This window comes from Nicotiana tomentosiformis, chromosome 2, assembly GCF_000390325.3.
Source record: "Nicotiana tomentosiformis chromosome 2, ASM39032v3, whole genome shotgun sequence".
Classification (NCBI taxonomy): domain Eukaryota; kingdom Viridiplantae; phylum Streptophyta; class Magnoliopsida; order Solanales; family Solanaceae; genus Nicotiana; species Nicotiana tomentosiformis.
In genome coordinates, this window is record NC_090813.1 from 97,317,564 (window position 1) to 97,389,652 (window position 72,089).

General features: G+C 37.9%; 3 protein-coding genes across 10 annotated transcripts; 1 reads left to right on the forward strand and 2 right to left on the reverse strand.

Annotated features, from left to right (window-relative positions):
- The first annotated feature begins 16,776 nt into the window (after positions 1-16,776).
- LOC104110198 (uncharacterized) lies at positions 16,777-22,922 on the forward strand. Of its 2 annotated transcripts, XM_009619645.4 has the most exons (9): positions 16,777-17,893; positions 18,741-18,796; positions 19,622-19,704; positions 19,904-19,982; positions 20,241-20,351; positions 20,867-20,976; positions 21,711-21,794; positions 21,955-21,992; positions 22,352-22,922. In XM_009619645.4, exons 1-9 carry the CDS (start codon positions 16,810-16,812, stop codon positions 22,420-22,422), a joined length of 1,716 nt encoding a protein of 571 aa, XP_009617940.1. In that variant the 5' UTR covers positions 16,777-16,809; the 3' UTR covers positions 22,423-22,922. The 2 variants fall into 2 exon arrangements, with proteins under 2 accessions (XP_009617940.1, XP_009617941.1); XM_009619646.4 differs by lacking the exons at positions 21,711-21,794; positions 21,955-21,992; positions 22,352-22,922 and adding an exon at positions 21,514-21,645.
- A 360-nt stretch (positions 22,923-23,282) lies between these two features.
- On the reverse strand, positions 23,283-28,234 carry LOC104110199 (uncharacterized). Of its 4 annotated transcripts, none has more exons than XM_009619648.4 (15): positions 27,965-28,234; positions 27,397-27,571; positions 27,137-27,248; positions 26,870-27,013; positions 26,667-26,771; positions 26,035-26,118; positions 24,972-25,087; positions 24,777-24,878; positions 24,581-24,694; positions 24,421-24,477; positions 24,268-24,334; positions 24,105-24,158; positions 23,940-24,014; positions 23,819-23,854; positions 23,283-23,552 (listed from the first exon to the last, which is right to left on the reverse strand). In XM_009619648.4, exons 2-15 carry the CDS (start codon positions 27,417-27,419, stop codon positions 23,439-23,441), a joined length of 1,203 nt encoding a protein of 400 aa, XP_009617943.1. In that variant the 5' UTR covers positions 27,420-27,571; positions 27,965-28,234; the 3' UTR covers positions 23,283-23,438. The 4 variants fall into 4 exon arrangements, with proteins under 4 accessions (XP_009617943.1, XP_070051969.1, XP_070051967.1 ...); XM_070195868.1 differs by having other exon boundaries at positions 26,667-26,774; positions 27,487-27,571; positions 27,965-28,181; XM_070195866.1 differs by having other exon boundaries at positions 26,667-26,774; positions 27,965-28,180.
- Positions 28,235-29,686: 1,452 nt separating this feature from the next.
- On the reverse strand, positions 29,687-44,956 carry LOC104110200 (uncharacterized). 4 transcript variants are annotated; one of them, XM_009619650.4, is made up of 16 exons: positions 35,045-35,267; positions 34,606-34,659; positions 34,320-34,463; positions 34,012-34,123; positions 33,674-33,820; positions 33,372-33,476; positions 32,598-32,681; positions 31,848-31,963; positions 31,654-31,755; positions 31,461-31,574; positions 31,306-31,362; positions 31,149-31,215; positions 30,852-30,905; positions 30,689-30,763; positions 30,578-30,613; positions 29,687-30,207 (listed from the first exon to the last, which is right to left on the reverse strand). In XM_009619650.4, exons 3-16 carry the CDS (start codon positions 34,346-34,348, stop codon positions 30,118-30,120), a joined length of 1,188 nt encoding a protein of 395 aa, XP_009617945.1. In that variant the 5' UTR covers positions 34,349-34,463; positions 34,606-34,659; positions 35,045-35,267; the 3' UTR covers positions 29,687-30,117. The 4 variants fall into 4 exon arrangements, with proteins under 4 accessions (XP_009617945.1, XP_009617947.1, XP_018631136.1 ...); XM_009619652.4 differs by lacking the exon at positions 34,606-34,659 and having other exon boundaries at positions 35,045-35,269; XM_018775620.3 differs by lacking the exon at positions 34,606-34,659 and having other exon boundaries at positions 34,320-34,455.
- Between the last annotated feature and the right edge of the window lie 27,133 nt (positions 44,957-72,089).

Here is a 72,089-nt window from a genome sequence, read left to right on the forward strand (position 1 = left end):
TAAACTTACATGTTGGTGTTTGCATACACAGATGACGGTGACTAGGAAGACTACGGCTGGCCAGAGTGGAGATACAACAACAGGTGAGGGGACCAGCAAGGTACCCCCAGTAAATGGGTCCCAATTTGAGGCCCAGGGCGAGACCCCTTCTCAACCATTACTGGCTCCTCCACCACTTTAGGAGATTCCTAGGGATACCGCACACCCAATTCCCCCTCCACTTCCATCGGATCAGGAATTGAGGAGTGCGGTGTATTTGTTGAAACAGTTGGTAGCTACCCAACAACAAGCTAGGGCATCAGCTAGTGCAGGATCTTCTGAGGGGTCTATGAGTTCAAGGGTCCGAGATATTATTGCTTTGAGTCCCCCAGAGTTCACGGGGACAGATCAGAGGGAGGACCCGCAAGATTTCATAGATCAGCTTCCCAGGATCTTTTGGGTTATGCATGCCATAGAGAAAGAGGCACTTGAGCTAGCAGCTTTTAACTCCGAGATATAGCCATCCTTTGGTACGAGGGATGGAAGAGGTCCAGGGCACGTGATGCACCTCCAGCTAGTTGGGAGAATTTTTTAGATGCCTTCCTTGACCAGTACTTACCGCGGGAGATTCAACAGGCTCGGGTCGATCAGTTTCTAGCCCTCAAGCAGTGCAATATGAGTGTTCGAGAGTATAGTCTCTGTTTTGACTCATTGGCTAGATATGCACCATCCATAGTTGCCACTATGCAGGACAGGATCCACATGTTTATAGCAGGGTTAGCCCCAGAGTTAACCGAGGCATGTGCCACCGCTGCATTGCAGGATAGTATGGATATCTCCCGGATTCATGCATTCGCTCAGAATATAGAAAGGGGTAGGCGTCGGCAGCAGGGTACAGAGAGGACTGAGCAAGGGCAGTGTAAGAGGATGACATTTACCAGGTCTCAGGAGCAGTCTCAAGGTAGTTATAGGCCCCAGTACTTCGAACGGCCATGTATGCCTTCACCACCTCAGTTACAGGGTTACAGGTATGACTGCTATAATTGATCAGGACCAGGTGAGAGCTCACGGGCGTTGGGTTTGCAGCGACAGCGAGGTTAAAGGCAGGCATGGTCATTTCATTCGCGGTGTGACATTTGTGGTAGAGGATACTTGGGCCAATGCCGAGCAGGTTCTGATGCTTGTTATACATGTGGGCGTCCAGGGCATATGATGCGAGATTGCCCAAATAGAGATTCTAGGGGTATGGCACAACCAGCAAGTTCAGCAACAAGATCATCTATGTCTGTGCATGCTTCAGGGTATGAGTCTCAGTCTTCGGCTGGTAGAGGTCGAGGCAGAGGTAGAGGTTCCAGTTCAGGTGTTAATCAGAATCGTATCTATGCTTTAGCGGGTCGACAGTACCGGGAGTCTTCACCAGACGTTGTGACAGGTATATTGACCATTTGCTCTCATGATGCTTATGCCTTGATAGACCCAGGATCTACTTTATCATATATTACCCCATTTGTCGCGGGGAAGTTTGGTATAGTGCCTGAAATACTAAGTGATCTTTTTGCGGTACCTACACCGGTCGAAAAATCGATTCTTGATAGACGGGTTTACCAAGGTTGTACGGTGACAGTTTGTGGTCGTCAAACCTCAGTCGGCCTAGTTGAGCTAGAGATGATGGATTTTGATGTTATCATGAGCATGGACTAGTTGGCAGCTTGCTATGCCACAGTTGATTTCCGAGCAAAGGCAGCCATATTTCATTTTTCGGGTAAGCCAGTCCTTGAGTGGGTAGGTAATACAGTGACACCTAGAGGTAGGTTTATTTCCTATCTGAAGGCGAGAAAAATAATCGCAAAAGGGTGCATTTATCATATTGTGCGAGTTAGAGATGCAGATGCTGATATACCTACACTTCAGTCTATTCCCGTAGTCAAAGAGTATGCAGATGTGTTTCCAGATGAGCTTCCAGGTATTCCTCCAGAGTGAGAGATTGATTTTAGCATCGATTTGCTTCCAGGAACTCAACCAATATCCATCCCTCCGTATAGAATGGCACCTGCCGAATTGAATGAGTTAAAGAAGCAGTTAAAAGATTTGTTGGAGAAAGGTTTCATCAGGCCCAATACCTCACCTTGGAGTGCATCGGTACTATTTGTGCGGAAGAAAGACGGCTCGCTGAGGATGTGTATCGATTATAGGCAGCTGGACAAGGTAACTATTAAGAATAAGTATCCACATCCAAGGATCGATGACTTATTTGATCAGTTGCAGGGGGCTAGATTCTTTTCAAAGATACATTTGAGGTTAGGATACCACCAGGTCAGAGTTCGGGAGAAATATATTCCAAAGACAACCTTCAGGACCTGATATGGCCACTTCGAGTTCCTTGTCATGTCTTTTGGATTGACGAATGCACCCGCAGTATTTATGGATTTGATGAATAGCCTATTCTGGCCATTTTTAGATCTGTTCGTAATAATATTTATTAATGATATTCTGGTTTATTCAAGTTTAGAGGATGAGCAAGCGGACCACCTGCGAGCGGTACTCCAAACCCTCCGTGATCGTAAGTTGTATGCTAAGTTTTCTAAATGTGAATTCTGGTTGAAGTTTGTAGTATTCTTGGGGCATATTGTATCCGATGAAGGTATAAAGGTAGACACTCAAAAGATTGAGGTCGTGAAATCTTGGACTAGACCCACCACTCTGACAGAAGTTCGTAGCTTTCTAGGCTTAGCAGGATACTACCGGAGGTTCGTAGAGGGATTTTCTTTCCTTTTGGCACCATTGACGAAGTTGACGCAGAAAGCAACTAAGTTTCAGTGGACGGAGGCTTGCGAGCGGATTTTCCAAGAGCTTAAGAACAGGTTGACCTCAGCACCAGTTCTAACACTTCCAGAGGGTCCAGAGGGTTATGATGTGTATTGTGATGCCTCAGGTGTCGGGTTAGGATGTGTCCTGATGCAACATGGGAAGATAATTGTGTATGCTTCAAGGCAGTTAAGGAAGCACGAGAAGAATTATCCAACCCACGACCTCGAGTTAACTGCATTTGTCCATGCACTTAAGATATGGCGGCATTATTTATATGGTGTTCATGTTGATGTATTTACAGATCATAAAAGTCTGCAATATATATTCAAGCAAAAAGAGTTGAATTTGCGACAGAGACGATGGCTTGAGTTATTGAAAGATTACAATGTTAACATTCTCTACCATCCAGGGAAAGCTAATGTTGTAGTAGACGCCTTAAGTTGCCAATCTATGGGTATCTTAGCACATGTAAAGACCGAGAAAAGACAGTTAACTAGAGAGATTCATCAATTGGCTTGTTTGGGGGTTCAGTTAGTAGATTCCAACGATGGTGGAGTTGTACTCCAAAACACTGCAAAATCATCTCTCATAGCTGAAGTCAAGGAAAGGCAGTACAAGGACCTAGAGTTGGTCGAGTTGAGAGAGCGAGTTCAGCAGCAGAAGAAGCCGTTGTTAGAGCTCAAGGGAGATGGGGTTCTAGATACAGGGGTCGTCTGTGTGTTCCAGATGTAGCAGGGCTACTAGACAAGATTATGCCAAAGGGACATTATTCGTGGTACTTCATTCATCTTGGGTCGACGAAGGTGTATCATGACATTAAGGATGTATACTGGAGGAACGAAATGAAGAAGAACATTGCTGAGTTTGTCACCCAGTGTCCTAGTTGCCAGTAGGTGAAGGCAGAGCATCAAAAGCCCGGAGGGCTAATGCAGACTATAGAGATCCCGACGTGGAAATGGGAGGCGATAAACATGGACTTTGTCACGGGGTTACCTCGTTCTCATTATAAGTTCGATTCTATATGGGTGATAGTCGATAGGCTCACAAATTTAGCTTATTTCCTACCGTCAGATCTACATTTACAGCAGAAGATTATGCAAAGTTATATATTAAGGAGATAATGCGGCTTCACGGAGTACCAGTATCTATTATATCTGACCGTGGGGCCCAATTTACAGCACATTTTTGGAGGTCATTTCAGAGAGGTCTAGGGACTCAGGTGAATCTCAGCACAACTTTTCATCCACAGACTGATGGACAAGTCGAGCGCACAATTCAGACTCGAGGATATGTTACGAGCATGTGTGTTGGATTTTAAAAGAAGTCGGGATGAACATATACCTCTTGTCGAGTTTGCATATAATAACAGTTACCACTCCAGTATCCAGATGGCTTCGTATGAGGCTTTGTATGGGCGTAAGTGCAGATCTCCTATAGGGTGGTTTGATGTTGGAGAATCTGGGTTACATGGTCCAGACCTAGTTCAGCAGGCCGTAGAGAAAGTAAAGCTTATCCGGGAGTGACTGTTGACAGCTCAGAGTCATTAGAAGTCATATTCTGACGTGCGGCGACGAGACTTAGAGTTCGAGGTTAATGACTGGGTATTCTTAAAGGTATTCCCTATGAAGGGCATGGTGAGGTTTGGCAAGAAAGGCAAGCTTATCCCACGGTATATTGGGCCTTATAGGATCATTCGGAGAGTGGGCCAAGTAGCTTATGAGTTTGAATTTCCCTCAGAACTGGATTTAGTCCATCCAGTTTTTCACGTATCTATGCTACGAAAGTGCATTGGAGATCCTACCAAAGTGGTGCCCACAGATGATGTATAGATTACGGAGGACTTGTCATACAAGAAAATTCCAATTGCCATCCAAGACTGACAAATCCGCAAGCTACGAAATAAGGAGGTAGCCTCCGTGACGATTTTATGGAGAAGCAAGAATGTGGAAGAGATGACGTGGGAAGTGAAGGAAGAAATAAAGTCTAAATACCCCTACCTATTTCGAACTGAAGATATGGGTCGAGATGGGATGCTACAGCACAACTCTACTCAGGCTAGTAGGTCATCAGGTAAGCTCTTATTTCTTGACTTTCAATATTTATAATTTACGGTTGTGTGCTATTTATAGACATTGGCCATGTGTGGCATGCATAGTATGTTTTATGGATGCAAGCAGGTTGGTTTTAGTCCACTATATGGAGGAGACTATGGCAAAATTTTTCAAAGTCTCTAAGAGTAAACATTCGAGGACGAATGTTCCCAAGGGGGGAATGATGTTACACCCTATATTTTCGTACGTAAAAGTGCGTCGTGAGCAAACTAATGTAGGACCAAAAATGTGATCATCTTTGAAAATATATAAAGTAAGTTAACCATGTTACCTCGTAGGTTACAAATATTGAAGATCGTGAACAACAAGTACAAAGAGGGTTGGAAGGTTCAGAAGCTAAAGGAATTGAAGAAAATAATATTTCATTGAAAGTCGACAAGTTGGGAATATTATAATATGTACTTGTGGGGTGAGACCAAGGTATTTAACATGATAAGGAGGTTATGTTATGATTTATGTTAGTCGTATGATAGTCGTGTGTTATTTTTTGAAGTCAAGCGGGTGGTGGAACAAAATTCGATGAAAGTCATCACAAGTTACGTTCATAAGTTTTACTGAAATTTTGGGTCAAATGTAACTGCAATTTTCTCCTAATATACTTAAAGTTATGGGGATTTCCACCCGTAAAATTAAAGATCTATGAGTCTATTTTCTAAATTATTAAACCGTTTGTCAATACGATATCATAGTAGAGAGATATGGGCATTTTTGCGAGACTGCGCAAACTGTCACCTACTTGCTTAAACGAGAGTCCAAAAATGGGCCAGTTAGGGTCGTTCAAAGAGGCCTTTTTAAAGGCCTATCCCCTTCATATATTAGACTAATAATAGGGAAAAATAACCATACTTAATCTCTGCAAAAATCCTCCCAAAATTTATCCACAAACCCCAATTGATTTTCTCTCCCTTTCAAGTTCTAATTGGAGGTAAAGCCTAGAGTTTGAAGAACCAAGATAGGAGCTGAATTATCTAACAAATAAGGTTAGTTTACTGCTCTCTTTCATCCATTGTTTTTTCTACTGTGGATGCATAGTAAGTTGTTCTATATTTATAAGAACTCACGGGACGGTGATCAGAAGTCGTGAGTTCGAGTTATTCACTTGTAGCGGACTGTTTTGTGGACTGTTTGGTGTTGCTGTTGGGCTGCGTGTTTTACTATTGTTTTGTAGATTTTTGGATGAGGAAGGGTGTGGAGAAACACCACATAAATTTAGGATGTTGGGCTGGTCGTTCGTCGTAATATTTTCGGGTTGTTGACACTACTACGGTGGTCGTTTTGTGTATGAAGAGATTGGGGTGTGTTGGGCTATTTTGTGGTGTACATAAGGTTGGAAAATAATGTATATATGTTGTTATTATTTTTTGTTGTTGTTGGTGTTATCTTGAATTTGGAAGAAGTAAGAATTATAGGGGAGATGTTGTCCGTTTTAATACAAAATAAGTTTGTCGTTCGTTGTGCGATAGTTGTACCTTTCGTAACTTAATGATAGTATTATTATCGTTGTTGTAGATTAAGGTGAGAATAGGCGAGTTCAACTTGGTGATTGGAAAGATTGTGATAAGGTATGTTAAGGCTAAGCCCTTCCTTCATTTTAGCATGATATCGTAGCTACATGTGTTGATAATGAGACATAAAGAGAAGTTCGTATTCATAAATTTATTCACATTACTCTAATCTCTTAAGTTATAGTATTATTCCTTATCGAGACTCTATATTCAATTTAGTATTGTCTTCTTCCAGTCAAGAGAGCAGAGGGTCTATATATATATAGTATTACAGTATTTTTACCACCATCGAGCTATAATCGGCGGGCAGGCCCCTATTGGGCAATCTCTGATCAGATGGTAAGTTATATACCGAGCCTACTGTGGTCGAACGCCTATGAGCAAGCCCAGGATGACCGCGATACAGAGCCTAGTATGGCCGAGCGCCTATGAGCGAGCCTACTACGGTGAGCAGTTACACGTACCGAGCCTTATAGGGCCGGACATTTATTTTACTTACTATATTGAAGGAGTTGAGTCAGTATCAGCAGGTAAGTATATCTCCAGATCATCTTTGACTCCCAGTTACTTTCAGTTATTATATTATCAGTTCAGTTTTAGCTTTCAGTTATGTTCTTGCCTTATATACTCGGTACATTATTTTGTACTGATGTCCCTTTTCTGGGGATACTGCATTTCATGCGTGCAGGTTCAGATAGGCAGACGGGTAGATATCCTCAGTAGGCGTTTCCAGAGTTCAGCCTGATCGGTAAGTTCCACGTCCTTCGGAGTTATCAGGTCTAGGTTTTCGTGTACATCTTCTGTATGTATGTATATATATTATGGGTAGATCGGGGCCCTGTTCCGATCACAATACATCCATTAGTAGAGGCTTGTAGACATATCCTGTCAGTTAGAGCAGTATTTTGGGCTTGTAGGCCTAGTATATATATATTTTGGTGGTTTGTCAGTTGTAGTAGTTATGATGGCCTTGTCGACCCAGTTTTATATTGATGTTTAGTCAGCGCTAGTTTCCGTTTAGTTTTATATTTTGCTTCGCAAATTGGCTTGCAATGTGGCCCCATGGCCAAATTATGACATTATATGTTCAAATTCCCTTAGTCGCAATTTGGTACTCTTGGTTAGGTGAGGCACCGGGTGCCGGTCTCGCCCCCAGATTCGGGGCGTGAAAATTATCAAACACAACTATTCCACGTACATGCCACACCAATATATCTCAAGCCAAAAACTATGCAATCTGTGCACCTAAAAATGGAAAAACATCTTAGAGAAGAGAACTGTTTCGCAAGTTCAGCTAGCACCACTACAACCTAATATTTACAACCAACTCCTCAAATTTCGTGAAGAGGATAATTGTAAGTGCATGTGTACAATTCCTCAAATACACTGCTCCAGTAATATTTTTTTTATCATAAATAAAGGAAAGCAATAAAATCAGATAAATTATCAAAGAAATATAATTTTCACACACTGCACGGACAACTCATGTGCCAATAATATAAATCGCCTGGCATGGTCACAGGCTTCCAGTCCCATCATCTCACACATGAGAAATTAAACAAGTACACATGTATATGATAATGAAATAAGATTCTCATGCTCCTGGACTCGTATAAATAACATGACATAGTGTAAGCATGTGCAAAGTCTGCTATCACAATTCAAATCGCCAAATTAACGCAGAAATAGTAAATTTCCAGTTCATTCAGGGAATTAGCCTCTTTGTAATCTCAAGTATGGCTCAGATAGTTTTCAACAGAGGTACGAATACGAGAAACATTATAACTTTACTCTTAACAGTCAGCTCTAGGCATATCATAACCTAAGCGCTCTTCCGAGTATGAATACTTGCCCCGACGCTCGCACATGGGCTCAACCTCACATGTGTACGCACTCATAGCACGTAGCTATCACAAATAATTAACTCAACTAGTACCTCCACTGAGTTTAAATAAAATCCTCACCTCAAACATGCCGCAACCCTAAAACAATATGCTTATGAGAATTCCCAGTCTCCAAATTCATAGAACACTTGAATCACCGTAACCGATCCCAACTCCAGCACTCGAATTACTAACACATCTTTCATGCACGATCATCCCACGAGGAACATTTCTATAATTCTTCTGTGCCACCTACCAAAAATTTGGATATGAGTAGCCGATCAACCAGATGAGTACCGTAATACCAACAAAACATTCGTAAGTCAAAACATAGTGCACCTTCTGAAATGTGCACCCATCTCAAGAAATACCAGTAGTAATAGTATTCAGCTAAATATCTGAAACTGACCATTCTATCCAAAATTCGTGACCTTCCCTTCAAGACTGAACTACCACCTTTTACATGTAAATCTTAATCCTGCACAACACACCAGATCTATCATACCATGTGACAAGCAGAAGAATCTCATTATCAATTCTAGGTCACCAGTAAGTTACATACCCGGTCAGTTAGAATACTTCATCTTGCTTCCTTCCAGGTGGAAATCACAATATACAACACGTTCTCCATATCGGTAGAAAATATCTGGTTCAAACCATGGTAGAAACCATCAAGAACATTTTAAAATCCATTTGCACATAACCAAGCTATCAGACTGAATTCCTCTAACTCGACCAAGTCACGCATGTCACCAAACCCAAGAATATTTCAACCAAAACATCTGTAAAGTATCATCACATCATAATTAACCTCCATAAATACCGCAACTGAAACACTCACTCTGAAAATACCTTATGTGAATTTAAAATTATTCTTTTTACCTTTCTTATACTTAAATGTAGAATCCATAGTCATACAGAGTTACCGTACATCCCGAAACCATCCAGTGTAAATAACCGATTCTGGCAATATACAAATTCCAAAAAAAATTCAATTGACACATATACATTTTGAACCCATTAGAACCCTTTTGAAATTCATCCACTCTACTCAAATCTAAATTGTACCGCCCAAACGGGCTGAAAGACGCATGCCCTATTAGCACAACAACACCCCAAAGAAGTAATACTTCCTTAACACCACCAATCAAATACATACTCTGTGCGCACTACATACTTCGCAAATAACAACTCACTCATCCCATGATTTTTATATTTTCATAAAGTGTAATGTAACCCGTATTCAGGAATTTTCTTACTCGAGTCATCCCCGATCTCAACCTCTGCAGTCATAACTGATCCATAAGTATATCTCAAAACAAAACTAAAATTTAACATATAACCATAAAATTGAATTGTCAATAGCAGGCTCCCCCACTTGGCTCAAAGCCATAGAACAAAACACTTGATAACTCATAATACCCATACTCTATTATTGCTATAATACCGCAATCAGTTCAACGAGAATTCTTCTCAAGCTCATGCAACACCAAACATAAAATACCTCAATCATCCACTAAGCTCGCATTCATTCTCTTGACAGTCAAGTCAACTTTCTCAACGAGATTCAAATTCAAATCTCAACACATACACCCTGTTGGTAGAAAAGAAACTCTCCACTCAACATTATAAGGAACACACTTACGTAGATTACTCCGCAGGGGATAACCCACCTGCTTAGCCTCAAATTGGTATCTTGTTATATCCTTTCGCAGTCACAATTACTATGCAATCACTTAATCTTTTTGAGTCCAAACTCATTAACAAAACATGAGAATCTACTTCGCTCCACAATTAAACAACATGAAAGATCCTTCAACACATTCATACTCGAGACTATACGTCAAATCAAGACAGACACCAAGCACCCAATGGCCCTTTTTTTCCCAATCTCAAGCAAACTATTCTCGTCACAATCAAACCATCTGAACACATTCTGTAGTTATGTCATGCTCATCATATAGCTATTCCACCGCTCATCGAGCCACAAATTTCACTCATAGGAATACTACCGAACATATGAGTCCAAATGTACAAGTTCACACAATTGAAGCTACCGAGCCTAAGCTGCGGTCTAAACCTGGCCTCAAGTCCTCCAGACTGGCCAATCACCAAAACATAGAATACACATCTCGAACCTCGTTCATGGAATCACAAGCCGGCGATGCATATCTTATACCAGGTGCTCACATGCACACACGAATGCATGGAAGGAATTCAAAGAGTTATGTTTCAAGCTGAATCAATTCTGCATGATAAGGAAAGAAATATGGAAAATTATCCTAAATGCCCTGTAGCCTCTCGAAGATAAGTATGGACGTCATCATACCAATCCGCAAGACTCTACTAGACACTTGCTCATGACTTGTAGAACCCATGAATCTAGAGCTCTGATACTAACTTGTCACGACCCAAAATTCAACTAGCCGTGATGGCACCTAACCCAACCCATTAGGTAAGGCAATTTACAAATATCCGATTAAAATAATATTTAATTGAATCTAATACATTTTCCAAAGACTGGTAGTACAAATCATGAGCTTCTAAGATTAGAATTTACAAAACTGGTATGAAATAAATACATCATCTGTTCAAAATATACATAAAAAGATTTTTATAAATCTAAGGCTACCATGAACAAGAGACAGTTATGACCGGAACACAGGTACATCTTTAAATCCAACTCCCGTCGATCATAACAACATCAACATCCATTGTTGCACGCAAGGTGCAGAAGTTTAGTATGAGTACAACCGACCCCATGTACTCAATAAGTAACAAACCTAACCTTAGATTGAATGTAGTGACGAGATGGAACACAAGTCGGGGTCAAACACCAATAGCCAACAACAGTTCATAACAACATAATGGAGGTAATAAAATAAATAGATCAGAGATAAAATGCTCAGCTTGTTCACAATTCCAAAACAAATAGTCCTGCTTTTTAAATATATCAGTGAAAACCCATGTCCTTTACCGAAATCACCAATTTATGAGTAAGTTTGAAAACTGTGATTTTTTTCAAAACTTTCAACAGGTAAATGTTTCATTTTTAAATGGCATGGGGAAAATACATCTCTATGCCTACATGTCAATATGTAGGAGAAGTCATGAATGACGCAATATCGTACAACATGAGGAAAAATACATCTCTATGCCTGTATGTCAAGTGTGCATGTCAATGCGATGCAACTCAGTAATAAAATCATATGCATACTCTCAGAGTATCATTTCACTCAGTCCTCCCAGTCACTCAACACTGGCACTCGACACTCGCACTCAGTAGGTACATGCGCTCATTGGGGGGGTATACAGACTCCGGAGGGGCTCCTTCAACCCAAGCGTTATAATCTGCATAGACAACTCATGTGCTATAGTATCAATATCTGGATCCGCACGGATAACTCACATGCTATAGTATCAATATCTGGATCCGCACAGACAACTCACGTGACATAGTATAAATATATGGATCCGCACGGATAACTCACGTGCCATAGTATAAATATCTAGATCCGCACGGACAACTCACGTGCCATAGTATACATAACCTCACAATCAGGCCCTCGGCCTCACTCAGTCATTAATCTCTCCAGTTACTCAGGCTCTCAATGTCATGAAACTAGCCCAAAATGATGATATGATGTATCAATAAATAACAACAGAGACTGAGATATGATATGCAATGAATGTATATGACTGAGTACGAATTTACAATTTAAACATATAATTCGACAACAGAAATGACCTTAGTGGGTCCAAATAATAACAGCATTTGCCTAAGCATAATTTATAACATGAGTCACAACTCAGTTTCTCTAACATATAAAAATACATGGAAAAATACAAGTTAATTGACTATACAGTTCTACGGAATCAACTGAGTCTCAATTTTTACGGTGCATGCCCACACGCCCGTCACCTAGCATGTATGTCACCTACAAATAATTCACATAACACGTATAATCAGGGGTTCAAACCCTCAGCTCCAAGATTAGAGATATTACTTACTTTGAACAAGACGAATCCAATGCCGAGCAAGCTAAATAATACTCCGAAAATTCCATTCCACGCGTATCAACCTCTAAACGCCTTCATATCTCCTCAATTCCAAGCCAAACGATTCGAAACTAGTAAAAAATGTGCAAACTAATCAAAATATACTCCAGTGCTTACAATTTAATAATTTATAAAAATTTCCAACTCCGCTCGAAAAATCAACAGTGGGGCCCACATCTCAGAATCCGACGAAACTCACAAAATCCGACAACCCATTCAATTATGAGTTCAACCATACTAATTTCACTCAAATCCGACTCTGAATCGATATTCAAATCCCAAAAATTCGCTTTATGAAATTTCTACAATTTTTCTCAAATTTTCATCTCAAAATACTAATTAAATGATGAAAATAATGATATATTCATGTATATTAACCAAATTCGAGTTAGAATAACTTACCCGGATGAATTTCTTTAAAATCCCACGAAAAATCGTCACAAACCGTGCTCCCAAAGTCCAAATATGAAATAATACTCTAACCCTCATTTATAAAGTACAACAATCTGACCTCCCATTGTGCTGATTGCACATTTTTTTGTACGGCCGCACATCCAGGTTCTGCGGCCACAATCCAAATTGTGTGGTCGCACTTCAGCATCTCTGTACTACCAAGTTTCAGTAAATTGATGATAACTTTCTCTACAAATGTCCAAATAATTAATGGTATATCTTTTTGAAAACTAGACTCAAAGGCCTACAACTTTCAGTTTTGAATCATCTCTAAATTCTTTGTAACTTAAAAGATATAAGCTTCCAAAGTCGGATAATCGAACCTGCAGAATCTCCTTTCTCCGGCCGGGAGAGGAATTCTGCGGTCCGCACTTTTCCTCTGCGTTCCGCACTTTTACTTTGCCTCAACACTCCAAAATGTGCCCCCCGCACTTCAAAAGTTCTAGAACAACATCAGAGTGCCGAAATGCCCAGACTCGCTCAAAACTCACCTCGAAAAATATCCGAGCCACTGGGGACCCCGTCCGAATATACCAACAAGTCCTAAAACACGATATGAAATTAGTCGGGCCCTCAAATCACATCAAACAATATCAAAAATACAAATCGCACTCCAATTCAAACCTAATGAAACTAAAAATTTCCAACTTCTACATTCAATACCGAAACCTATCAAATCAAGTCTGATTGACCTCAAATTTTGCACACAAATCATAAATGACATAACAAAGCTGTTCCAATTTCCAGAATTGGATTCTGATCCCGATATCAAAAAGTCAACTCCCCCGTCAAACTTCCAAACTTATATTTCTATTTTAGCCATTTCGAGCCCAATTTAACTACAGACTTTCAAATAATTTTACGGACTCACTCCTAAGTCCAAAATCACCATACGGAACTATTAAAATTATCAAAACTCTATTCCGGCATTGTTTACATGTAAGTCAACATCGGGTCAATATTTTCAACTTAAGCTTTGAACCTTGAATTTTATTCTTCCAAACTAACTCAAAAAAAATCTGAAAACCAAAACCGACAATTCACATAAGTCATAATACATCGTGTGAAGCTATTCAAGACTTCAAATAGTAGAAAGGAGCGTAAATGCCCAAAACGATCGATCGGATCGTTACACCGGTACCAGTGGCGGACCCAGAATTTTATACAAGCGGATTCAGTCAAAGAGCATAGTAGCCACTTGTATAAGCGGCACCGGTAAATAGAATTTGCTGACTACATAGTTTTGTTCATCATGTGACCTTGAAATAAAGTCATTGACGCTATTTTACAATCAAAGGTGGGATTTAAAAAAAAAAACTATTTACTTTTAATTTTTGAATTATCTCTATATATATAAACAAATTTTACTTCAACAAATTTGTAAATTTATTAATTTGAACAAAAAAATTTTAACCAATTTAAAATTCTTATAACTCTAAGAAATTCAACATAATAAGTATTTACAAACAAAAAAAAAAGTAAAAAAGGGAGTTATGAACTAAATAATTGATATAAACTTTTAAAGTAAAAGAGTAAGCACCAAACTAAAAATTTTAGTATAACACAAATCAACAATTCCAACATACATAAACTAAACAACATTAAATTAAAAAATTACAAATAATCTCAACAAAGCACTCTCATATTTTAGCAGAAACTATGCAAGAGAGAACCAAAACTGACTTAATGGAAAGGTTTAATTATTTTTTTTGAGTTAAAATAGAGTTTAATAAGAATAGATAAAATAGTTACGTATATAACTGAAACATAAAATGCAATGTGGAAAAAATGTAAGTTAACGCTTCAACAGAGATTCGAGCTTTTGATCTCAGCCCACATTATGAACCATCTTTGCCACTGCTCTGCAGCTTCCCTTTGTGTCAAAAAGGTTCATGTCTTATAATATTAGTTTTTGTCATGATTTTCTGATGAAGTTCACAAGTGAAAATAATTAATTTTTTACTGAACCCATTGCTATAATGTGGGTCCGCCCCTGGCCGGTACAAGAAGATGTATCTCATAAAAAAAAACGCACATGCAGGTAAAGAAATAATGAGAGAGGACTGAGGAGAACATATAAAACTTATCAAGCTCAGAAGCAATACGCACATGAATAAAGAAACAATAAGAGAGGAGAACTTATAAAGGTTACCAAGCTGAGGAAAAGAAAAATTGTTATAGCAAAGCAATTGCATGCGTTTGACACTCCTTCAGAGAACTGTATTGTGTAATTAAAGAGCAAACAACGCTTGTGACTTGGCTAATTTCCTACACACCAAAGAATTTTTTTAATCAAAAAACAAAAGTGATTAATTACATCTTCTATAAAATTAACTATTTATTACACAATTATTTTTACTAATATCAAAAATCTTCCTAAAGTAGTTTAAGTGCATTAACATTAAGATACATTAAACGATACATGACCTATATCAATCAGAAAAGCCAACCGAGTTCCACTATAAGTTATTCATAAAACCCCAAAATAGTAAAAGCAAAAAAGGAAAACAAACACTCCATGTATCAAACCTATCAATAGATATGTACCTGAGTAAAGCAGAATTAGGGGAGTATTATTTTGACATAGGAAGAAAAGCAAAATCCACATCTTCATAAGGAAAACAAAGGCGCTTTTCCCATATATATTAACTTTTCTTCTTGTGTCTTTTGACAAATAATCTTCTCTTCCATGATTCTGTACGTAAGTAGAACTTACACATATATAGAGTAAAAACTATATAAAAAATTAGAATAAACTAACCCGATCCAACCTTCAATAAAAAGGAAAAATATTGAAAATCTTGCTAACATATAATCTGTATTCAAAATATTTATATTCACAATAAAAGATACATAACAAAATTCCATCAAACGCAACCTTAACAAAGAGCGTCCTTGGAGTGTTCAATTTTCTCCTAGAATCCAGCCCACTGTTTGTCCATGATAATCCTATAAATAATAGGAGTTCCCTTCAACTACGTGGCACTAATAAAAATTCTAAGTGTATAAATTATAAGAGTCCTAATGAAAGTTTAACTTTGATTGAATAGTATAAATCGTATCTAATATGAATCCTATTGAAAATAAACTATACACTTTGTATGGTCTGTCTATGTGCAATTTAAATCCGAAAAGAATTCCAACTTTGGGTAATTACAATTATATCCGTAAATTATATAAATATTTAAGGGCATAAAAGTCGATCAAGATTTTAGGGATAATTTAATCTTTCAATATTTAGCATTAAACATTCGTTCTTTTATAATAATATAGATAGATAGATAGATAGATAGATAGATATAGATATAAATTAGAGTATTGAATAATGTTTTAATTTATTAGTAGCTTATTGGAAGCATATAATTATAAATTGTACTATGTAGCTGTGAACTATTCCTTTAAAATTATATTTGTAAATATTTTATTAACTTGAAAAAGGATTTTTTTGTAATTAAATAGTTTCATTAATCACGTTTTTATGTAAAAGGGGGACTCTTAAATTTAAAAGAAGTGCAAAGTGTTTCGAAACTTTCCAAATGTGAATTTGCAATGTTCAGTCTTTTATTTTTTTTCTTTTCTAGTTTCCTCTTTGTAATTTTCGTTTTCTTTTAGCCTATGTGGCTTAGAAGTCTTATTAATGTGAATGTGCAATGTTTTTCCTTAAACTTTTAAACCTAAAAACCGTATTATGATGTGTCATTTTTAAAATTTTTTTTTTACAAATATGGTATATCACATAGTTCAAATAAAAAAAAATTTAATATAAAAAATTTAGTTCATTTAGAAGTCCTAAATATTAGAAAATAACTAAAAGTCCTAAATATTAGGAAAATAATTAAATAACTAAAGGTCCTAAATATTAGAAAAATAATTAAATAATTTTTTATTTAATTTGAAATTAATTTTTAAAGAATAAAAAAGATGCTTTTAATATAGTTATATAGATTAATTTTAGAAAGTAGAAATAGGTAACGACCCCTACTGGTACTACTAGAAGAACAAAAGCCAAAAATGGCGAAATCAGTAGTAATTCCTCGTATGTCTCTCATCTTCCTCCGCTCCAAATCCATGTCTTCTCTCACTATAATACCTCACACTATTTTTTCACCCTCAGAAAAGCTCAATCGCCTTATTCTAAAAAAGTCCCATTATTCACTTCAATTTTTCTCTACTACTTCAACTCCATACCCACTTCAATACGATATGATAATCTCCCGCCCTGCAAATTCCCCTTCACCAATCCAAAAATCCCGCCCACAACGCTTCCTTCCCAATTCAAAACCTACTGATTCCGAACCCAAACCCGGTTCAGAACTCGGGTTCGACGATTGGGTCGATAGAAAATTGAATTCAAAATCATCTAACGAGGAACCCAATTCGGATAATATTATGAAAATGGATAAAGGGAAAAGGAAATATTATAATAAGAGGAGGAAAAGAATGTTTGGCGGGTCGGATTCGGATTCGGGGGATGAGAATAACCGGGTCAAGGATAATGAGTTTGTTGAGCTGAAGCAGGAAGTAGTGGAGCTACGTACATTGCACAAGAAGGAAGAAGAGTTGTACTTCTATGACAATTTTGCTTACCCTTGGGAAAAAGATAAGCATTATAAGATGGTGTATCAATTGGAGAAGAAGTATTTTCCTGATCAGTGTTTTGATAAAGCTTTTCTTGAACCTGGGCAATCAAATGAGAATGTAAAGAAGAGCAAAAAGAAATTGGGAATTAGGGAAAAGATAATTGAGAAAGATGGTGATGGTGGGGTTGATAAAAATTTGATATTTTTTGAGGAAGAAGAAAAGGGTAATGTAAAGAATAGCAAAAAGAAAACTTCTGATGGCGGGGTTGATAAAAGTTTGATCTTTTTTGAGGAAGGAGAAAAGGGTGTGAGGAGTAGGGGTGAAAATAAGGAAGAAGGTAAAGTTGATGTATCGGAGAAGAAAGTGGAAGAGTTCTTCAAGTATTTGAAGAAAGTTCCAAATAAGGAAAATGGTGTTGTTAGTGCTGAGCCGTTTCTAGCTACAAGGAGTACAGGGCTTCCTCCTAAATGGGATAGCCCAGGTGGGACAGTGGTATTAGTGAACAAACCAAAAGGTGAATTTGAGCTCCTAATTGTCTTAACACTGGGATTTATTATGTGCGTTTGTTAAACGTTGATGTGTTTTTAAAAGAGTTAATTAAGAGTTTTAAGTTCTCATGTGAAGTCAATGTTAGGTGTTTTAAGTTTATAATTGAACAAGAAGCATTAGTTACAAGTTGGATTGACAGACTACAGATTCTTAATGCAATGCTTGAGAAGTTTGACTTCATTTCCTTGTTTGATTTTTTAAAATGGTAGGTTTACTCTTAGAGTCTCAGAGTCGGAGATAAGTAAAACTTGTTTGGGAGTGTGATAGTTACATAATGAATTCAGCCAGTGTGGTTATTGATGAAAACTGCCCATGAGTCTTATTTTCTGTAGTATTGTCCATCACAAAGCTCACGAAAAGGACTTCTATGTTGATACGCAAAATATATTCACATAAAAACAGAATATAGTATCAAATGCTCATTTCCTTGTTTGATTTTTTAAAATGGTAGGTTTACTCTTAGAGTCTCAGAGTCAGAGATAAGTAAAACTTGTTTGGGAGTGTGATATTTACATAACGAATTCAGCCAGTGTATGGTTATTGATGAAAACTGCCCATGAGTCTTATTTTCTGTAGTATTGTCCATCACAAAGCTCACGAAAAGGACTTCTATGTTGATACGCAAAATATATTCACATAAAAACAGAATATAGTATCAAATGCCAAAAATATAATTTACGAGTCAGGATTGTCTCTTATGATCTAATATCGTAAAGCCAAACCAAGGTTAGGAGGCTCTTGCATTTTTGGAAATGTAGTTATAAAAGCTTGGTTTCTTCTTCTTCTGACTATTAGTCTGAATTGCCTTACAGGTTGGACTTCTTTCACTGTTTGTGGAAAGTTGCGGCGTCTAACAAAAGTGAAAAAGGTACATTTTTCCTAACCACAATCTAGGGGCTATCTGATATGGTCTCGGAGAAGCAGTATGCGAACTCATTTTAAGAATATTTTCAAGATAAATTTGTCTGGTGATCTTTTGTATTTGAAGGTGCATTACCATGTTAGTCTTAGGAACAAGAACGAAAATTCGAAAAAACTTTTGGATGAGTGTTTTCACTTTAAAATACTTGAATATGTAGTTTGATTATATCCATGCTGATTAATAGCACTCTTACTCCGATTAAAAAAAAAGAGCTTGAATATGGTTCTGATTTCTGTCTGAAGATTTACTATTTTGATTTTCTTTAACATATCTATTCCTAATGTAAGATACTATGAAATCTTAGATTTTTAAACAAGAACTTCCCCTCATCAAGTTTTATGTATTCTTTTTGGTGTTGGACCTCCCCTAGATCGATTATGCTAAGGTAGAAGACTCTGTCCAGCAAAAGCAGAGCTGTGGGCTGAAGAACATGTTGGGGCGAGGAAGAAAAGAGTATTTAGCAAAATTTGAGAGAATTTACATTTTTGAGCATTTTGTTACCTCCTTCCTCCAATGTTCATTTTAAATTGAAGACCTTGTAGCAAACTTTTGTTTCTACAAAAAGATTGCCCCACTCTATTTGTGTGTGTGTGTGGGGGGGGGGGGGGGGTGTTTCTTATCTAGTTATCTTTGTATTTTGGTTAAGGGGGATTTTATGCTTATATTCACGTGATTGGAAACATTCATCACGTTCAGACTGAATACAAGCTGAACTAAGGCATTTTTATTCCATTTTATTACCACCTTCTCCTTCAAATTCATCTTTTGCAGGTGGGCCATGCTGGAACACTTGATCCAATGGCAACTGGATTATTGATTGTATGCGTTGGTAAAGCTACAAAGATCGTTGACAGGTAACTTGCAATAAGGTTTTAGTTGAATTAGTCCGAGGGAGATTTCAGGGATTCCTGAAATTTGATGAGAGTTTCTTATTCCTGCTAATATTTTCCCTTTTGTCTTAGGAGAACTTATACACGTCTATGAACAGTTTCTTTTAGTCTCTCGATACAGTTATATGATAAATTTTCTTGAAGTCTAAATTGTTCTTGGCAGTTATCAGGGTATGATGAAGGGCTACAGTGGAATCTTCCGTCTGGGGGAAGCCACCTCTACCTGGGATGCAGATTCCCCGGTATTTATTATTTAATTTATTTTTTGAAGTTATAAATCTTAGATAAAACTGGACCATGTGACTTATTTCACCCCTACGAAAGTCTCATCTAATAATCAGCGAAACAAATTAAGATGGCAAGATGAGAAGTTTCATGATAAAGTCAACATGAATAAAGTCTACATGCACGCTCTAACTTATGTTACACAAACTGGATCTAGTTATTTGTTTGACCCAGGATTATCTTACTTATGTAAGTTTGGATTTTGTAATATCCAGGTTATTCAGCGAGAGCCGTGGGAGCATATCAAGGATGAGGACATAAAGAAAACAGCAGCGTCCTTTTATGGAGAGATATGGCAAGTCCCTCCGATGTTCTCAGCAATCAAAGTATGTTAATTTTAGTTGCAACACTTAAGTTCCTCCAATTATTGATTCTGCCGAATATAAATTTATCCTGTGCATATTTTGATTTTTATAACAATGATTACAACATCTTCTTACCCTGGATGAATAAAATTATTGATACCAGATTTACACTTTCTTAAACAATTTTTTCTTAGTATTTTCAACATGCCTAATTTTGTTAGGAGTCATGAAATTTGGCAATCACATGAAATGAAAACATGTTGAATCAACTCCAGCTATATCTTCAGTCATTGTAATGACCTAGTTGCTGCTGATACTATTTGTATTTAACATAAGCTTAAATCAAAGAGTGTGCTGATTCAGAAAAGATACCTGTTACTTCTGTAGTCTGTAATTGTTTGAGTTGTTATTTTCTCTTTCCTTTAATAAATTCATCCATTTTTTGCCAGCTTCATCAGAATTTCTCTTGGGTGACCACGCATGAATTGGATTTAGTATTGCGTTATTACTTATTAGACTCCGTCTACTTGTGATAGGTTGGTGGTGAAAAGATGTATGAGAAAGCAAGAAGAGGGGAAAGCATCGAACTTTCACCGAGGAGGATTTCAATTTTCGAATTTGACGTGAAGCGGAGTTTAGATGACAGGTTATTTTGTTGAACTCTTCTAGTGCTAATCTTGTGCCACATGGATGTCTCAACTCTTGAAAAATCATCTCTCTGTGTTTATTGTCTGTGCGTACGAGTTAAGCCCTAGCCAAGGTTCTCTCAAAGCGTCTAAACATTCCTAGGGTGCTTCCTAAGTGTCTTACCATCCCTCTATACTGCATTGAATTCTTTAGTGCTAAATGTACACTCAAGTTTTGTTTGAGGGTGAGGTGGAGAACTCATTCTGATTGAAAGCAAGAAATATATTTCTCGCAGAGTGCTTTATTGGAGTTGCACAAACTTCCTCCCGTCCCTCCCGTTTGTGGATTTATTTATTAAGTACTTCAAAAGTTTTATTAGAACCACACAAGGGTAGCATCTTCTTGATTTGCATCCCCTTGATTCTGAAGCATGTCTATATTTCAGATATGCTTTCATGTGAAGCATATCTATATTCCAGCCAATTACTCCTAGAGGAAAATGAGTAATTCTTGAAGTATGTCTATAAATCAGACATGTTTTTTTTCTTTCTTTCAGATATGCTTTCATGTGAAGCAGAATTAGGATATTTGCGACAGATATACTTATAATTTACATGCATTGACATGAGCAAGTATTTTGGTTGCTAATGGTTGTCACTCCACTAAAGCTGGTATTATTTCACCAAAAGTTTCATATTGAAGATACTTCTTTTTTGTCTCCTTTTCTATTTTTTCCCTTTTTTGAATTGGCAGACAGAATGTCATTTTCCGAGTTAGATGCTCAAAAGGTACCTATGTCCGATCACTATGTGCAGACTTCGGGAAAGCTCTTGGCAGGTACTATATAAAGATAATGTTCGTTTTAATACTAAAAAAGGTTCTACATTTTGTGATAGATGATGAGAAATGACAAATGTTTTAGTGATGCATAATTTCTTTTTAATTCTTAATGTTCTTCTAAGTGGATTCAAACCCAAGCTGAAATTTTTACTTGCAGTTGCGCTCACTTGACAGCTCTAAGACGAGATTCAATTGGTAAGAGACAGTTATTTTAAGTTCAGTTTTTATTGTAAGTTACTGAAAGTCTAGGGTTGTCTTGTTTTGTACCTGAAAATAGTTGTGACAAAGGGTTCCCTTTATCTAGAACATCAAGAGATAAGAGAGGTCTTCGTTGAATTTTTGATTGCTGTGAGCAGCTTGTGGTCAGGGTTTGTGACAATGCTATTGTAGTATTAGAGAGTGTTGCCTGAATCTTGCACCTAATAACACGGCAGAGAACACCATATATGCCTTTTATCTGAAGCTAGGTCTTGAATTCCACAAGCCGAACCCAATCCTTATTCGTGCAAGTAGTTGTCCAGTACTTAACTAATTGTGGTCTCTTTACCTCACAGGAGAGTACTCAGCAGATGATGCTTGGGAATTTCAAGAGTTGGAAGACGCAATCACCAAAGGATATTTGTAAGATTCTTGGAAATTCCAGTGGGCAGAGTTATCCAATACATGTTCTGGTAGAAGACTAAAAGGTAGTAGGTACCGGTGGAATAGTTGAGGTGCGGGCAAGCAGCCCGGATACCATCATTGTAAAGAAAAAAATATTCTTGGAGATTCCACATTTGTTGGTGGCAATTGGAGATCTATACTAGTTACCTTAACCTCAACAAAGGGTTTCACTTTCTCCTCCACTTTACCTCTTTCTTTGCTTTTTCCTACTTCCCTTAGTTTCTGGGCAGAAGTGTTCAAGTTATATCCTCTATAAGTTGAAGATAAGGATGAACGTAATAGCTCTTTGTATTTCAACCATTTCTGGTATTAATTGCACTTATTTTTTTGTAACAACCTTTTAGTATGGCACCTTTCAAGTGTAAGTGCTACAAAAAATCGATATTTTCATTTGTTATCGTATCACTCCTGAAACGGGATCATTCTTTATGGCTTTACAAATGAAATAGGTCTATTGCATTATGGAGTTTGCTATTTTATCCTATGTGGTCGATGCACGTAGCATTTTCACTGGCATTTTCAGCACCAAGATAAATGAAGCTGGGAGGAAGGCAGTCCCTGTGGATAACGTAACATTTGCAACAAGATAAATTAACAAAAACTTCAGTATGTTACTAGCATTTCAAATATTAAAGTTCACTACTCTCAATTATTGACGACCAAATTTCAACTTGTAAATAATGACACTTTTAGTATGACCATGTACTGATGATATCCTCAACATTATCTTCAAGACGTTAACATGACCATATGAAATAAGTACCTATACAGGAGTTAAGACTTTGAACTCAAACAAGCATAAAACACAAGTTATCAGGAGGCTGACACAAAAATGAATTATATTACTAATAACAAAAAACAAGGAGAATACAGAAATTTCTTTCTACCCGCTTGGAACTGTAAACCATCATTAGATACTTGCACACAAAAACAACGTTTGACGTCCTACAAACATTCTAAATCGTGTGAGTGTCCCACCTAAGTAGTTGTAGAATTAGGGGGATCAATTCCCATTGCCTTGTAATAGGCCATCTCTGCAGTAGCCATTCTATCCTGAAACATTGTCCATTCTCTTCTACACCTTTCTCTTACCTGAACCAAAATAGAAGTTGGACTTAGACATATAATCAGAGATCAACATACTCCATTGTAACAAGATTACACAAACACATGCAGAATCATGCATGATTAGGAAGTATGGGTATGAACACAAGATTTCGAACATGGTTTGACATATTCATATGCAAATTCAAAAGGTGATCAAATTGTTATTAGTTTTTTTTTATTCATATTTTTCTTAATCATCAGTTTTTCATGATCAAATTTCAGTATACAGGAGAATGAAATACAGCACATACCCCTTCCCATGGTGCCTTGCCATTCTCTGATTTACCCTGTCGAAATAAGAATATAAGATAATCATTACAGCCAACTTTCATGCTAGTCTAATATACTCCAACAAGATAAAGTTGGATATACCTGGCTCCCAAGTGATGGAACAGTTTGATGCACAACCCACTGAGCATCTACAACTCCTATCTTTTCATGTGCCGGCTGCTCATCCAAAAGCATTATTAGGAAAAAGACCATTTGAAACAGAAAATATGGGAATTTGTCCCACACATCTTAAAGTATACTACTAACCTCCACACATCTCCTAAGAGCAAAATCAAGACCCCACCCATGGACCAAGTCATTCTGCAATAAAGAATCAAGAAACCAAATGGGTAGCAATCCTCCTCCCCCCTTCGCCCCCATATTCTTTTTCGCTGGCTGCAATAAATGGAAGATATTTAATAATTGATACCTGGATCATATGCCAAACACACCGCCAGGCCTCTCGAGAGAAAACAGGTGCCATGATCTCAATAAATCTGATTGCCAACGAAATAACAGTTAATATTGACACCAAACACAAAGTGACATCAGTAGTTATTGGTAAATATCATGCATTCCATACGCTGCACAAGGTGGCAAATGTGGATCAGCGCACCAGCCTGGTCTTTCTTCTGTTTCCCTGTAAGCAGAAGCAATAAACTGTATATGAGATCAAGCTATGTGTGCATGGGATGCTTTAATCAGAGCAGTTGTAGGTATAATGCAAGTAATATGTTCCCTACTTGTGAATTTCAGTGTCATTTCGCCCTTTTGTCATTTGCCACGTCAACCCACTGTTTGGTGCTAAACCAGGCTGGGAAATATCCAAACCATGTTTCGCCACCAACTTTATATATCTGCAGTTGCATTGAAGCCTTAAGAATCCACATACAATTCAACATAGTGATACAAACGACTCTGAGAATAATCATAACTTACTCCTCCGCATTAAAATTCTCAAGCCCCAAGTCTTCATCCCAGATGAATATATAGTCATAAGGTGCTACAATGTCAGGATGCAGAAAACGTTTTGCATACCACCTTTCAACAAAATGAATAAACTTTATACTTACCACAAATCCATCAAAAATGTTGAATAATTGAGGATAAAAAAGAATTCACAATAATAGTTACCATTTAGTTTGTTTCGGTGTACTGACATGGATAGCCCGCTTTGACCACTCAAGGTCATCCCATTCACTTGTTTGACCATCATAGTGAAACAGCATAATCGTAAAGTTCTCTGAAAACTGTTTACAGTACAGAAAAATAAGCATGCCGAGATACATAAGTAAAATTTTGGACTTAAATCTACCTAAGTTGGCAGCAAACCAACCCTTTTTGTTAACCTAGGTTTTCTTTCTATCTTTTCGCTCATCTCTGGTAACCCTAATTCGTAATGAGATTAAAAGTGGGATTAACGATAAGATTGATTCTTTGTCGGGAAAAAAGTAATTATTCACTGATGTGTTAAATGATTTGCAGAGCTTCACCAATAAACTAGCATGCATGCAACACAGACTAAGGAAAACATTATACATAAGAACAGCGAGGATAGCACATAAAACAAGACAAGACTATGCTGGAAAAAAAAAAAAAGGGAGGGGGGGGGGGGGGGAAGCAAAACAATAAACCCAAAAACAAAAAATGAAGCAAAAACATGACATGAAAACTCTTTTGAGATGGGAGGTGGGGCTAGTGGAATTAGCAAAGGAAGGTAAAATTGCCCTTATCAGAAGTCCAATCCCGGTCCCTCAAACACAGTCTCATCTGAATGAGATGAGTGAAGGACTGAATTTTATGGTGCAAAAGTTACAAGCATATACTCCCTCTGTTTATAAAAGAATGAACCTATTACTATTTGGGGAGCCAAACGAGGTTTTCTTTGACCATGTTTTTTGCAAATAGTTTTTAAATATTTTGAATTGTTAACTACTGTGACTTGTAGTACCTTTTATGTAGTTTCTAAATATGTAAATTTATTTCAATAAGCTTAAAGAATCTATGTCCGAATTCACACCGAGAATTAGTCAATTAGACCCTCGTAATCCGAAAAGGTTCAAACAACTTGAAAGGGAGAGAGTATTAGTCACGCTTCTGATCCCTTATCCATGAATAAAAGAACCCCTGAAAATGACAGAGCAGGGCTCACAATAGCAAGTACATGGAAAAAAAGCTAGAGAGGCTTGGGCACAACCTTTTTCACTGCTGCATCAATGTTACTCTTCTGCTTGAGGCCGACTGTGAAGGTCACAAGGTACCTTGGTTTGATGATCAAGTCCTGCATATCAACAATGAAGCTGATTATCATAGAGAGATATAGTAATCGTTATGTTTTCTCATCCCAAAGAAAAAGGGAAGGAAAATAGAGAGAGAGAGACATGGACATCGTTAATGGCATCCTAAAATCATATTTAGCTGCCCTTGAAACAGTTCTTATCAGTCATCATAGCGGGATAGCATAAATTTCAGTGTCCAACACTATATGGCAATCTATAGCAAAATGTTTGTTTGAGCACCAGAAACCAGAAGGATGCAAGTATGTCTTTAGCCCACTTCAGCAGTTCCTTCAATATTTTTGTTCGACTGAGCAACTACTGGAGAATCAACTAATATCCAGAAATCAACTTCAAAAAATGGTTAATTCCATGAAAGGGATTATGGAACAAAGAGGGTATCAGCAATGTGTTAATACATGGATTAAATTATTTGTATATCAAGTCTCAAATCATGCCATCAATTTGCATAACGTGAACTGGTAGCTGTTACCAAATATAAGAAAAAATCAACCGAGTGCATCAAATTAGAATCACCGCTGAATTGACAAACCTCACTGGGCAGACCCCATAACCTCCGAGTATAAAGATCAGACTCAGATGCTACGATACCGGGTGGTAACCTCTTGGCACCTCTGGGATTTGACGGAACCCAAATCTGCTAGATTGCCACAAATAGCATAAATATCGAACAGCAGTTGTCTATAAACTTCCAAAATTAGATGTGCAATCGTATATGAGTGACAAGTAAAATACCTTTGGGTCATTATTCTTGTGTGAACTGCCACCGCGTCCTTTTAGGGAATTCAAGACATTTAATAAAGCTTGAGTTGAGAGGCCTGAGTACTTGTCCTCTATAGTTAGATCAATTGATTGGAAAAGATTAGTAGGTAAGGGCAGCTGCAAAATTGAAATCCACAAGCACATTACCTTATCAGCTCTTATTCAACTGATACCTTAAAAGAAAAATGGCACATTAAATACGATTATATCAAATTCATTATCAAAAGTAGATCCCCTTGCCTTGGTCAATGAAATTGTAGGAAAGGTTACACCAAGGAAAAACCCAAATACAACTCCAATAAAAGTAGTCACAAAAAGCCTCATCGTTTCATTCCGTCTTCTTGAGATTGGGCTGTAGATATTCAACAGTAAGCTAAGCTCATTACCACTTTTAACAATAAATAAATGGATCAACCAATCAAAATCAATCACGCCTCAATCCCAAACTACAAGGATGCCTATATGAATAAAGACCCTTAAAATACTTCAAATATTAAAACCTTCGCTTCATAGGCGTCCCCATCTTAAGTCACAATCCTTTAGCAGTAGTTTCACAACCAGAAAGAAGAATCTGCAATGAGTTTACTAACATCTGCTTAGCCCAAATGTGAGTTCAATTATTTCAAGCGCTCCACATTAGAAATTCACTATTTTTATGGCAATTTGGCCAACAACCTACAACCAGAAAGTAAAAAAGATCAGTACTTTGCAATTACTAACACTTTACTGGAGTAAAGTTCCCATTTTCCCCTTCATTCTATTACACATGTTCACGAAGATTTATTGTACTTTGCAATTACTAAAACTTGAGTAAAGTTCCCAATTTTCCTTTCATTCTATTCCAAATGTTAATAAATCTTTATTAATTAGTTCACTTGGTCTATAGTAGTAAGTTCAAATTCAAATCTTCCCTAGTTCCTAAAAGAGAAATAATTTCAAAAATTGCTTTAAAATGCTCTAAAACATAGATAATATTCAAATATTATCCTAAAAAGACGCAGAATTTACTTAAATATGCTCTAAAAACATATCTGAAGACAAAAAAAAGGTTTAAATTCTGAATCGAACCTGAAGTTGCTGATCTGGAGGATTACGAAAGTGACCCAAAGCGAAAGAGTGCAAAATTTATAAACTTTAACGCAATTCCCGTTTAATGTTTCATCGAAATCCTTACGATGTTTAATATAGGAAAAAATCCAACCTTGGAATTGTCAAAGAGAGCATATATACTCTCTGTCCTGATGTCTTTGGAAGTAAACAAAAACCAAAGAAAAAAATAGTCTCTTCTACCTGGGACCAGTCCTCTTTCCTTTTGAGTAATTTTTTAGTTTTTGTTTTTCTTTCAACGCTTTTTGAATGACAGACACATTTTCTACTTTATTAAAATCAAAATTTTACACTTTTTAGTCATTTTGTAAGGAAGTTAAATAAGCATTATTTGTTTTGAAATGAATTTGTGCAGAAATTATAATATTAAAAATTTAGAAAATGAGATAGTGCCCCATCATCTATAGGAGTGCACAAATTTTAGAGCCAGCGGCGGAGCCATATATATATTAAGGAGTTGTCAACCAATTAATTTTAATATGTTGCTAGGTAATTTTTTTTCTTGAATGTATATATACTATATATTAATGCCCTTTGACTTCTTTGTAAGTTTATTTGTTTATATTTTAACTTTTTAATGTAAATTCTGGCTTTATCACTACTTAGAACCCAAGGTTTAATTGTTTCGTGGGTTACCATTAGGTACGGAATAATTCTTGATTACCAAGATTTAGACAAATGTGAACAAATTGAAACATAAGAAGTATCAACATTTAAATTAATTGATGACTAACTATTGTTACAACTTAGAGAACATGGAATTTTGCTTTTCCCGGTTGGCTTTTTAGTTGAACGTGACTACAGATTTGGAAAGTTTCGTTTACGCCAAAGGCAAAATTAGCAACGGACCCACGTATTAGTCATTCATAATTGTTCTCCAATAAACTTTAATTTAATTAATATCCATCTCCAATGAACTTTAACTATTTGAAATTGTTGCAACCACACCTTGTTGTATGCATGAAACAAGAAATCAAGATTAGTGCAAAGCACCAAAATTAGAGAATCAAATATGGCAGTAATTGCTATGCTTTAACTCGCATAAGTCCTTAATTCACATACATCATTGGTGCCTTAGTGGCTTTTATTTTGAATGAAGTGATGCTTTGATTTAAATTAAGGGTATGCACTGATTTTTAAGGGTGTGTGGTCTCGATAGAATAACACAATAAAGAAAGAGTTTAACTTTTATAACTAAATAGGTTCTACAAAATGTTAAATATTTCAAAAAGAAAATCAGTTTGTCAAAACAACTTAAGACTAATTCCTCTCACGCTGCAAACTTGAGCGTGTACAACTGAAATGGGAGCCAACATTAATAATAATAAATTAGGATGAATCTGACGTCAATACCATGATAATGGACTTTGGATTTAACTCAACACAGCTAGCTCATGAGGTGAGGATTATCAAGACCATATACGGAACCCAACAACTACACATCCCAATGATGTGGGACTCAGCAGTTTGATGAAGTTGGACGGAAATTTGATGCAAGAACTCGAAAGGACTGAAAATTTCTAGAATGGGAGTATAATTTAGTGTCATATCTTTCGTACTAATTTCTTTATGATGTTGACATAAACTAAAGAAGTTAAAGAGCGTCGAGACAAATTGTTCAAAATCAGACGGCAGCAACGTCAGAAAATACATTAGGAAGAAACAAATGGAGAGCAACAGATAAAACAAAGAAAATAATGTGATTAATGTCCTATACTTGTTTGTTTTCCTACAAAGAGCACAAGGTTATCCCGTGGACTGGCACAAAACAGAAATATATTACTAAGAAAAGATTAGCAGAATGCATAAACTCTTTTTCCCCTCTTGGAACTGTAAACTAGATAACTTTAGGCTAATTAACAAAGAGCTTAATTTCTATGCTCTAACAATGTGAAATATATTTACACAATCAGGTCGTTTACAAGGTAAATTACAAGTAAAAGTATTTATTGGTAAGCTAATAAAAATGGTAACTACTAACAGAAATGGTAAGTAACTACTAACAGTGTAAAACATCTTTAAAACTGTTAGTGCCTATAACTAAAATCCATAAAGAAGTGTCTGGCATCCTAATCATGTGATTTACCACCTAATGAGATATAGAATTAAGGGGATCAATTCCCTTTTGCCTTGTAATAATCTTTCTCTGCAGCAGCCATACGCTCTTTGAACATTGCCCATTCTCTTTTACACCTTTCTCTTACCTAAGCCAAAATAAAATGGACTTAGACAATATAACCAAATAGCAGCATATTTCTTTGTAACAAAATCGCGCAAACACTTTGTCAGCTAAAGCAACAGATAAAAACTTCATAGAGAAGCCATCTCCAAATCATGCATCAACAGGAAGTACAGGTTTTAAATTCAGACAGAACAATTAATAGTGTGTGATACAATGAAAAGAACAAGCATAATTTCATCCATGAACCCAAAGATTTGAACTCAGTCTAAAAGTTCATATGCAAATTCAAAATGTGATAATGATGTTGTTTATTGCTTATTCTTATTTTCTTTAACCGTCTGCCTCTCTTGGTAAAATTTCAATCTAGTGGAGAATTAGAAATTGCAACATACCCCTTCCCAAGGTGCTTTGCCCTGCTCTGCTTGTCCCTGTAGAAAAAGATAATCATTACAGCCAACTTTAAATTTAATCCAACATACATCGAGGCTGAAACAGGGATATACCTGGTTCCCAAGTGAAGGAACAGTCTGATGCACAATCCACTGAGAATCTACAACTCCTATCTTTTCATGTGCTGGCTGCTCATCCAAAAGCATTATTAAAATAAGGCCCGTCGAATAAGAATATAGGAGAATTTTACTGCACTGCATAAGGTGGACTACTTACTTCCACACATTTCCTGAGAGCTAAATCAAGACCCCATCCATGGACCAAGTCATTCTGCAATAACAATTAAACATTTCATAGTTGCATTTACAAAATGGTTCATTTCCTCCTTCCCGGCCTCCTTATGCCCAATATTCATTTTCATTTTACTCTATATTTCTCACTTTTGCAGGTTTTTTTTTTTTTCAGATTGCAGGAGGAGCCAGGATTTGTTTTGGGGTTTGGGGGGGGGGGGGGGGGAGGGGAGGGAAGAAGCAGCCACAATAAATCGCAAAAAGCATCACACATATTTTATACCTGGATCATATACCAAACACACCGCCATGCCTCTCGAGAGAAAACAGGTGCCATGATCTCAACGAATCTGATTGCAGATAAAATAAAAAGTAAAACTACTGATACCAACCATCAAGTGAGAAAGGTATTTAGTAGAAAATATCATGCTTTAACATACGCTGCACATGGTGGCAAATGCGGATCAGTGCACCAGCCAGGTCTTTCCTCCGTTTCCCTGCAAGCACAAACAATAGACTGTATATGAGATCAAGCCATATGTGTATGGAATGTTTTAATCTGTGCAGTTATACATAGTAATGCAGGAATCCCTACTTGTGGACTTCAGTGTCATTACGTCTTTTTGCCATCCGCCATGCCAACTCAATGTTTGATGCTACACCAGGCTGCGAAATATCCAAACCATGTTTCTGCACCAACTTTATATATCTGCACTTGCATTAAAACATTATAGTCAATGAAATTCAACATTTTTTATTCACAAGAATGTGAGAAAAATCATTCTTACTCCTCCGCATCAAAATTCTCAAGCCCCAAGTCTTCATCCCAGATGAATATATAGTCATACGGTGCTACAATGTCTGGATGCAGAAAGCGTTTTGCGTACCACCTTTCAATCCAACAAATAAACTTCTCTCTTACAAAGTCCATCAAAATGTATTGAAACATTGAGGGTCAGAGGAATTCACAAAAAGAAGTTACCATTTAGTTTGTTTTCGTGTACTAACATGGATAGCCCGCTTGGACCACTCAAGATCATCCCATTCACTTGTTCGACCATCATAGTGAAACAAAATAAAGGTAAAATTCTCTGAAAACTGTTAAAAATGGAACTGTAAGAATGCACAGCCACAAAAGATGAAGGTAGTTTGTTCTGTGGACAAGATGATGGGAAATTATAATCCCACTCAGTAATAAGCTGGGAATATTGCCGGAAGTCTTTCTTAGTTAGTGGCACATACAGGATATAATCTAGAGAAGCAAGAAATCCTTGTATCAATCCAAATAGTTAATTCTTAGTTTAGCATTAAAAACAAATATTTATTGCTTTTATTCATTTTACTGAATAAAATATTGAGTAGAAAATAACCAAACAATTAACCCAAAAACAAATATTAAAAATAAAGGATAATCTTTACATTTCCGTTTGTCAAATGATCAAAATTTCTGGCAAGTTTTTGCTTGTCTCAACTTGTTATTTTTTGGTTCCAAATGAGAAATATGAGTATTCGAATCATTTTTGGATCTCAAATGTAACATTCTAAAGAATTTGGCAACCTAAACATGATTGCATTTGCAGGCAAAAGCTATGTTAAAATAAGTCGCAAACAAACCTCAGGTTAGGCCTTATCTAGTCCCTTATTCACAAATAAATGATCCCCCCAAAGGACAAGTCCAGGGATCAAAGGAGTGAGTAGAAGGGAAGAGAGCAAAAGAAGGGTTGAGCCTAACCTTTTTGACTGCCACATCGATGTTATTTTTCTGCTCGTAGCCAACTGCAAAGGAGACAAGATACCTAGGTTTGATAATCAAGTCCTGCAGATCAATTGATGAGACAGATTACAATACTGAGGGCTTTAACTTATAATGGCATTCTAAAAATCATGTTTCAGCTGGGTATTCAATGATTCTCATCTGTCATCATAGGGCTACAACAACAACGACCCAGTGTATTCCCACAAGTGGGGTATGGTCTGTCATCATAGGGGATTATATAAATTTCAATGTCGAAAACTATATTAACAGCTATGGCATAATGTTTCTTCAAGCCCTACAGAACCAGGAGGAGGCAAGAATGTCATTAGCACACTTCAGCAAGTTCATTATTTCCAATCAAGAATTCTTGGTTTCCTGTCCATCTAAAAAAACTTGAAGCAAACAGCTTTTTCTTATGATAGATTTCATCTGGTTATAAAAGGTTGTTACTAGGGCAATTGTTAGTTTAATAAGAACCCCTTCCGTCCAATTTCTTTGACTTATATAAACTATTAGAGACTCAACCAATATCCCTGAAACCAACTTCAGGATATGCTAGTTCTGTGTCATTAATAACTGAAAGAAGCCTTTTTTGTAATGTGTTAACACATGGATCATTTTCTTTGCATTCTAAACCTCACACTATGCCTTTGATTTGCATAATTGAACGGGTAGCAGTTGCCATCTGCCGAACAAAACGAAGAGTCAATTGACTACTTTAGATAGGCATCAAGGCCAAAAAATACAGACCTCACGGGGTAGGCCCCACAACCTTCGAGGATAAAGATCAGACTCAGATGCAGTGATACCCGGTGGTAGCCTCTCAGCACCTCGAGGATTTGATGGAACCCAAATCTGCAAGATTGCCGCAAATAGCATAAGTCTTGAAAGGCGGTATAAATTTCCAAGAGACAAAGTGCAATCTTATCTCTATATAACTAAAATTGACTATCAATATCTTAATGTAATAATGAAACGAGAATAAGAAACTCTGTTGCACCAAAGTGTCAAGAGTAGCTGCTTGTAGCGCATGTAAGTAACAAATGTTATACCTTTGTGTCATTATGCTTGTGTGAATTGCCTCTGTGGCTCCTCAGGGAAGACCAGGCATTTAATAGATCTTGGGTTGAGAGGCCTGAATGCTTGCCCTCAATGAAAGAGAGATCAATTAATCCGAAAAGATTAGAAGGTAAGTTCAACTGCAAAATTGAAATATACAAGCAGATTACTTATCAGTTCTTACTCAAGGGACACTTAAGAGAAAAATGGGGCAGACTTGGCTAACAAGCAGTGATACTATCTTATTTTAATGTATACATACACAGATATGCACATGTGCGCACACACACACATATCGAAATATATTGAAAAGTAAAATTAGCTCCCATGCCTTGGTAAATGAAAGTGTAGGAAATGACACGCCTAAGAAAATGCCAAGCACAACTCCAGCGAAGGTTGTTACAAGAAGCCTCATCATTTCATTTCGCCGTCTGGTGTTTGAACTGCCACAGAGAGTGTAAGTTAAAAGCTTTATACCACCTTTAAAGCTGAATATTCTCCCAGGAAAAAGGCAAGCTGGTGAGAGGTAGCAGATGCTCGAGGTGCGTGCAAGGCGGCCCAAATAACACGATTATAAAAAATTAAAAAAAGTCAATAAAGGACCCATAAATAAATCACTTAAAAATAAAAAATAAAAACCTGTGCGTAGGTGTCCCCATTCTGTTCATGATCCTCGAGGAGCAGTTTCAAAAAAACAAAAGGAGAAGCTACACAGAGTTGCACCAAGGAGACTTCCAGTGACCCACAACAGAAACACCAAAACAGTATGGTCAACCTAAACGCCTGAACATAAAAATCATAAGTTTTAAGTTCTATGCCTGGTATAAACTCTTTTTTCTTTTTCTTTTTTAAAAATATTTCTAATATATATAGTGGGTAGGGGAAGGGGAAAATGGGGAGGGAATTTCGAGATGGAGAATCGAACCTCACCAACAAAGTGAATGTTCAGTAACCAACCAACTGAGCTACTAAGATTCCCCTACATGTAAATCTCTTCATAAGCATTAATCGACAATGTGGAAAAAGAAAAAAAAAATATGCTATAACATGTTTAAAATTCGCTGATAGTGTGAAAAAAAAATAACAGTGGTAGTGTTTATAACATAAATCCCAAAACCATTCCTTTGTGATTAGTGATTACTAACACTTGAGCGCATAAGTATAAACAGAACCAATCTTAGTCCCCCATCACCCACCCAAGCCCCCTTTTTCCCCTTCATTCTATTCCAAATGCAACAGATCAAATTAGATCACTTGAACAATAAAAATCAGTTCAAGCTTAAAATTACTACATAAATCTGTTCGGAAAAAGGGGATAATTGCCTTAAAATATGGAGAAATTACTAAAAGCTCTGTAACTGTACCTGAAGTGGCTAATTCCTTAGGATTAATGGCTAATCAATCAACTGCGGCTCATTGGTAATTAAATTAGGTAAATTGTGATGTTTATAGGTAAAGAATCAACGTTGGACTTGTCAAAACTCAAAGACTTTTACTTTGATTGTTCTTAGTAGTTAGGGCAAAAATATTAGGGCTAAGTCAACGCTAGTAAGTGTCATGTTCCCGCACGTCGTTTGTAGCGGGAAATTTGAAATGAATCCCGAAATTAAATGGGATTTATAACAGACGGAGCTCAGATTAGTTAAAAAACGCCTAAATAAAGGAGGTCATTAATATGATTAACTTGCATATTTTTGGACAAAGTACAATAAGTTCAGTTAATTAGCCATTTCTTGTTTTTTCCCTGTATTTTTTGCCAAATACATAAACGCCCCCTAAACTTGTTCACTTTTTTCATTTTGACACATTAACGAACCTTTTTTTTATTAGACACTAGTGTTAGAACATAATTTGACAAAATATTAATCTTATAAAATTATTATCTAATATATCATATTATTTTAATAAATATTAGTTATTATTTTATTATTTAATATAGTGTACATAAATATAATAAAATCTATACAAAATCAAAGGATACAAAGCACTATAGTAATCAAATAAATTATTTATTCCTTATTTATTCTTTATTAAATTAGCAAGTACTTAGTATTATACATTTACTAATGTGACTTTTTATTAACTTGTCAATTGACTTAATATTTTTATATCACTTCTGTTTTAATAGAATATAAGTATATATTTTCTTATTTTGGAAATATTTTTTTTATACTTATGTTATAATATTCAAAATTATTCAATTTTCTAAATTTATCAATAATTTTATTGAGTGTTATTTATTTATTAATTAAAAATATAAATATTATAAAATTTCTTTATCCATCTCTTTTCGTACATTCTTTTCTAATATAATATTTGATTAGTTTTCTCATTTTATATTTTACTGAAATTTTCTTATTATGGAAATATTATTTTTATACTTATGTTATATTGTTCAAAGTTCTTCAATTTTCTAAATTTATCAATAATTTTATTGAGTGTTATTTATTTATATTTTATTTATTAATAAAAAATATAAATATTATAAAATTATCTTTGTCCCTCTCTTTTCATACATTTTTTTCTACTATAATGTTTGATTAGTTTTCTCATTTTATATTTTACTAAAAATTTAAATAAATATAAATTTTTTCCTAAATTATAATTTTTAATTCATCAAAAGTATAAAGAGATAAGCCTTTTATTATTTTTATAAAAAATATACTAATATTTTTAATAATTAATAATTTGTGTTTTATATATAATATAATAATATCCTAATAGTTTCTTTATATTTTTGTATTTTGCATTATGAAATTATGAGTTCTATTTATTAAATAAATCTTCCTACATGAGAAATTTAATTAGTATATATATTTTTAGGCTATCACTTGATTTGTTTTTAGTATTCCTCCTTTATGACTATTTATTTATTATGATTTTAGTTATGTGTATATGTACGACTTTTCTCATAATAAATCTCTCTCTCTCTCTCTCTCTCTCTCTCTCTCTCTCTCTCTCTCTCTCTCTCTCTCTCTCTATATATATATATATATATATATATATATATATATATATATATATACACACACACACTCACTACTATATTAGGAAGAAATTACTCTCCAAATTGAATTGATAGTTTTTTATTTTTTGTTATTTTTGTAAAATAATTTTAAAACTCCAACTTGAAACTACTCCCCAATTTGAATGAGTAGTTTATTTTTTTATATTTTGTTTTTAAAGATAAATTATAATCTTTTGCTTCTCCTATTCTATATAGATAGTTTTGAATGAGTAGTTTATTTTTTTATATTTTCGTTTTTTATAGATATATTTATTAATTCAAGTAGTTTATTAATTCAAAATTTAAAATCCAAAAAATAAATTAGTTAGAAAGGTAGTTTATTTTGTCTTAACAATGTTACTTGGCTTTTTGTAGTTATACCACTTGTCTTAATATAGTGCTTTTGCTTCTCCTATTCTATATAGATAGATTTTTTTTTTTTTTTTTTAAACCCCTCGCAAATTAGGAGAATGTATAGTGTTTCCACACTTACCCTCCAGCGTGACTCGAACCCAGGACCTAACGGTCGTGGGTGGAGGTGCTTTTACCAATTGAGCAAGCCTCACTTGTCTATTGAGGCGTATTCAGTGTAGAGGCTATGGGTTTTCGTTCATACTCTGTATTTTTGCCCAAAATATTATTAAATGTGTATAAATAATAAATTTTGAACTCATTAAATTAGATGAGATGTGGTAGAATTATAAATTTGAACCCATAAAATTTAAATTCTGGATCCGCCTCTGATTTTAACGTCAGTTTTATCATAGTACCAACTACCAAGCATAATACTTTTTATATTAGACATTCCAACCTTGAAATAATTAGCTGCTATGTATTTATAAATTTTTTAATAATCTTTCAAAGATGAGCTCAAGCTTATTACCGGTTTAGTTGACTGAATGTTTTTCATTTTCAATTAATCGATATTTTGAAAGAATCAATATACAATATTTTACTTCAAATAGTCAGTGGCATGGAAAAAAATTTGATTGGGAAATGATAATTTTGTTAAGAAAAGTCTTCAAAATAGCATGTGAGGAAGAGCGACGATAAGAAATAGTTCCAAAGAACTTCTAACTCTCCGAAATTTACGGTGCTAAAAACGTGTTGCAATTTGTCTCGCAGTAAAAAAACAAATTGTCAAAAGCGAATATAGTTGACCCTCTTTTCTAGTCCGGACATTTTTTATAGCCTGACAAGTTTCTCCACTTTTTTTTTTTTAAAAGTGAAGTGTTTGGCCAAATTTTTATAAGAAAAAAAAGTATTTTAAATAGAAGCAGAAGCAATTTTGTAGAAAAAAGTAACTTTTTTTCATAAACTTTTTTTTTGAAAAATACTTTTGAGAAAAATATACTTACAAACACTTTTTGACAGCTTGGCAAATACTAATTTATGCCCACACGTGTTTTTTAAATTAACTAGTCTTAGGGTACGCGCTTTGCGCGTGAACCCTATTTCGATGAGTACAAATTTTTATAAAAAATTACATAAATATTATTTTAAAAATTAAATTTGAGTTATAAAAAAAATAAGTTTTTATCTTAGATAGCTAATTTAATAAAAGAAGAAACTGCAAAACATAAGTACTTAATCATGAGTTATTATATTCAACTTAAAAAGAAATTCTAGTTTTCTAATTTCGTCACTTCAATAGTTCAATTCCATAAGTTATTATGGTTCCTTTTCGGTCAGCAATTTCATGTGCGCATCACTACCAATAATACATCTTTAAATTCTACTACTTTCTTTTTTAATTTATATGACACATTTTTCTTATTGGCATATTCTAAAAAGAATGACATCTTTTCACAATTAAAAATAATTCAACTTTAAACTCTTTTTTACCCTAAATGAGAAGTTTTTATAACCACACAAATGTCATAACCCCACAAAGCTTTTACCATAAGTTTAAAAAGTTTTTTTCTTCTTAAACTCCGTGCCGAATCAAACTACTCATCTAGATTGAAACAGAAGGAATCAATTTATTATGAAGAAATGCACTTACAAATAGTAAAAAAGTCAACCAACATCTTGCACATATTATCCGTGTTAATATAAAAAATATGCCAAGACAATATTATAAATGCACATAGCATTAAAAAATACAGAAAATGAGTATAGTTCCTTAAAAGCTATATCAAAATTATTTTTTTGTGACTGATCACAAGGAGGTTCTTTTCTTCAATTATAATGGATGTGATTCTTATACTCCATTGGATTTGATACATTTACAAAAGCTAACATAAATTTCCTATGAAAACATATTTTTCGAAGGTAACGTGAACAATTCGTAGATATATGAATAAGCTCGGAGTTTATCAAGATCCGATGCATTAAAAATGGAAAAAAGACATAAGTACTCCCTCAACAATACACTTTTCCTTTTCTGGGGTCTTATTACCCTCTTGAACTATTATAAAGTAAAATTACCCTAAATCTGCAAATAACAACTCCATTATTATCAGTTTACTTAAAGACCTTAAACTCAAGCCTCATGCTTCACAATTAAATTGAACTAATGTTTCTAACTCTTAGACCAAAAGCAGATTTAACAACCTTACTGATAGCTTGTTTGGCCAAGCTTATTTTTGGGCCAAAAGTATTTGTTTTGGCCAAAAGATTGAGGTGTTTGTCCAAGCTTTTGGAAGGAAAAAAAGTGCTTTTGAGAAGAAGCAGAAGCAGTTTTTGAGAAGCAGAAAAAAGTAGCTTCTCTTCAAAAGCACTTTTCTGAGAAGCAGTTTTGAGAAAAATATACTTAGAAGCAGTTTTCAAAAGCTTGGCCAAACACTAATTACTGTTCAAAAGTGCTTTTCAAATTAATTAGCCAAACACAAACTGCTTCTCACCAAAAGCACTTTTTTTAAAAGTACTTTTGATAAAAACACTTATCAAAATAAGTTGATTTTAGAAGTTTGGCCAAACAGGCTATCTAGACTTCAAAGGTAATAGGAAATCGGGAACTAAAGCGGAGCTAACCTTTTGTAATGGGTTCATCGTTTACAACTTGATCGATCAGATCATGCATACATATAAAAAAATATAATGAATATAAATATTTAATTGATAGCACACATATCGGACCCACTGCCGAAACCGTACATTCTTCTTAATTCTTAGCTAAATAAGACCCCCGACTAATATTCAGAGAAGACAAAACGAAGGCGACAAAAACTTTGATAAGAGCCACATCAAAGATGGAATTCTATCGGTGATAATTAGAGATGTGATGGTAGGCTACATCTCATATTTTAGTCGCTTATTGCATTCTAATTTAATATATTTTACTTGTGTTGAGCTTTAATTAGTAGTGTTTTGTACTTATTTTGTGTTTTATGCCGTGTATGAGTGATTTTCGAGTTATGTAGATATTGTGAAGCTAATTCGAGCTATTTGGAGCTTTGAAGTCTGAGTAGAAGACCAAGCAATTAAGCCGGGATCACGTTCGGGGGTCGAAAACTAAGTTTGGACATCAAAAAGTGAGTAAACGAATTCACGGTGAGAAAATTATACTACCGTCCCGCGGACTTCATAGCACCAGTGCAATTTTCCTGCAAAGTGAAAAAAGCTCAATTTCTGGCCAAATTTACACTACCACGCCGCATGGGGCGGCGCGGCGCGGCGCGGCGCGGCAGTGCAAAAAGTGGCTAGAAATGATTTTTTGGCACGTTCTGGAGTTCCCTACATGCGCGTCGCATAGGGCGGTGCGATAGCACAAAAATATTAGAGTGACTTCTCATTTCCACTAAAAAATGTAGTTTCGTCCGGGGTTTATTTTGGGAGCGGCATAAATTAGGGCTGGGCATATATCGGGTAAAACCGATAACCCGAACCATTAATTATTTATTGGGTTATTGGATTAACGGTTCGGTAACGATTTAGAATTTTTTCACTATTAGGTTATCGGTTCGGGTCTCGGTTTGCCAATTTTATTAGTAGGTTAACCGATAACCCAATAAGAATTAATGAAATTACTACTTTATCCTTAAGTATATACATATGCTAGGGCTTTACTTCATTCTTTTCTATTCTTTCTCAGCCGCATACTTCAATCTCCAGTTGCTTCATCTTCATTCTTCATAGACCTTACTAGTTACTCCTAGTGTAAGTCTTTAGTTTTATACATTAGGCTTTTAATTTTTATAACAAAATTCATCTTCATATAGGGATTTTTGATTGTTAAAGATTCTTTATTTTTTTATTTTCATTTCTTAATTTTGTGAGCTCATGTTGTGCAGCTTATACTTACTACCAGTTTCTTTTTTCAGGTTAGGCATTTGACAAACAATATCTAATTTATCTTGGATAGTTTATCTTGGACTGTTTGAAGGTAATAATGTTGGACTAATTATTTATTATGTCAGTTAAATTTTTCTATTTGTGGAATTTTTAAGTGGATGTTCAAGTTCTTGCTTAAATTTATTCACTTTCTTGTTTTTGTGTGGCTAATTTATGTTGTGCTTTGCTTTTAGTTGTAAAAAGTTATAATTTTTACTGTGTTTTGGTTAATTTTAGTTTACATGGAAGGTAATAATGTTTAATTTAATTATTTGTTTATTATTTCTTTATGAGTTTGCTTTTGTGCTTTGATTAGTTTTAGCAATTATGACACTTAGATATTTTCATTTTTGAAAATTTTAAGTGGGTGTTCAAGTTCTTGTTTAGATTCAATAAATTTCGTGTATTTATATGTCGGATTGTGTTTTTAGTTGTAAAAAGTTGTAATCTTGAAGGTAATAATGTTGAAATCAATTGTTTGTTTAGTGTTTCTTTGTGACTTTTCTTATGTGATTTGATGAAATTCGGTGTTTTAAAAATCTTGTAGGGTTGACTAGCAAATAAAGTAAATTCAAGAACTTAACGTGCTTATGGGGTTTGATTAAGTTCACTTGATTTTTGGTTAGGGGTAGGTTTGAATTCTAAGAAATAGTAGCTGAGATTTTTATTAGTGTTGTCATTACTTATATGGCTATGTTGATAATGATATTGGTAATTTGGGGTTTCGGTTGATTTCAGTTGACAAGGGAGGCAATAATGTTGAAGTCAATTGTGTTTCTAGTGTTTACTAATCAATAATGTTGAAGTCACTATTTTTGGGTTTAATTCTTTTTATATACGAGTATTTGGGTGTTTATTGACATCTTTTAGAATTAGGACGTGTATTCTTTTACCGTTGATTCTTTTATTTCGTTTTTTAAGATTTTGTTACCTCACTGCTTGATTTCTTTTAAATTCAAACTCACAGTGACACAAACGCATGGCTGAAAATATCATAATTGATAAGGTGATTGGTGAAAGTAGAGCTTCTAATTCAAATGCGACGACACAATCTCAATCAGTTCAATCGACAGTAAGGAAACAAAGTAAAAAGAGGTCTCCTGCATGGGATCACCTTGCGATGATGATGTGTAGAATCTTACATAGTTATGAGTTGAAACTTTGGTAAGTTCATTATTCAACTTATATAGTATGCATTGCTAAGAATTTATTTGACTTAATATTTTTTCTTTTTATGTTTAATAGGTGTAATCATGCCTCGACTTCGTGTTCACAAAACTATCTCACCTATTTGGAGTTACTATGAAAGGATTGAAGAAGGTGATGATGGATGGTAGAAAGTAAGATGTAGTCATTGTCATCTTATTTTTCATTACAACGCACAATAAAGTAGTACTAAGTCCTTAATGAGGCATGTTGGACGTTATTTGGAGCGCAATTTGGTGAAGCCTATAAGGATTGAATAGTTATTGTCTTGTTAACTTGAATTTGAACTGTTAGTACTATATGTTTGGACTTGTTAATTTTAAGGTGAAATTGCTACTACTTTGTATTATTATTAAAATGTATTTGGACAATTGTTGTTGAAGAATTTGTACTATTCCAGTTGTGGCTACTGGACAGAACGCATAAATGGGTAGTATATTATATGTGAATTCTTCTCTTTTTTGTTTAACTCCACTGAATTGTCTTCTCTTTTTTGCTTAACTCTAGATTAAGTTATCTTATCGGGTAAATCGATAACCGAACCGATAATGATCGATAACCGATTAACCGATACTCGATACCCGATAACCGATATCTTATCGGTTCAGTTATTAGTTTATCAAATTTATAAACCGATAACCGATATGCTAAACCGATAATATTCATAACCGAACCAAACCGACCGATGCCCACCCCTAGCGTAAATACACCAAAATACCATTTTAGATGGACTTTTGACAGAATTTCGACCTAAGGAGGCCAAAGAAGCTAAGGAGGAGTTGGAAGAACACAAGCACAAGGATCTCCTCATTCCTTCCTCACTCAAGATCCGAGTTTGGATTGAATTTATGTTTTCCTATACTTTAGTTACATTTGTGAAAAACTTCTCCATGTCTATGGAGTAGATCCTTTTGGGTTTTGATGGATTTGGTATATTGATGATTGTTTGTGGATTATAACTCTATTTTTATGTATTTGAATTATTTTTGGAAGATTTAATTATTGCATCTATATTCACTTGTTCTTGTAATCGAAAGAGGCATAACTTGTGATATCTTTGCATTATATTGTTGGTTGAGTTCATAGATTCTTCTAAGTAATCGAAAGAGGTTAGTTGAATCATTGATTAAACCTAGTTAGAAAAATAATCGAGAGAGTTTCTCCTAAAGACCAATCCATTACGCATTCTTGCATATCTTCACAGAGCTTGGTTCATATTGAGAGTTTGAGACTTAATCGAGAGAGGAGTTTCTACTAAATAATTGTAATGATAATTAAGTGAATTCGAGAGACTCGCTTGAATATTAGAAGTGAATTATCTAGAGTTAAATCCCATACAATTATCTTGCACCTATCAAATCAAAACTCCATTTTCTCCCATTGATATCTTCCTTTGCTTAGGCCTTGCTTCGATTGTCATTAGTCAATTAGCTCTAGACTCTTAATTATTTTTAGTATTAACCATATAAATCTAAATCGTTGATCACCTTGGATAGCAATCTAGCTACAAACTATGATAATATTGTTTAACTCCAATCCCTGTGGATACAATATTATACTATACTATCTTTGACTAGCGAGCACAATTTAAGTGTGTGTTTTGCACTCATCAAATTTGTGCACCGTTGCTGGGGATTGGCAATCAATAGTGTTTGAAATAGTTTGTAGTACTAATTCAGGAATTAGCTTTTAATTTTTAATTTTTTTAGTTTTGTTATGTTAACTTCTCTTTAAGATTTCTTTTGTTGAAGAAATCTTGAAGAGCATATTCTTAATACTGAACTCTAGATGTTGTAAAGATAGAGTATAACCAGCCTAAGAAAATGGTTGAAGAGTTAGCAGCTGAACATTGTCATCGGTCTACTATGTGTTTTAAATACGGTGAAAATCATCTATGGGTTGATTGTCAAGCAAGTAGGTATTCTTCCTATGGTTCATATTTTAAAAACTCTCACTCTGTTTCTAGTCCGTACATGTATGAAGATTCATATGGGTACAATTCTGACTCTGGTTGGAATGAATACCTTTATTATGACTGGAATGAAAGCGAAATGAGACAACCACCTCAAGGGGAGAATGGTAGTTTAGAAGAGTTTATGTATAAGTTCATAAATAAGTTGAAAGAGAAATTTACACAAGATGATGAAGCCATTAAAAACCTAACAATGCAAGTGAGTCAAATAATAAGTACACTTTCAGAAAGCTCATTGCATTGTGATGGTGAATATATGGAGGAGATACCCGGTGAGAATGAGCCTACCCGAGATGATGAACATCTACAGAGAGAGTTTTTCACTCTACAAGAGGACTCTTTTTCAACTGAGAGGATTGAAAATGAGGCTTTGGTGGATTACGAAGCAATAAAAGAAGAGTTTAAATTGCCATCCACGTATCCACATTTATAATTTTTAGTAGAAGAGAATGAAGAAGCATTGGTCTTGGACATACCACGGGAACATTCACATGACCTTTCTTCTTTATTTTCTTATTCTAACCTTGATCATGTGGATTTTATTTTTGGGGATTTACAGGAATATGCAGGGATTGATCTTGTGAATGAATGCAGAAATAAGTTGAGGATAATCCTACAAAAATAATCCACCGCTCAAAATGAGACCAAGAAAGAAAGAAAAGAGCGGGTCTTACAAATATCCTTAGAGGAGTTTGGCCTGATGTGCTCCATAAAGAATCTCGAGGAGCGAAAACGAAGAATGAATTCAGAATTAGGGGTGGAATTCACAAGTTCTCGAAAACGAAAAAAGTTCAAGGGAGTTTTCTTTACCTCTTGCTTTTTATTTGTGTGTTATGGGGACATGCCATAATTTAAAGTGTGGGGTGGGGATGTAAATATGTAAATAACTGCTTTTTTCGTTTGTTGTGTGTGTTTTCGTTTCTTTTGATTGAAAATTTTTAAGTCGAAGACAAAAAAAATATTATTTTCTTTAGGTAGTATAATAATTTCCCCTTAGTTTTTCTTTGTGTCGCGGTTCTTTTTCAAGAATTTTGTTTGAACCGGGTGTAGTTAGTATTTTTTTAGGAGTAGGAGATCTTGTGGTGTGATTTTAAATGAAAGCAATATCTCTTGACTTTATTATGCCTTGAGAATAGTAAGTGCTTTAGTTGTGACGCTTATGCTCAGTTTTTGACTCTTGTATAAGTACCTTAAATTGTATGATCTTAACTTTACTTAACTGCTTTGACTAGAGTGTCATGATGAGTCCGATCCTGAGTGAGTTATGTGCCATGTGTGTGAGAGGTTTTGGGTATTCTGTGCATTGTATTTGATATCTAGAACTTGCCCCGTGTGTTTGCAAAATGAAATAGTAGTTTTATTCAGTCTTGAAAGTGATATAGGCATTTTTTTGTTGAGCCAGTTATATGTTGTTACCCACCTAATTGTTATGTATCCTAGTTGACCCCTTTGAGGATGTAATCCTATTTTTTTGGCAACTACATTACAAGCCTTACCCGATTGTTTGAATTGACCATCTATTTGAACCTTCTTATATCTCACGAGCACTTGAAACTGTTATGAAATTTGTAAAAGTTAAAGTGTGGGGTGTTGGTTTGGCTTTTGAGTGGAACTATTGAAATAAGGAGAAAGGTGCACTGTTTTGAAAAAAAAATAAGAGCCACTTGAATTGAAAAAGAAAATGAAAAAAATAGTTGGATGGTTGCGAAAAAAGATTCCTTGATAGTGTTAATTCTTGATGTAATTATGCGTAAAGAAGTAGAAAGTTGACATATATTGACGTGAAGGTGGAGTTATGGTTTGACATAAGTGTGGGTTTTGAATGGTTAAATTGTATGTATTAAAGTGTTTAGGGAGGTGTAGTCATGCTTATATCCAAATGTATCTTACCCATCCCGTTTACATTACAACCAAATAAAGTCCTACTTGATCCTTGACTGAATGAGCTCAATTGGTAGAGTAGTACATTACGGGCAAGCTTATGGTACGTCTTTTGTGGCACATGAATGTTACTACTGAGAGTGAGTGAATCCTTTCTATCTTGAGTTCCTAATTATTCTTAAACTTTATTATGTGTGTAACTACTCTTTATTATTATGCGAGTGCACTTGATTCACGAAGGAAAGGTAATGTCGTTGACCTCTGTGTTAGAGTATGTGAGCGGGTTGTGAAAAATGTGTGGTGCTTTTGAGTCAAATCTTGAGGCGAGGATGTTACGGTATTGTGCTTAATATGTTTGGATTATTCTTGGTATGATGAGTTAGGAGAGTTGTTTTAAAAGGTCGTGTCTATATGAGGTGTAGTTTGGTTGCTCGAGGACGAGCAATGGTTTAAGTGTGGGGGTGTTGATGGTAGGCTATAATCCCGTGTTTTAGTCGCTTATTGCACTCTAATTCAATGCACTTTACTTGTGTTGAGCTTTAATTACTAGTGTTTTGCACTTATTTTGTGTTTTATGCTGTGTAGGAGTGATTTCTGAGTTATGTAGATGTTGTGGAGCTAATTCGAGCTATTTGGAGCTTTGAAGTCTGAGTAGAAAACCAAGCAATTAAGTCGGGATCACGTTCGGGGGTCGAAAACCAAGTCTGGACATCAAAAAATGAGAAAACGAATTCACTATGAGAAAATTGCACTACCGCCCCGCGTGCCTCATAGCGCTAGTGCAATTTTCCTGCAAAGTGAAAATAACTCAATTTCTGGCCAAATTTACACTGCCGCATGGGGCGGCGCGGTAGTGCAAAAAGTGGCTAGAAATAATTTTTTGGCACGTTCTGGAATTCCCTACATGCGCGCCGCTAAAAAGGGTAGTTCCCGCCAAAAATGTTAGAGTGACTTCCCATTTCCGCTAAAAAGGGTAGTTTCGTCCGGGGTTTATTTTGGGAGCGGCGAAAATACACCAAAACGCCATTTTAGATGGACTTTTGACAGAATTTTGACCTAAGGAGGCCAAGGAGGCTAAGGAAGAGTTGTAAGAACACAAGCACAAGGATTTCATCATTCCTTCCTCACTCAAGATCCGGGTTTGGATTGAATTTATATTTTTCTATACTTTAGTTATATTTGTGAAGAACTTCTCCATGTCTATGGAATAGATCCTTTTGGGTTTTGATGGATTTGGTGTATTGATAATTGTTTGTGGATTATAACTCTATTTTTATATATTTGAATCGTTTTTGGAAGATTTAATTATTGCATCTATATTCACTTGTTCTTGTAATCGAAAGAGGCATAACTTGTGATATCTTTGCATTATATTGTTGATTGAGTTCATAGATTCTTCGATGTAATCGAACGAGGCTAGTTGAATCATTGATTAAACCTAGTTAGGAGAATAATCGAGACAGGTTCTCCTAAAGACCAATCCATTATGCATTCTTGCATATCTTCACAGAGCTTAAATTGGTTCATATTGAGAGGCTGAGACTTAATCGAGAGAGGAGTTTCTACTAAATAATTGTACTGATAATTAAGTGAATTCGAGAGACTTACTTGAACATTAGAAGTGAATTATCTAGAGTTAAATCTCAGGCAATTATCTTGCACCTATCCTATAAACCCCCCATTTTCTCCCATTGATATCTTCCTTTGCTTAGTGTTTCTCCCAAACGCACACGCAAGTATACGTGGTCGACAAGTAATATAGAATTGTAAGTTCAGATATCGTACCCATAGGGACTTGTGATTAACTATCAACTAAATTAAACCAAATAATTAATCTATTCAAGCGAATCGTAAAGTATGAATATTTAACTAAAATTTAATCTAGAGTAACAAATTAAGAGATTAAAGAAAACAACGACAAGCTTAAAGATGAATTCAATGTGAGTGAATATTCTAGAGCTATGGATTAGCTAACAATCCCGTGAGTTTTCCACTTAAATTGTCTAATTAATTTATCTGGTTTATTGGTTGACATGTTTAATATTGCTCGTAGCCTTCTTCCGAAGTACAACTCGCCTATTCAAGCTAATCTAATGCCTATATTCCTATGGAATTAGAATTAACAAGAACGCATTAATAATTCCTGTATAGTAACCAAGCAAGGCGATTAGGTATATTTCTATCCTAACCGCAAATCCGCCCCCCCTCAAGGTTCAGGATCTCTCTCTACTCAATCTTATATGCAATCTAGAATTCCCTCTCCCGAGTTCAATCCTAGATTCGTAGATAGTATTCAATTGGTGATCAAGCAATCAAATAATTAAGCGCAAGATTGAATAAATAAACTAATATGATAAAATAGTAAGAACAATTTAAACTTCAAATTACAACGTTCATGTAGCACCCAACAACTCTAGAACTAATAAACTATGAGATTAAAGAAAGAGAAGAGAAGAAAAATTAGTTGAAAGTCTCCTCCAAGCATGGTGTTCTTGCCTCCGGTCACAAAACTCACTCCCCTAAAAATGGTATTTAATGACTATTTATATGTATAGGGAAAAGACCCAAATGAAATAACCAAGTCCAAGACCAAATAGGAGACACAATAGGCTTTAAAAATTGGAACACGCTTGTTGTAGACCGTGCCTCGCGACCTCTAACGCGAGCCTCACCTCGCTGTTCAGTAGGCGACGCTCGCTCTAACGCTCGCCTTCCACTGTGTGAAGCGAGATGTTTCACGAGCAAAATTCCTTGCTACGCCTGTTCTCTTTCTGCTTCATTTCAATTCCATCTGCTTTGCCTAACTTTTGCCAAATTCATGTTCTTGTCTTTCCTTTCCAACTCCTTTGCATTGTTTCTTTAATCGTTGCTCAATCTATTGCTTAGTTTCACTTTATCACTTCTTAGCTTTCTTCTTTGCTCACTATCATATTGTTGTAGAGCATGAATTAGATATTAAATATTTACTTTGCTCAAATTTCATCTCCAATGTACCTACACATAAAATAAACTCAATTAAGCATAAATATAGTATAGTTTAGCATTAAAGCCCCAAAATGTAAGGTAAGTAATGCACTAAAAATATGAAATTATAGCCAAATATCACTACCCCACACTTAAACGTTGCTCGTCCTCGAGCAATCAAACCATACTTTATATAGACACGACATTTTTAAACAATTATCCTAACTCATCACACCAAGAATCTTTAAAATATACTAAGCACAAGGTTGTAACATCTTCACCTCAAAATTTGACTCATAAGTACCACGCATTATTCACAACTCACTCACTTACTCTAACATAGAGGTCAATGACATTACCTTTCCTTCATGAATCAAGTACTCTCATACAACAAAAGAGAGTAGCTCCACACACAATAAAATTTAAGAACAATTAGGAACTCAAGATAGAAAGAATTCACTCACTCTCAGATAGTCTCTTATTTAGAACCTTAAGTTGAAAAAGTCAACTGGATGTTGACTTATGTGTAAACGGTCTTGGGTTTGAATTATGATGGTTCCATTAGCTTCGTTAGGTGATTTTGGACTTATGAGCGCATCCGGAATGTGATTTGGAGGTCCATAGTGGAATTAGGCTTGAATAGGCAAAAGTTAGAAACTTGGCGATTTCGATCGGCAGTGAAAAATTTGATATTGGGGTCGGAATGGATTTCTTGAAGTTGGAGTAGGTTCGTGGTGTCATTTTTGACGTGTGTGTAAAATTTGAGGTCATTCGGACGTGGTTTGGTAGGTTTCGGCGTCGTTTGAGGAATTTGGAAGTTTAGAAGTTCTTAGGCTTGAATCCGAGGATAATTTGGTGTTTTGATATTGTTTTGAGTGATTCGAAGGCTCGACTAAGTTCGTATGGTGATATATGACTTGTTGGTATGTTTGGTTGAGCTCCCGAGGGGCTCGGGGTTAATTCGAATGGCTAACAGGAGGTTTGGAATTTTGAAATGCAGCTGAACTGCTACTGCTGGTGTTTTTCCGCACCTGCAGAGGTGGAGCCGCAGATGCGGACAAAGAGGACCTAGGCTAGAACTACAGGTGCGTAAGAGAGGTCGCATCTACGAGCCCGCAGATGCGAGGTTGAGTCGCAGATGCGGAATTGAGGAGTTGGTTGATTTTCGCAGAAGCGGAGAGGGATGCGCAGGTGCGCAATCGCATGTGCGAGACTTGGCCGCAGATGCAGAACCTGGGATTTTAAGTGAGTTCCGCACCTGCGATGGAAATTCCGCAGGTGCGGTATCGCAGAAGCGTAAAAGGGACCGCATATGCGGTTTTGTTGGGTAGAAGGTATAAAAAGGAGACTTCGTGATTTTTGCTCATTTCCACCATTTTCAATTCGGACTATAGAGCTTTTGGGGTGATTTTTGAAGGGGATTCAAGGATATTCACTAATGTAAGTTGATTGAGCTCTATTATGATTAGCTATGGTGTTTTTCCGTTGATTTTTCACCTAATTGTAGGATTTTTGAAGTGAAATAAGGGGTTAGGGCTTGAGATTTTGGAGAGAGTAATTTGGGGATTTGAGGGACCAAATGAGGTCAGATTTTGATGAATTTAGTATGGGTAGACTCGTGAGTGAATGGGCTTTCGGGTTTTATGACTTTTGTCGGATTTCGAGACGTAGGCCCGGGGGCCGGGTTTGAGTGAATTTCGGGATTTGGCCTATAATTTGGTATTTTTCTTGTGGGATTCATTCCTTTAGCTCATATTGATCGTATTCTATTGCTTGTGGCTTAGATTTGGGTCATTTGCCGGTTCGAGAGGAAAGAGGATTCCAGAGTAGGAGTTCTACGTTGTTGAGGCAATTAACAGTTTTAAATCTGGTCTTGAGGGTATGAAACCCGGAGTTTGGTATAATGTGATTGTTTGGAGGTGGAACCCATGCTAGGTGATGGGTGTGTGGGTGTACACCGTGAGGGATTGAGACTTGGTCCGTCCCGGGAGACTGTGAAGTCTAATAGCCTTTATTTGTGTTTATATGCATTCCTGTCTACTAGAACTTGACTACCTTTCATGTTAGAAATCATGCTTAGGCTATATTCCTACTCGTGGTAGTTATATTCAGTTATAGTGATTCTTGTACATGTTTACCTTAGTCTCTGTTATTTTCACGTATGATATACTGTAACACTTTTATTTGGGCTGTTTTCCCTTTCTTTATTGAGAGCTATGAGACTAGAGAGGTTCATGACTGAGTAAGGCCGAGGGCCTGTTTGTGAGATATTACACTATAGCACGTGAGTTGTCCGTGCAGCACGTGAGTTGTCCGTGCGGATCCTTATATTATACTATAGCACGTGAGTTGTCCGTGCGGATCTAGATATTTATACTATGGCATGCGAGTTGTCCGTGCAGCACGTGAGTTGTCCGTGCAGATTATAGCGCTTGGGCTGTAGGAGCCCCTCATGAGTCTGAACACCCCCAGTGAGTGCAAGCACCTATTAAGCGTGTGCATTGAGGGCTGAGAGTTGAGTGTCGAGTTATTGAGGGTTTGAGTGACAGTGTCTGTGAGGTTTCATCTATTTCACTTTGTTGCTGCATTTAGCTGAAAATTGTCTGGCTGGAATTGGCAATTATGCAACTGATCTTTTACTCATGTTTACTCTTAACTGTGAAAATTATCAATTGAATTGTTCTATATAGCTCGTCACTACTTCTCGATTCCTTATTTATTTCTGTTACTTGCTGAGTTGGTTGTACTAATACTACACCTTGCACTACATGTGCAGATCCAGGTGTGTCTGAGCACGGAGATTGGCGAGTCCAGGCCTGTTTGAGTTTCGGAGACTGCAAGGTAGCTGCCAGCTTCCGTAGGACCTTGTTACTCCTTCCATATTTCTTTTCATTTTGTACTGATATTTAGACATTGGATGTAATAGTTTTAAATACTTAGACGCCCATGACTTGATGACACCCCGATTTTTGGGGCTCGTTTTCTGCACTTTGTTCCAAATTTGAGTTTAACTTTGATTTTATGAAAAATTTCTAATATGGAAAGCTTTATTTTACTTTTATATTTAGTTTGGAAGTATTTTTGGGAAGGTCGGCATTTCTAGTACCACCGATAGGCGCTATCACGACACGTTAGGTTTTGGGGTCGTGACAAGTTGGTATCAGAGCCTAGGTTACATAGGTCTCACGAGTCATGAGCGGGTTAGTAGAGTCTTGTGGATCGGTACGGAGACGTATGTACTTATCTTCGAGAGGCTGCAGAACCCTTAGGAAAATTTCACATTCTTGGATTCTTTTCGTGCGAATATGTCTATTCTGGTAACTAAACACGTGTTGATTTATTTTCTCACAGATGATGAGAACTCGTGCTACCGGCCAGGAGGGCCAGCCACCAGTACCACCAGCCAGGGCCACTAGAGACCGAGGCCGCAGTAGAGGCCGTGGTAGAGGCAAAGGTGCAGCCCATACAACAGCTGGGGCAGTACCTGCAGATCTACCAGTTGTCCCAGGTCAGGACCAGATTCCAGTTGTTGATGCACCAGCTCAGGCACCACCTGTGCCTATTGTGATTCCAAGCCTTTAGGAGGCCTTAGCTCAGATTCTGACCACGTGTACCAGTCTTGCTCAGGCGGTCTCTGTTCCGACCATAGCAGCCACTTCTCAGGCCGGAGGAGGTGCTCAGACTCCCACTGCCCGCACACCAGAGCAGGTGGTACAGGGATTCCAGACACCGGGGGCACCACCAGCCCAGCCGGTTACAGCTGCTCAGGATTATGTGGTTCCTGCTATGCCTGAGGATGATCAGTGTAGATTGGAGAGGTTTGGGAGACTCCAGCCTCCACCTTTCAGTGGCACAGAGAGAGAGGATGCCCAAGACTTATTGGAAAGGTGTTAGAGGATACTCCGTACAGCTGGTATTCTTGAGACTTGTGGGGTCTCATTCACTACCTTTCAGTTTTCTGGGGCTGCACTCAGATGGTGGGAGACTTACGAGAGGCATAGGCCTGTTGGCGTAACACCCCTTACTTGGTAGCAGTTCTCCGTGGTCTTTTTGGAGAAGTTCGTGCCTCAGTCCCGCAGAGAGGAGCTGCGCAGACAGTTTGAGTAACTTTGCCAAGGTGATATCTCTGTGATGCAGTATGAGATGCGATTCTCGGAGTTGGCCCGTCATGCTATCTGGTTGGTTCCCACAAACAATGAGAGGATCATGAGGTTTATAGATGGTCTCACTTTTCAGCTACGATTGCTTATGACCAGAGAGAGGGTGTCTGGTGCTACCTTTGATGAGGTTGTCGACATTGATCGGCATATTGAGATGGTTCGCGGTCAGGAGAGGGTTGAGAGGGAGGCCAAGAGGCCTCGTGGTCAGGGTAGATTCAGCGGTGCTCCTACTAGGGGTTAGTTCCAGCACGGTAGAGGTCGTCATTTCAGACAGGCTCAGTCAGCTCGGCCATTTCACCGTGGTGCGTCATCTGGCCATAGTTCTCACAGTTATCAGCAGGGCCAGTCATCATTCAATGCACTACCAGCACAGAGTTCTCATTATGCCCCGTTCGTTCAGACATCCCCGGGCAGTTCTTTTGGGCATCAGGAGCAACAGTTGTGTCAGGGGGGGGGGTTGTTTCGAGTGCGAAGATTTTGGTCACATTATGAGAGATTACCCTAGGCTATTGGGTGGGACTCCACAACGGAGTACTCGGCCGATAGCACCAGCACCAGTTCCTCTACCACCCGCCCAGCCAGCCAGTCAGGGGTGGAGCTCAGCCAGCTAGGGGTGGAGCCCAGTCAACTAGGGGTCGCCCGAGAGGGGGAGGCAGATTAGGGGGTGGCCAGGCCCGTTTCTATGCCCCCCATGCCAGACCAGATTCTATTACTTCAGATGATGTGATTACAGGTATTGTCTCAGTTTTTCACAGATATGCCTCTGTATTATTTGACCCTGGTTCCACGTATTCACATGTTTCCTCGTATTTTGCCCATTTTCTGGATATGCCCCGTGAGTCTTTAGTTTCATTTGTTCATGTATCTACTCCTGTTGGTGATACTATTATTGTGGACTGTGTATATCGGTCATGTGTAGTGACTATTGGGGGTTTGGAGACCCGAGTGGACCTTTTGCTGCTCAGTATGGTTGACTTTGATGTGATATTAGGTATGTATTGGTTATCTCCATGTCATGCTATTCTAGATTGTCACGCTAAGACCGTGACGTTGGAGATGCCAGGATTACCGAGGGTTGAGTGGAGCGGTTCTATAGACTATGTTCCTGGTAGAGTGATTTCATACTTGAAGGCTCAGCGGATGGTCGCGAAGGGTTGTCTATCCTATTTTGCTTTTGTGAGAGATGTTAGTACAGAGACTCCTGCCATTGATTCTGTTCCGGTGGTACGGGATTTTTCGGATGTGTTTCCTACAGACCTACCGGGCATGCCGCCTGGCAGGGATATTGACTTCGGTATTGATTTGGTGTCGGGCACTCAAGCCCATTTCTATTCCACAGTATCGTATGGCACTAACGGAGTTGAAGGAACAGCTTTAGGAACTCCTTGATAAGGGGTTTATTCGGCCTAGTGTGTCACCTTGGGGTGCACCGGTTCTATTTATAAAGAAGAAGGATGATTCCATGAGGATGTGCATTGATTACAGGCAGTTGAACAAGGTCACAGTCAAGAACAAGTATCATTTGCCTCGTATTGATGATTTATTTGACCAGCTTCAGGGAGCGAGGGTGTTCTCCAAGATTGATTTGAGGTCCGGTTATCACTAGCTGAAGATTCGGGATTCGAATATTCTTAAGACAATCTTGGTGATGTCTTTTGGGCTGACCAATGCCCCAGCAGCGTTCATGCATTTGATAAACAGTGCATTCTAGCCCTATTTGGACTCATTCGTTATTTTATTCATTGATGACATCCTGGTGTACTCTCGTAGCCAGGAGGAGCATGCTTAGCATTTGAGGGTTGTATTGCAGAGATTGAGGGAGGAGAAGCTTTATGCAAAGTTCTCCAAGTGTGAGTTTTAGCTCGGTTCAGTAGCATTCTTGGGGCACGTGGTGTCCAGTGAGGGTATTCAGGTGGATCCGAAGAAGATAGAGGCGGTGCAGAGTTGGCCTAGACCGTCCTCATCCACGGAGATTAGGAACTTTCTTGGTTTGGCGGGTTATTAACGTCGCTTTATAGAGGGATTTTCATCTATTGCATCGCCCTTGACCAAATTGACCCAAAAGGGTACTCCATTCAGGTGGTCGGATGAGTGTGAGGAGAGCTTTCAGAAGCCCAAGACTGCTTTGACCACAGCTCCAGTGTTAGTTTTGCCATCAACTTCAGGTTCTTACACCGTGTATTGTAATGCCTCGAGGGTAGGTATTGGATGTGTTCTGATGCAGGAGGGTAGGGTGATTGCCTATGCCTCGCGCTAGTTGAAGACCCATGAGAAGAACTATCATGTCCATGATCTTGAGTTAGCAACCATTGTTCACGCCTTGAAGATTTGGCGTCATTATTTGTATGGGGTTCATTGTGAGATCTATACTGATCACCGGAGTCTGCAGTATCTGTTTAAGCAGAAGGATCTTAATTTGCACCAACGGAGATGGTTGGAGCTTCTTAAGGACTACGATATCACTATTTTGTACCATCCGGGGAAGGCCAATGTGGTGGACGATGCTTTGAGTCGCCGGGCGGAGAGTTTGGGGAGTTTAGCATATCTCCCAACAGCAGAGAGAGCCTTGGCATTGGATGTTCAGGCCTTAATGGTCCAGCTTGTTAGATTGGATATTTCGGAGCCGAGTCGGGTATTGTCTTGTGTGGTCTCCAGGTCTTCTCTTTATGACCGTATCAGGGAGCGTCAGTATGATGACCCACACCTACTCGTTCTTCAGGATAAGGTTCAGCGAGGTGATGCTAGGGATGTGACCATTGGTGATGACGGCGTGTTGAGGATGCAGGGGTGGATATGTGTGCCTAATGTAGATGGGCTCACGAAGTTGATTCTTGAGGAGGCCCACAGCTCGCGGTATTCCATCCATCCGGGTGCCACGAAGATGTACCGGGATTTGAGGCAGTACTATTGGTGGAGGCGAATGAAGAAGGATATAGTTGGGTTTGTGGCTCGGTATCTCAACTGTCAGCAAGTTAAGTATGAGCATCAAAGACCGGGTGGCTTGCTTCAAAGGTTAGAGATCCCAGAGTGGAAGTGGGAGAGGATCACCATGAACTTCGTAGTTTGGCTCCCATGGACTTCGAGGAAATTTGATGCTATTTGGGTGATTGTGGATTGGCTGACCAAGTCCGCGTACTTCATTCCAGTTGGTACTACTTACTCTTCAGAGCGGTTGGCGGAGATTTACATCCGAGAGATCGTTCTCCTGCATGGTGTACCAGTTTCCATCATTTCAGATAGGGGCACGCAATTTACATCGCAGTTGTGGAGGGCCGTGCAGCGAGAGTTGGGTACTTAGGTGGAGTTGAGCACAACCTTTCACCCTCATACGGACGGACAGTCCGAGTGCACTATTCAGATATTGGAGGACATGTTGCGTGCTTGTGTCATTGACTTTGGGGGTTCATGGGACCAGTTCTTGTCGCTCGTGGAGTTTGCATATAACAACAGTTACCAGTCGAGTATTCAGATGGCTCCGTATGAGGCTTTATATGGGAGGAGGTATAGATCTCTGGTAGGATAGTTTGAGCCGGGTGAGGCTAGGCTCTTGGGTACAGACTTGGTCCAGGATGCATTAGATAAGGTGAAATTGATTCAGGAGCGACTTCACACGGCGCAATCTACGCAGAAGAGCTACGCAAACAGGAAGGTCCGTGATGTGTCTTTTATGGTTGGGGAGAAGGTTTTGCTGAAGGTAGCACCCATGAAGGGTGTTATGAGGTTTGGGAAGAGGGGCAAGTTGAGCCCCCGGTTCATTGGGCCTTTTGAGGTGCTTCAGAGGATGGGGAGGTGGCTTATAAGCTTGCCTTGCCACCCAGCTTGTCGAGCGTGCATCCAGTGTTTTATGTTTCCATGCTCCGGAAGTATGTTGGCGATCCGTCCCATGTTTTGGACTTCATCACGATTCAGTTGGAGGGGATATGACTTATGATGTGGAGCCAGCGGCCATTTTGGATTGGCAAGTTCGGAAGTTGAGGTCAAAGGACATAGCTTCGGTGAAGGTGCAGTGGAGAGGTCAGCTTGTGGAGCAGGCCACCTGGGAGACCGAGCGGGAGATGCGGAACAGATATCCACATCTATTTGAGACTCCAAGTATGTTTCTAGACCCGTTCGAGAATAAACGTTTGTTTAAGAAGGGGAGGATGTAACGACCCGCCCAGTCGTTTCGAGAGTTATAACCCTGTTTTCCCCATTTCTGCTTCATTTTATGCTTTTCAGCTATATTATGATATATCGGGTTAGTTGGTTCTGGCCTGGAGTAGTTTCAGAGTGAATTGAGACACTTAGTCTCTTATTTAGAACCTTAAGTTGGAAAAGTCAACTGGATGTTAACTTATGTGTAAATGGTCTCGGGTTTGAATTATGATGGTTCCATTAGCTTCGTTAGGTGATTTTTGGACTTAGGAGCGCGTCCGGAATGTGATTTGGAGGTCCGTAGTGGAATTAGGCTTGAATTGGCAAAAGTTGGAAACTTGGCGATTTCGGTCGGCAGTGGAAAAATTGATATCGGGGTCGGAATGGATTTTTGGAAGTTGGAGTAGGTTCGTGATATCATTTGTGACGTGTGTTTAAAATTTGAGGTCATTCGGACATAGTTTGGTAGGTTTCAGCGTCGTTTGTGGAATTTGGAAGTTTAGAAGTTCTTAGGCTTGAATCTGAGGGTAATTTGGTGTTTTGATGTTGGTTTGAGTGATTCGAAGGCTCGACTAAGTTTGTATGGTGATATATGACTTGTTGGTATGTTTGGTTGAGGTCCCGAGGGGTTCAGGGTGATTCCGGATGGCTAATGGGAGGTTTGGAATTTTGAAATGCAGCTGAATTGCTGCTGCTGGTGTTTTTTCGCACATGCGGAGGTGAAGCCGTAGATACGGACAAAGAGGACCTAGGCTGGAACCGCAGGTGTGTAAGAGAGGTCGCATATGCAAGCCCGCATATGCGAGGATGAGTCGCAGATGCGGAATTGAGGAGTTGGTTAATTTCCGCAGAAGCGGAGAGGGATGTGCATGTGCGCAATTGCAGGTGCGAGACTTGGTCGCAGATGCGGAACCTGGGATTTTAAGTGAGTTCCGCACCTGCGATGGAAATTCCACAGGTGCGGTATCGCAGAAGCGTATAAGGGACCGCAGGTGTGGTTTCGCTGGGCAGAAGGTATAAAAAGGGGACTTCGTGATTTTTGCTCATTTCCACCATTTTCAATTCGGACTTTGGAGCTTTTGGGATGATTTTTGAAGGGGATTCAAGGATATTCACTGAGTCAAGTTGCTTGAGCTCTATTATCATTAGCTATGGTGTTTTTCCGTTGATTTCCCACCTAATTAGTAGGATTTTTGAAGTGAAATAAGGGGTTAGGGCTTGAGATTTTGGAGAGAGTAATTTGGGGATTTGAGGGATCAAATGAGGTCGGATTTTGATGAATTTAGTATGGGTAGACTCGTGAGTGAATGGGCTTTCGGGACTTTTGTCAGATTTCAAAACATGGGCCCGGGGGCCGGGTTTGAATGAATTTTGGGATTTGGCCTATAATTTAGTATTTTCCTTGTGGGATTCATTCCTTTAGCTCATATTGATCACATTTTATTGCTTGTGGCTAGATTCGGGTCATTTTGAGGCCGGTTCGAGAGGAAAGAGCATTTCGGAGTAGGAGTTCTACGCTGTTGAGGTAAGTAACAGTTTTAAATCTGGTCTTGAGAGTATGAAACCCGGAGTTTGGTATAATATGACTGTTTGAAGGTGGCACCCATGCTAGGTGATGGGCATTTGGGTGTACGCCTTGAGGGATTGAGACTCGGTCCGTCCCGGGAGACTGTGAAGTCTAATAGCCTTTATTTGTGTTTATATGAATTCATGTCTACTAGAACTTGACTGCCTTTCATGTTAAAAATCATGTTTAGGCTATATTCCTGCTCATGGTAGTTATATTCAGTTATAGTGATTCTTGTGCATGTTTACCTCAGTCTCTGTTATTTTCCCGTATGATATACTATAACACTTTGATTTGGGCTGTTTTCCCTTTCTTTATTGAGAGCTATGAGACTAGAGAGGTTCATGACTGAGTAAGGCCGAGGGCCTGTTTGTGAGATATTATACTATAGCACGTGAGTTGTCCGTGCAGTACGTCAGTTGTCCGTGTGGATCCTTATATTATACTATAGCACGTGAGTTGTTCGTGCAGCACGTGAGTTGTCCGTACAGATCCAGATATTTATACTATGGCACATGAGTTGTCCGTGCAGATTATAGAGCTTAGGCTGTAGTAGCTCCTCATGAGTCTGAACACCCCCAGTGAGCGCAGGTACCTATTGAGCGTGTGCATTGAGGGCTGAGAGTTGAGTGTCGAGTTATTGAGGGTTTGAGTGACAACGTCTTTGAGGTTTCATCTATTTCACTTTGTTGCTGCATTTAGCTGAAAATTGTCTGGCTGGAATTGGTAATTATGAAACTGATCTTTTACTCATGTTTACTCTTAACTGTGAAAATTATCAACTGAATTGTTCTGTATAGCTCGTCACTATTTCTCGATTCTTTATTTATTTCTGTTACTTGCTGAGTTGGTTGTACTCATACTTCACCCTGCACTACATGTGTAGATCCTGGTGTGTCTGAGCACGGAGATTGTTGAGTCCAGGCCTGTTTGAGTTTCGGAGACTGCAAGGTAGCTGCCAGCGTCTGCAGGACCTTGTTACTCTTTTTACATTTCTTTCCGTTTTGTACTGATATTTAGACATTGGCTGTAATAGTTTTAAATACTTAGATGCTCATGACTTGGTGACACCCCGATGTTTGGGGCTCGTTTTCCGAACTTTGTTCCAAATTTGAGTTTAACTTTGATTTTATGAAAAATTTCTAATATGGAAAGCTTTATTTTACTTTTATATTTAGTTTGGAAGTATTTTTGGGAAGGTCGGCTTGCCTAGTACCACTGATAGGCGCCATCACGACACGTTAGATTTTGGGGTCGTGACAAATTAAATGCAAGATTGAATAGATAAACTAATATTATAAAATAGTAAGAATAATTTAAATTTCAAACTACAACGTTCATGTAGCACCCAACAACTCTAGAACTAATAAACTATGAGATTAAAGGAAGAGAAGAGAAGAAAAATTAGTTGAAAGCCTCCTCCAAGCGTAGTGTTCTTGCCTCCGGTCGCAAAACTCACTCCCCTAAAAATGGTGTTTAATGACTATTTATATGTGTACAGAAAAGACCCAAACGAAATAACCAAATCCAAGACCAAATAGGAGACAAAATAGGCTTTAAAAACCCTGAACACGCTCGCTGTAGACCGTGCCTCGCGACCTCTAACGCGAGCCTCACCTCGTTGTTCACCAGGCAACGCGAGCTCTAATGCTCGCTTTCCACTGTGCGAATCGAGATGTTTCGCGAGCAAAATTCCTTGCTACGCCTATTCTGTTTCTGCTTTGCTTCGTTTCAATTTCATCTACTTTGCCTAACTTTTGCCAAATTCACGTTCTTGTCTTTCCTTTCCAACTCCTTTGCATTGTTTCTTTAATCATTGCTCAATCTACTGCTTAGTTTCATTTATCACTTCTTAGCTTTCTTCTTTACTCACTATCATATTGTTGTAGAGCATGAATTAGAAATTAAATATTTACTTTTCTCAAATTTTATCTCCAATGTATCTATACATAAAATAAACTCAATTAAGCACAAATATAGTATAGTTTAGCATTAAAGCACCAAAATATAAGGTAAGTAATGCACTAAAAATATAAAATTATAGCCAAACATCTCTTAGGCCTTGCTTCGATTGTCATTAGTCAATTAGCTCTAGATTCTTAATTAATTTTAGTATTAACTACATAAATCTAAATTGTTGATCATCTTGGATAGCAATCTAGCTACAAACTACGATAATACTATTTAACTCCAATCCCTGTGGATACGATATTATATTATACTATCTTTGACAAGCGAGCACAAATTAAGTGTGTGTTTTGCGCTCGTTAAGATGCGAAGAGTTAGGGAAGGCTGCTAAGGTATACAATTATATTGGTGGAATGGGTTGCGGCTCAATTTAGCTTGAGTAAAATACTTTGACGTTGTCCTATATATGATTTCAATTGGTCCTAATTCTATAACAAAGAATGAAGATGCCTTAACCTAAAAGGAGTTCTAAGTGCAAGAAAATTTCCTATTTTAATTTTCCGGCAGTAAAGTTTCCTACTTTGATTTTTCCAGTATTAAAATTTCCTATTTTATTTTTTTCGGTGTTGTTTTTATTTTATAAATTTGTTATATTACATAGTTCAAATAAGAAAGAATATAATACACAATATATTAATTTTATAGTCCTAAATATTAGAAAAATAATTAAATTACGATTATGTCCAATGTGAAACCTATATTTAAAGGGTAAAAAAGACGAACAATATTTAGCTAAGTGTCACGACCCAAAATTCACCTAGTCGTGATGGCACCTAACCCAACCCGCCAGGTAAGCCAATTAACAACTATCCAATTTAAATGAGATTTATTAAGAAAAGAAATGAAAATACAACTGCTTTATACAAGAATTTCTCAAGGACTGGTAGTACAAATCATGAGCTTCTAAGATTTAGAATTTACAAAATTGGTATAAAACAAAGTACATCATTTGTCTAAAATATACATGAACAGTTTAAAATTCTAAAGCTACCAAGATCAAGAGGCAGCTATGACCGGAACGCAGGTACATCTTCAAATCCAGCTCCCGCCGTGCATAACAACATCAACATCCAACATCTGTACGCAAGGTGCAGAAGTGTAGTATGAGTGCAACCGACCCCATGTACCCAATAAGTAACAAACCTAACCTTAGGTTGAAAGTAGTGACGAGCTGGGACAAGGGTCAAGGTCCAAATCCAATAACCAACAACAGTTCATAAAAAGATGATAAAGATGGTACAAGAAATAATTCAGTTGGTTTAGAGTTACGGAAAATAGGCATGCTTTTCAAGTATAACAGTAGATCCCAGATCTTTCACCGAAAACCTCAAAAATATATGAATATGTTTGAAAACTATGATTTTCCCCAAAAAAAATATTTCAACAATAAACAAGATGTTTCATTTTCAGATAGCATGAGGAATATACATCTCTATGCCTACATGTCAAGTACGCATGTCAAATGCAATGCATCTCAATGATGAACTCATGTACTCACACTCTCAGAGTACTCAATCTCATTGTCTCGTATTCTCACTCATCATGCTCAACACTCAACACACTCAGTCACTCAGTACTGTACAGGGCAGATCCAACCCAAACATAATAACTGCTAGCAACTGTGCTCACTGAGGGTGTGCAGACTCCGGAGGGACTCCTTCAGCCCAAGCGCTATAATCCGCATGGACAACTCACGTGCTGCACAAATAACTCACGTGCTATAGTATCAATATCTGGATCCGCATGGACAACTCACTTGTTGCACGGACAAATCACGTGCTATAGTATCAATATCTGTATCTGCACGGACAACTCACTTGCTGCACGGACAACTCACGTGCTATAGTATCAATATCTTCACAATCAGGCCCTCGACCTCACTAGTCATCAATCTCTCTAGTCTCTCGGGCTCACAATGTCATGAAACTAGCCCAAAATAATAATATGATGTATCAATAAATAACAACAGATACTTAGATATGATATGCAATGAATGTATATGACTGAGTACAAAATTATAATTTAAACATATAATTCAAAAGCAGAAATGACCTTAGTGGGTCCCAATAATACCAGCATTGGCCTAAGCATAATTTCTAACAAGACTCACTGCTCAGTTTATCTAACACATAAAAATACATGGAAAAATACAAGTTAATTGACTATACAGCTCTACGGAATCGGTTGAGCCTCAATTTCTATGGTGCACACCCACACGCCCGTCATCTAGCATGTGCGTCGCCTTCAAACAAATCACATAACACGTATAATCAAGGTTCATACACTTAGCTCCAAGTTTAGAAGTGTTACATACCTCGAACAAGCTAAATCCAATATCGAGCAAGCCAAGCGATGCTCCAAAAAGCCATCCCGCGCGTACCAACCTCCGAATGGCTAGAAACCCAAACCACGTGATGAAAATCGCTTCAAAAATCACTTCAATCCGAGCTCCATATCTCCCAATATGCTAAAATGACCAAACCCTCGAACTTAAAGCTTTTGCCCAGTCCTCTTCGCTTCTGCGAACAATGACCCGCTTATGCGACGTGAAGCCCGCTTCTTCGGGGAAAAATTGGAAAAATGACTCTTCGCACCTGCGGAACATCCGCTCTTGCGCAATCGCAGGTGCGACCACTGAACGCGTATCTGCGCATAGGACCGCCCCTGCGCCCAAGGATTTCGCTTTTGCGCACACGCAGGTGCGCCTCTTCCTCCATATCTGCGATGATCTCCTATCAAGCTTCTTTGTGCTTCTGCGACCAATTGTCCTCATCTGCAGACTCACATCTGCGTCCATTCTTCCGCAGATGCGGAAGCACTAGAACCAGCATACCTTCAGTAATGCAACAAAAAACAAAAATGATCTGAACCTCGTCCGAAACTCACTCGGGACCTCGTCCAAATATGCCAACAAGTCTCATAACATAACACGAACCTACTCGAGTCCTCAAACCACACATACCAACATCTAAACGACGAATCACACCTCAATTCGAACTTGAATAAACTTTGAACTTTCAACCTCCGAAACTCGCGCCGAAACATATCAAATCTATCCGGAATGAACTCAAATTTTGCACACAAGTCCCAAATGACATATGAAGCTATTAAAATTTCCGGAACCACAATCCAAATCCAATATCCTCAAAGTCAACATCCGGTCAAACTTATAAACTTTCCAAACCTTCAAATTTCCAACTTTCGCCAATTAGTGTCGAATCCTTCTAGAATATCCAATTGAAAATCCGGACATACGCCCGAGTCCAAAATCACCGTCCGGATCTAACAGAATCATCAAAACTCCGTTCCTGGATCAAATTCACAAAAAGTCAAACTTGGTCAACTCTACAAACTTAAAGCTTAAATAATAAAATTCATTCTTTCAAATCGATTCCGATTAACCTAAAAACAAAGACCGACAATTCACACAAGTCATAGTACATTATACAGAGCTACTCATGCCCTTAAACTACCGAGTGAAGTGCAAATGCTCAAAACGACCGGTCGGGTGGTTACATCCTCCCCCACTTAAACATACGTTCATTCTCGAACGTGCCGAGAGTCATTCCAAAGCCATCAAACCGCCATGTAACCTTACCACGCACATACCCTGGGGTGATCCCATGTCACCCTATTCCATATAGGCCCGACAACACAGCATCATTGAAGATCATTACTTCGACCTTAGCCCGTAAACCTTAGAATCAAATCTACAACATCCAGAATTTCATACAAGACCTGAATCTCGAATCTACACACTATATAAGCTTGAACAAGCTGTATCAAGCCATAACCATAGCCCAAGATATAATAACATGATATACCACATAACTCAAATTCTCATAGCAATAATTTTCGACCACAATAACTGCTCGAAGCAAACTCGGTACCGGTAATAGCCCTCATATCAAACAAAACCTCGTTCTAAAACCTTCGTACACTGCTAAAAGAAGCACACAGAAACTCATAACCACTTATCAGATCAACAAGTCATGGAGCCCCCCTCTCCTTCGACATGAACTATAGCCAATTTCTAAGCCGATCAACGACATTATCCTTCCAGATATACCGCAAACAGATTCGATAGCACCCATTCTAGGTCCGATGACCTCATCTCATCACACAACCACTCTAGTGACATGACACATCAATACATTCTAAAACCACGACCCTCGTAATTTGTGCACCAATAAGCAATAACTCTAATGTACCCCAAACGAAGAATGACTCAAATGAGAGAACTGCCCCGCAAACTCAACAAGTACCACCACAACCGCAATGCTATGAACCCATCACACATGGTAGAACCAAGACTCACGAATCTAACACAAAGGATCATATCTCAACTTAACTTCGCTGCAATGCGTGACCCCATCCAAACATTGGTCCGTATGAAATACCTCAAGCCACCATGCTCAAAATCAACAACTACACGCAATTCGACATCAAATACACGAAGTGTATGACCATAACCCGGAGAAGCAAATAGCACTACCACAGTCCGGAGAGAACATAACCAAGGCGCAATCAACCATTCGACACTCCAATAACCATCTCGCTCAAATCCCGCTATAAGGCCCAAATAGAACCGCACCATATGTGCATATAATGAACAAATCACAACCCCTCGTAGCATAGAGGAGTAATACATAGATCATATCAGAACACAAATAAGCTCAACTCTAACTGAATGGCACATCCCCCAACAATAGCATTACAGAGTCGATCAATCCGACTCGATGTAGAATACCCATCCTTGTTGGGGCCCACTCAACTCTGGTCATCCACAAATAGATAAATAATCCCCCAAAAGTACACAATGACCTAACCATAACATATACTATCATCTGGCTAGCTTTGGTCATATCTTCACAGTCCAAAACCATGAAATAATCTACTTTTGAGAACTCCCGGTCTCCAAATCCATACAACACACGAATTACCATATCTGATCCCAACTCCACCGCCCGAATGTCTTACACATCTCTCATATACGATCATCCCACGAGGAATATTTCTAAAATTCTTTCGTGCCACATAGCAAAAATCTGGATATCAGCAGTCAATCAACTAGGCGAGTACCGCAATACCAATGAAGCATTCGTAAGTCAACACACAGTGCACCTTCTGAAATGTACGCTCTCCTCAGGCAATGCCAAGTAGTAATATCATTCATCTAGTCATCTGAACCCCGCCCATGTTGTCTAAGAATTCATGGCCTTCCTTTCAAAACTAAACCGTGAACTTGCACACGCAAATCTAAATCCCACACAACATACCGCATCTATCACGAATATGAAAAGTATGAGAATCTCATAATCAACTGTGAGTCATAAGTAAACTACATACTCAATTAGCCATGAACCTTCCATTTGATCTCATCCAAGAGAAAATCACAACACGCATCACGCTCCTCACGCCAGAAGGAAACATACACCTCGAACCGTGGTAGAAACCATTGAGAACACTTTGAAATCCATTTGCACATAACCCAACTATCAGAACCGAATCCCTCTAACTCAACCAAGTCACACAGGTCGCCAAAACCCAAGAGCATTACCACGGAACACCTGTAGAGGCTCACCACATCATAAGTACCCAAATAACCGATCATATCCATTACCTTGCTGATCCAAGCTATTACCAAGTTGTCCTATTTCTATGAGTTCCTTCCGAATTAACCTCAAATGGACACTTACCTTGCCAGAACACCACGATCCTTAACCAAAACTCACTCAACTAGATCCTAACATAAAACCACACCGCCCATAGGCCCATAGGCCGATGTATTCCCTCTTAAGCACCCCAAAAGTACCATAACCGAGAAACCCACTCCGAAAAGACCTTCTATGAATCTAAAGACATTTCTTTCACCTTCCTGATACTGAAATGTAAAACCCATAATGATATAGAAATACCGCAAGTCCCGACACCATCCAATGCAAATCTCATTTTCTAGCCATATACAAGTCCGAAAAATTTTCAATTGCCACATATATATCTTGAATCCATTAGAACCTTCTTGAGAGTCATCCACTCTGCTCAAATCTCAATTGCACCGCCCAAACGGGCCGAACGACCTGTGCCCCACTAGCACAACAACACCTAAATAAGTAACCCTCCCTTAACGCAACCGAGAAAATTCATACACCGTGCACACTACATCCATCATGAATAACAACTCAACTCATTCCATGATTTCCATATACCCATAAAGTGTAATATAACTCGTATCCAAAAATTCTTTTACTCGAGTCATCCACGATCTTAACCTCTGCAAGTCATATCTGATTCACAAGTATGCCTCAAACCGAAATCAATACAACACATAACCACGCAATCGAATCGTCGATAGCCGACTCCCCCACTTGGCTCAAAGCCATAGAACAAAACACTCGATAACTCATAATACCCATACTCTATTACTACCATAATCCCGCACCGAAGTTCAACTCAATCCTTCATAAGCTCAGGTAACACAAATCATCTAATACCTCAAATCATCTGCAAATCTCGCATTCACCCTCGTGACAGTCAGGTTAACTTTCTCAACCAACCCAAACTCAAATCGCACAAATATAACCCATTGGTAGAAAGAAAGTCTCCACACAGCATCATAAAGACCACACATTCGTGGATTACCCCGCAGGTTATAACTCACCTGTTTAGCCTCAAACTGACATCTCTCTATACCCTTTCACAGTCGTACTACTACGCAATCACTTAATCTTCCTGAGTCTGAACTCATCAATAAGACATGAGAATCTAATTCGCTCCACAATTAAGCAACATGAAAGATCCTTCAATACACTCATAACTCGAGACTATGAGTCATATCAAGACATAAATCAAGCACCCGGTAGTCCTTTTTACATCTTAAGCAAACTCTTCTCGTTACAATCAAACCATCTGAACACATTCCGCAGTCACATCATGCTCTTCATATAGCCATCCAGTCACTCATCGAGTCACAAATTCCACTCATAGGGACGCTACCAGAAATATAAGTCCAAAAGCACGTGCTCACACAACCGAAATCCCCGTGCTCAAGCTACAGTCATAACCCGGCCTCAAGTCCTCCAGACTGGCCCATCGCCAACACACAAAAAACACATCTCCTACCTCATCCATGGGATCACAAGCCGTCGATGCACAGCTGGGAAATTTATCCTAAATGTCGAATCAATGTCGCACGATAAGGAAAGAAAGATGGGAAATTTATCCTAAATGCCTTGTAGCCTCTCGTATATAGGTATGGACGTCATCATACCGATCCGCAAGATTCTACTAGGCACTTGCTCATGACATGTAGAACCTATGAATCTAGAGCTCTAATACCAACTTATCACGACCCAAAATCCACCTAGTCGTGATGGCACCTAACCCAACCCGTCAGGTAAGCCAATTAACAACTATCCAATTTAAATGAGATTTATTAAGAAATGAAAATACAACTTCTTTATACAAGAATTTCCCAAGGACTTGTAGTACAAATCATGAGCTTCTAAGATTTAGAATTTACAAAATTGGTATGAAATAAAGTACATCATTTGTCTAAAATATACATGAACAGTTTAAAATTTTAAAGCTACCAAGATCAAGAGGCAGCTATGACCGGAACGCAGGTACATCTTCAAATCCAGCTCCCGTCATGCGTAGTAACATCAACATCCAACATTTGCACGCAAGGTGCAGAAGTGTAGTATGAGTACAACCGACCCCATGTACTCAATAAGTAATAAACCTAACCTTAGGTTGAAAGTAGTGACGAGCTGGGATAAGGGTCAGAGTCCAAATCCAATAACCAGCAACAGTTCATAACAATATGATAAAGATGGTACAAGAAATAATTCAGTTGGTTCACAGTTACGGAAAATAGGCATGCTTTTCAAGTATAACAGTAGATCTTAGATCTTTCACCGAAAACCTCAAAAATATATGAATAAGTTTGAAAACTGTGATTTTTCCAAAAAAAAACCTTTCAACAATAAACAAGATGTTTCATTTTCAGATAGCACGAGGAATATACATCTCTATGTGTAACGACCCGGCCCGTCGTTCTGAGAGTTATAGCCCTGTTTCCCCCATTTTTGCTTCTATATGTGTTATTAAACTGTATTATGTTATACCGGGTTAGTTGATTCGGGTCCGGAGTGGTTTCGGAGTAGAATGAGATACTTAGTCTCCTATTTAGAAGTTTAAGTTGGAAAAGTCAATCGGATGTTGACCTATGTGTAAACGATCTCGAATTTGAATTTTTATGGTTTCGTTAACTCAGTTAGGATATTTTGGACTTAGGAGTGCGTCCGAAATATGATTTGGAGGTCCGTAGTAGAATTAGGCTTGAATTGGCGAAAGTTGGAAATATGGCGATTTTGGTCGGCAGTGGAAAATTTGATATCGGGGTTGGAATGAAATTCCAAAAGTTGGAGTAGGTTCGTAGTGTCATTTGTGACGTGTGTGCAAAATTTGAGGTCATTCGGACGTGGTTTGGTTGGCTTCGGCATCGATTGTCGAATTTGAAAGTTTAAAAGTTCTTAGGCTTGAATCAAAGGGTAATTTGGTGATTTGAGGTTGTTTTGAGTGATTCGAAGGTTTGACTAAGTTTGTATGTTGATATATAACTTGTTGGTATTTTTGGTTGAGGTCCCGAGGGCCTCGGGGTGATTCCGGGTGGTTAACGGATTGTTTGAAGTTGGAAAATGCAGTTGAAGCTGCTGCTACTGATATTTCCGCACCTGCGGAGGGGTGAACCGCATGTGCGAGGTCACAGGTGCGCGTGGGGAGTTCGCAGGTGTGGACAATGCTGGGCTAGGAAGGATGCACAGGTGCGAGAAGTCTGTCGCATCTGTGAGCCCGTAGGTGTGAGACCTGGGGCGCAGATGCGGAAAATAGGAGGCCAAGGTTGGAGCGCAGGTGCGAAGGATTGGCCGCACCTACGAGCCCGCAGGTGCGAGACCTGGGCGTAGGTGCGGAGGCTGAGAGTTTAAGTGATTCTCGCAGGTGCGAGGATTTTTGACCGCATGTACGGTCCCGCAGGCACGGAAAATTGGCCGCAGGTGCGAAAGGCCTGGGCAGAAAGTATAAAGAAGACTTCGCGAATTTTGGTTCATTCTTCACCATTTTTAGTCGGTTTTGGAGAATTTGGGAGTGATTTGAAGAGGGATTTAAGGGGGTTTTCATTGAGGTAAGTTACTTGATCCCTAATACTCATGTTTATGGTAATATTTTGTTGTTTAATCATGTAATTAGTGGAAATTAGGGGTGAAAATGAGGGGTTAGAGCTTGAGATTTTGGAGAGTTTGATTTAAGGATTTGAGGGACCAACTGAGGTTGGATTTTGATGAATTTTGTATGTATGGACTCGTGAGTGAATGGGCTTTCTAGTTTTGTAAATTTTGTCGGATTTCGAGACGTAGGCCCGGGGGCCCGTTTTGAGTGAATTTGGGTTTTTGGTCTAAATTGGTAATTTTTCTTGTGGAATTCATTCCATTAGCATATATTGATGGTACTGTACTGATTGTGAATAGATTCGGAGCATTTGGAGGCCGAGTCGAGAGGCAAGAGCATCACGAGTTAGAGATTTGACCAGATTGAGGTAAGTAACGAATGTAAATCTAGTCCTGAGGGTATGAAACCCCGAATTTCGTATCATTTTACTATTTTGAGGTGACGCACATGCTAGGTGACGGGCGTGTGGGCGTGAACCGTTGGGGATTGTGACTTGGTCCGTCCCGTGGCAACTGTAAAGTTGCATATTTTGTTGAGACTATATGATACTTATTTGTTTTAGAAAGAGTTTCTATAAATTGGGTTGAATGCCATGTTTGGGCCTTGTGCCAGTACTGTTTGGACCCTTAGGGGCCTTTTCTTACTATCTTCTCACTGTTTTCGATTGAAAATCTATACTCAGTAATGTTTATACATATTTACCGCATAACTCGATTTTTATTACTCTATTTTGATGTATATAAATGTTATTTTGGGCTGAGTACCCTGTTTTTTTACTGAAAGCCCAAACGGCTTGAGAGGTTTATGATTGAGTGAGTCCAAGGGCCTGATTTATGAGGATATATATGGGATCGGGATGCATGCCGCAACATGTTTGATATAGGCCAATAGCCTGAGTGATTTATGCCATGATTTGGCTTAATATAGTGCTTGGGCTGAAGGAGCCCATCCGGAGTCTGTACACACTCCCAGTGAGCGCAAGTAACTACTGAGTGCGAGTGCCGAGTGCTGAGTGCCTGGGAGGCTTGAGTGATTGTGAGGTATGCCCGATAGGCTGTATACGAGTGATTGTGAGGTTTGCCCGAGGGGCTGTATATGAGTGATATTGCCCGAGAGGCTGATTATGATTCCATCAATTTTTTTGCTCACCTTTGCATTGAGCCTTTGTTTGAAAAACTGTTGAAAAATATATTTAAATGATTTTTTACTGGAACTGGGTTTAAACGAGATGATTTGATTCAAACACTGATTTTTAAAGCATGTTGTATTTCACAGAGATTCCATGATATGAACTTTATATGCTTTATTACTCGTCACTACTGCTCAGTCTTTATTTACCATTGTTACTTACTGAGTTGGCGTACTCACATTACTCCCTGCACCTTGTGTGCAGATCCAGGTGTAGCTGGACACGGTAGCGGCTGTTGACTATTCCGGTTACAGATTTTCTCGAGGATAACAAGGTAGCTGCGTGGCGATCGCTGCCCTGCTCTTCTCTCTCTTCTCTTCCTTTAGTTGTATTTAGCTATTTTTCAGGCTATGTTAGTCTCGATATTGTCAGGCAAGTTGTAGTAGATGCTCATTACTAGTGACACCCCGATGTCAGGCTTTTCTTTTTCCGCACTTTTATTTTGGTTTGAACTCTTTTACGAAGGTTTTTATGTTAAATAGCCTTGAAATTTTCTTTGAAATGAAAGTATCGGTTGTTTTGGAAATGAGTCGGCTTGCCTAGTTCCACTATAGGCGTCATCACGACAGGGTTAGTTTGGGTCGTGACAAGTTGGTATCAGAGCCTAGGTTACATAGGTCTCACGAGTCATGAACGGGTTTAGTAGAGTCTTTTGGATCGGTACAGAGATGTCTGTACTTATCTTCGAGAGGCTGCAGAACCCTTAGGAAACTCCACATTCTTGAATTCTTGTTGTGCGAATCTGCTGATTCTAGTAACTAAACATATGTTGTTTCATTCTCTCACAGATAGTGAGGACTTGTACTACCAGTCAGGAGGGCTAGCCACCAGTACCACCAGCCAGGGCCACGAGAG

Excerpts from the sequence above, each read along its gene's own strand:
- LOC104110199 (XM_070195866.1), bottom strand. The coding sequence starts at position 27,419 with ATGGGGACGCCTATGAAGCGAAG. Across the intron at positions 24,879-24,971 it reads ACACCGAAACAAACTAAATG|GTGGTATGCAAAACGTTTTC; the intron begins GTAACTATTATT and ends TTTTGTTGAAAG. Across the intron at positions 24,478-24,580 it reads AATGACACTGAAATTCACAA|GGAAACAGAAGAAAGACCAG; the intron begins GTAGGGAACATA and ends TTCTGCTTACAG.
- LOC104110200 (XM_009619652.4), bottom strand. The coding sequence starts at position 34,348 with ATGAACAGAATGGGGACACCTACGCACAG. Across the intron at positions 32,682-33,371 it reads TGTGGGGCCTACCCCGTGAG|GACTTGATTATCAAACCTAG; the intron begins GTCTGTATTTTT and ends ATTGATCTGCAG. Across the intron at positions 30,208-30,577 it reads GCAAAGCACCTTGGGAAGGG|GTAAGAGAAAGGTGTAAAAG; the intron begins GTATGTTGCAAT and ends ATTTTGGCTTAG.
- LOC104110198 (XM_009619645.4), top strand. The coding sequence starts at position 16,810 with ATGGCGAAATCAGTAGTAATTCCTCGTATGTCTCTCATCTTCCTCCGC. Across the intron at positions 21,795-21,954 it reads TTCGGGAAAGCTCTTGGCAG|TTGCGCTCACTTGACAGCTC; the intron begins GTACTATATAAA and ends TTTTACTTGCAG. Across the intron at positions 21,993-22,351 it reads TCTAAGACGAGATTCAATTG|GAGAGTACTCAGCAGATGAT; the intron begins GTAAGAGACAGT and ends TTTACCTCACAG.